This window comes from Lactuca saligna, chromosome 4 (genome assembly GCF_052625555.1).
Source record: "Lactuca saligna cultivar CGN05327 chromosome 4, ASM5262555v1, whole genome shotgun sequence".
Classification (NCBI taxonomy): Eukaryota; Viridiplantae; Streptophyta; class Magnoliopsida; order Asterales; family Asteraceae; genus Lactuca; species Lactuca saligna.
Genome location: NC_136420.1, coordinates 23,985,702 through 24,057,790, shown reverse-complemented (window position 1 = coordinate 24,057,790; position 72,089 = coordinate 23,985,702). Strand labels below are relative to the sequence as shown.

Below are 72,089 nucleotides of genomic sequence, written 5' to 3'. Positions count from 1 at the left end.
TTGTAACTTCATTGGTTTCTATTTCAACTGTTGATTGGTTTTGGTAGTGTCCCCTGCTTTTTTTTTGTTATTATCGATTACTTCAACATAATTTAACAAATTCTTTTTAATAATTTTTTTTGGAACGTAATGAATATAATAGCAAAACAGTATCCATGTTTCTACTGAGTTTCAAGCTTTTACCGTGTTTATATATATATATATATATATATATATATATATATATATATATATATATATATATATATATATATCTTTATTTGGTACCATCAAACTCAATATTTATTAGTTTTTTAACTGTTTCTGTTATATTTTTTGCAGGTCTACATATTGCTTGAATCTTCTATGTTCTGTTTAAAGTTGATGTTTTTGAATAGTTTTTGGATTGTATGATGCTTATTGCCATGCACATGGTGCATGTATGTGGTATCAGGTTGCTTAAGAAAAGTAAAAAAAAATATCTATTTTTAATCAATTTTATGTTACTTTAGCAAACATGATAGATGGTTGTACATAGTTACCTCATCTAGTATGCAGTTTTTGTTGACATATGAGGTTAAATATGTACCTTCACCCATTTTTGAAAGAAATTACACATTTTATTATTGCTTATTGCGGTACCGGAAGAAAAGAAAAAGGTAAATCTCACGAAAGCATATGAAACATAACTGAAATAGCAAAAGCCAAAAGGTAGTAAAATATCAACCAATTAAAAACTATCTGTCAACTTAGATGGGGAAATAATTTTTTATACCTTCATTCCACATGGGGAAAATAAGCCACAACAAAGAACCAATACCACCAAACACAATTTTAGCTAATAGGAAGGAAGCACAGTTCAAAAGATACTGCCTTAATTAATCCATCAACAACAACACCAGATGATGGAATTGGGCATCTCAAAGTCAAACAATCAGGAGTATCATTGATAGATGTGCTAATGTAAGCTACAACAATCAATAAAAATGTTAAAAAAACAGAAATCGGTAATTCAGTGTACCAATTACAAAAACGTTAAAAAAACAGAAATCAGTAATTCAATGTAATAATTATAAACTTATAAGTTATAAGTGTATAATGAAACAAAAACAATGAGCATTATATGATTCAAAGTAAATCCCACTAGGTAGCTTCAAATGATATAAGGATTAAAAATATTCGCTAAAAGTCTGAAACTTTAAGTTATTTACTATTTTACCCTAACTTTCCTCTTCATCTTTTGGTGGCTTGATATTGGTATTATCCAACATGCCAATAGGTTTACGAACTGCAACTTCATTGGCAAACCATGCTTCATGAACATTTCTTACATTCCTGCAGTGTTAGAGAGCAACTGATTAAATAGAAAAAATTGAAAATTTTGATACAGACCAATTTGTTATTCACAAAAATTAAACCCAACCTGGTACTACACATCGGAATGATGCAGTCAACTCCTTCCGTCACCATCTTCTTTCTTGCCTCCTCTATTGGCTTCCTTTTCTCTGGAACGCCTTCTATATCGACGAATCGGTTCTTAGTTCCATTTTTTGAAATATCAAATTTGGGTTTGTCACACGTTGTACTCAGGTTCGCTCTCTTTCTGTGCCTCTTTCGTCCCGATTGTTACAGATAGAGATGGTAATTTGTAATATGAATTTTGTGGGTTCGTTGTCGTACTGAGGAATTCCGAAGCTATCAATGGAACTGCCAGTCCGGTGCGACCGGGGCAATTATCCGTATGTCGTCATCGGAGGCATGATGGAGAGGAGGGAAAATCGAATCTAAGGCGGTGGAAGTCAGATAGGTTTGAGAGATGAAATTGAAAGTAGTAATAGATGAAACAGTGGAGAAAAGTTCTAGAAGTTGAAACAGTCCAATAACAACCATCTACTGTCAGATACATTGAATGAGGGAAGAAGGTATAAAAAAATTATTTCCCCATCTAATTTGACGAATAGTTTTTAACTGGTTGATAATTTACAACCTTTTGGATTTTGCTATTTTAGTTATGTTTCTTATGCATTGGATGGTTGGTATACCTGCAAATTCAATCCAGGTTAGTTGGTTAGTGGTGTTTCACTTTTCGTGAGATTTAACTTTTTCTTTTCTTCCGGTACCACAATAATAAAACGTGTAACTTCTTTCAAAAATGGGTGAAGGTATATTCAGTTCCCCTTGTATGTCAACAAAAACTGCATACTAGATGAGGTAACTATGTACAACTATCTATCATGTTTGCTAAAGTAACATAAAATTGATTAAAAATAGATATATTTTTTTTACTTTTTTTAAGCAACCTGATACCACATACATGCACCATGTGCATGGCAATAAGCATCATATAATCCGAAAACTATTCAAAAGCATCAACTTCAAACAAAACATAGAAGATTCAAGCAATATGTAGTGACTAGCTAAAGGAAACTATATCTAAAACCTGCAAAAAAATATGACAGAAACAGTTAAAAAACCGACAAATATTGAATTTGATGGTACCAAATAAAGATATATAAAAAAAATAAACACGGTAAAAGCTTGAAACTTATAGGAGAAACATGGATACTGTTTTACTATTATATTCATTATGTTCAAAAAAAATTATTAAAAAGAATTTGTTAAATTATGTTGAAGTAATCGATAATAACAAAAAAAAAAAAAAAAAACAGGAACACTACCAGAACCAGACAACAGTTGAAATAGAAACCAATGAAGTTACAAAAATTGCAAACAATAATTAATGATCAGCAGAAAAGCAATTAAAATACGTACACAAATAAAAAAAAACATAATACATAAAGTCATAAAAAAACGAAGTTAAACCCAATAAAAATGCAAACAAGAATCAAGCGATTCTGAAATGTCTGAAACAAAAGGGTATTTTGATCCAAAATAAAAAGGTTATACTTTTTTTTTTTTAACTTTTTTCTTTGATAAATGAGTAACATGGATAATTTTTTTTTCTTTTTGAAATTTGAACTTTAACACTAATGTTGACTGTGTGTAAGTTTTGTTCATATAAGTTCAGTCCTTTACTAAAAATGACTTTTTTTTTTAAATATTTTTTCGATAAAAGAGTAACAAAAAGTACTAATTATTTTTTTGAATTTTGATCTCTTAGTTTCTTAGTAGTGTACTTACTAATATACTGCATGAGAAGGCCACCATTTGTATGGTGAGTTTGAATCAATTATTGGAAACTAACCAGTAATAATTTGGTTAATTTGATCGAGACTGATGTATTTTCTTTTGTAGGAATGGCCAACTTGCATAGCTGATGAAACTTCCCGTTGGTTTTGGCAAGCATGTTTACGTTTTCATGTATGTAATGAAATTCTCATCCGTACATAAATAAATAAAATGCAGCAACGTACTTTAAGAACAAATACCCTCATCCCCTCGCAACGAGAGGGAATCTTTTCTAGTTAACATTGTTTTATTTATAATAATAATGCATTAACACAAAACACAAAACGATAAAAATAGAAAAAAATATATTAAAGTAGAAAAAAATATTAAAGTACAAAAATGGTCCTAATGTTTTATAGTTTTGACCGTGTTTAGTTCTAAATTGATATTTTTCAATTCTCGTCATTTCTAATTTTTGTCGTTATTCAAGGTTATATACCAATTTCATCATTATACTAGTTTTGTATTCGGATTCTTTATTCTTTTCAATTTATTAAAGAGTTTAAAAACATCAAAATCTAACCTCCTAGGCTTTTGATATTTTCCAATTTGCTAGAACTACCTCAAAATAATAAATTAAATAAATAGTTGTGGAAATAGCAGAATTCATCATTTTTAGGGACAAAGGTTGAACTTCAATGCCTTGATAAGGTAAGCAAATCAAAATATGGTGTGTTGTAACACACAAGCTTAACCATACACATTATATATTGCATACAGAAACTTAAAGAACAAATAAATAAATTAAAGTTTCATGCTACAATAAAATATTAACCGAAAAATGGAAATATTCGTCATTTTTTTACAAACCATTTTAAAAAAAAAATGTTTTAGTATAACAAATGCATACCATAATTCCATGAAAAGAGTCTTTCACATTGAAAAAGATCCACCTTAAATCACATGAGAACCAAAAACATACCATATCCAATCTACATTTCTCATTTGCAAAATGACGAATGTTACTTCCCCGATGTGCGGTCTATGTGCAGATCAAAATGAATCTGTAGACCACATTTTAACCTCATGCAGTATGACGAAGGAAACCTTATGTATGGTGTTTAATTGGTGTGGAATTCCCTTGGGTATTTCTCTGGAGTAAATGAGGTGCTAGCGTTCGCGAGGAACTGGGGACATTGTCCAAAGAAGAAAGAGACTCTTACTTGTATTCTATATGGAACTATCTGGAGCTTGTGGAAGGCTAGGAATGATCGAATTTTTTGAGGCGAGATATCGAAACCGACGAAAATTGTGGATTTCATCAAAGCCACAATATTTACGTTGAGAAAATATAGAACAAAAATAGGTGACAAAATGGATTGGGATAAGTGGTGTGTCTCACCCCTGAAGTGTACATAATGTATGTTTTCTTCTTTGAAGAGTATCTTTGTACTCTTTGCCCCTAGTATCTTGCTAGGACGCATTTTAATAAAAATTGTATATATATATATATATATATATATATATATATATATATATATATATATATATATATATATATATATATATATATATATCATGAAACATCATTAATCTAGACATAACGTTGCATATGTCTTTAAAACACATTGCAAATGTATTATTAATTTTTAACGTCTATTAACTTGCAAAGTTGTTTTATGTTATTCCATGTGGTACACATGTTATATCCTAGTTCTACCATATAAAATGCTATAGTGCTATAATGGACGACACAATGTGAGCACAATTAAATGAACCAATTATGTTAGAATTTCACAATTGACGACATGTAGGATTGTATACTTTTATCTTTTGAAATCTATCTTAATGTTGTAATGAGAATCTAACAAAAATAGCGACATGTTGAGTACAATTAAAAAGAAAAGATATATATGATGCTAAAATGGAAGGTTGACAAATCTTTCTTCGAGCATTCGATTTGATGAACTCATGTGTGGTGTGAAAATTCCAAAATGTCTAATATATAATGATATGTACGTTTTGAAATTCTTTTATGTCAAATATATAATGATATTTTATTTAAAAAAGAGCTTAATTTTGGTGATGGGGTTGTTTGTAAGGGCAATACTTTTTTATTGGTTGAAAAAAAATTCAAGTATAAATTTTACTAAGCAATACTACTCATCAACTACAATTTAACTATAATATGTCATTACATATCTTTATTATCTTCTCCACCAAATGTTGGATTGAAAATTATCCACAAGTTTAATTTTCTTTCCACCTCGAGAAAAATATGAATTTGCTACAAATGAGTTGAAAAAGAATGTAATGGCAAAAAAAAGAAGAAATTATGAAGCACGCTTCCAATCCTTGGGCACTAGATAAATGAATGTATGGCAAGAGGATGCAATAATGGTTGAAGTGAAGGCGATAAATGGGTTAAAAAAGAGAAAAAATCATGTTAGATTACCCCAAATGACATAATGAAGATGATGAGTAGAGTAGTGTGTTATGTTTTATTGAGTGATTTAACTTAATATATCTAGGGCTGATTTCATAAAAACCTTCAAGTTTTCAGGATTTTGTCGGTTTTACCCAAAGTTGAATTTTATGTCCGTTTTTACCCTAACATTTTCCAAAAATGTTCGGTTTTACCCTTTTACGTTACCATTATATTAGTTTCGCAAAAAACCCTTAAGTTTATAGTTTTTTACGTTTTTACCCTTAAGTTTATATTTTTTTTTTACACTTTTACCCTTTGTATTTTTTTTTTCATATTATATGTATTCATGCACAAAATTTATATTTATATACAAAATTTTTTTAATTAAGTATTGTATTTACATTTTTTTTAATGTTATTTCTTCATATATATATATATATATATATATGTATATATATATATGTATATATATATATGTGTGTGTGTGTATGGGTTTTTTCTTGGATAAACCATTTAAGATGTAAAAAAAACGTAAATTAATATGTTTTTAGAACTACAAGTACATATTTTTATGCATTTAAAAATATACATGTTAATAAAAAAACTTGTTGAATCATAAACATGTTTATATAAGTATATACATATAATCTTAGAAGTGTAAATATGTATTTTGATATATGTTTTTTTTAAGTATAAATATATTTTTAGAAGTATATATACATATTTATATAATAATGTAAAAATATGTATTTATACTTCTAAAAACTATATCTATAAAACAGGTATTCATAATTCTAAAAATATTATTTATCTTTTTAAATGGTATAACCTTGCAAACACACACACAACCAAACAAACATATATATATATATATATATATATATATATATATATATATATATATATATATATATAACATTAAAAAAATATAAATACAATATTTAATTAAACATTTTTTCGTACATAAATACGATTTTTCTACATGAATACGTATATTATGAAAAAAAATACTTAGGGTAAAAGTGTAAAAAAATTATACACTTAAGGGTAAAAACGCAAAAAACGGTAAACTTAAGGGTTTTTTTGCGAATTTAATATAATGGTAACCTGAAAAACCTGTTATTACCGGTAAAAGGGTAAAACCGAACATTTTTTTGAAAATGTTAGGGTAAAAACGGACATAAAATTCAACTTTGGGCAAAACCGACAAAATCCTGTAAACTTGAGGGTTTTATGACATTAACCCATATATCTATTAATGTAATATATATGTGAATGTAATATATATATATATATATATATATATATATATATATATATATATATATATATATATATATATATATATATATATATATATATATATATATATGTATATGTCAATGTTCATTTGAAACCATTCTAATTTTGTAAGACCGTAAGACCAAATCTAAAAATAATTTTAAAATAATAGATGGAAAAATCCAAAAATTCTTTGTTTTAAATATTATTTTCGGAACTTGAATCAACTAAAAAAAAATCCCGTTTTTTTTTTTTTTTTTTGAAAAATACGTGAAATAGAATATTACACTGAAATATTCTAAAAAATAAATGCAAAATAAATGGAAAAATCTAAAAGGTTAATGTCATAAAAACCCTCAAGTTTACAGGATTTTGTCGGTTTTGCCCAAAGTTGAATTTTATGTCCGTTTTTACCCTAACATTTTCAAAAAAATGTTCGGTTTTACCCTTTTACCGGTAATAACAGGTTTTTCAGGTTACCATTATATTAAATTCGCAAAAAAAAAACCCTTAAGTTTACCGTTTTTTGTGTTTTTACCCTTAAGTGTATAATTTTTTTTACACTTTTACTTTAAGTATTTTTTTTCATAATATACGTATTCATGTAGAAAAATCGTATTTATATACGAAAAAATGTTTAATTAAATATTGTATTTATATTTTTTTAATGTTATATATATATATATATATATATATATATATATATATATATATATATATATATATATATGTTTGTTTGGTTGTGTGTGTGTTTGCAAGGTTATACCATTTAAAAAGATAAATAATATTTTTAGATTAATGAATACCTATTTTATAGATATACTTTTTAGAAGTATAAATACATATTTTTACATTATTATATATAAATATGTATATATACTTCTAAAAATATATTTATACTTAAAAAAAACATATATCAAAATACATGTGTACTCTTCTAAGATTATATGTATATACTTATATAAACATGTTTATGATTCAACAAGTTTTTTTATTAACATGTATATTTTTAAATGCATAAAAATATGTACTTGTAGTTCTAAAAACATATTAATTTGCGTTTTTTTTACATCTTAAATGGTTTATCCAAGAAAAAACCCATACACACACACACACACACACACACACACATATATATATATATATATATATATATATATATATATATATGAAGAAATAACATTAAAAAAAATGTAAATACAATACTTAATTAAAATTTTTTTGTATATAAATATAAATTTTGTGCATGAATACATATAATATGAAAAAAAAATACAAAGGGTAAAAGTGTAAAAAAAATATAAACTTAAGGGTAAAAACGTAAAAAACTATAAACTTAAGGGTTTTTTGCGAAACTAATATAATGGTAACCTGTTATCACCGGTAAAAGGGTAAAACCGAACATTTTTGGAAAATGTTAGGGTAAAAACGGACATAAAATTCAACTTTGGGCAAAACCGACAAAACCCTGAAAACTTGAGGGTTTTTATGATATTAGCCCAAATCTAAAAATTCTTTTTTTAAATATTATTTTCGGAACTTGAATTAACTAAAAAAAAAATCCTATTTTTTTTGAAAAATACGTGAAATATTCTAAATAGAATATTCTAAAAATAATTTTAAAATGAAAAATAAATGGAAAAATCAAAAAAATTCTTTTTTTAAATATTTTTTTTCGGAACTAGAATTAACTAAAAAAAATTTTAAAAAAAATAAAAAAAATATAAAAATGCGTTTCACGATCTCACAAAATTAGGCCGCCTCACATGAATCTAACCTTATATATATATCACCTAATATCATTGCTAAAATGCTGACATGTCATTTAGGTATATGTATGTATTTCATTTAGGTAGTGTTTTTATTAGTTATGCTTTAAATGCTGACATGTCACCTAATATCATTGCTAACATGTTAATATTACTAATGGTCAACTATCATGTCACATAATATCATTGCAAACTTTTATATACATAATGTAAATGGGATAAGAAAACTGTGCCAAACATATCTTTTGTGTTAAAATATATCTTCGTCCTCTTCTCCACCAAAAGACTTTTTTACAAATCGTAGACAAGTTCAAACGTACTGACACTTTACTTCTAACGAAAAACATAATCTGGAGTGATTATGATGAAATCAAGGAGGCTATAACACCCAACAAAGAAGTTGACATGCACTCTTACAATGTTTGTTTAGCAAGGGAGGTAAAGGGTTATACAAATCTTAAATAAAAAAAGAGGATAATGGATAAAAGGTGCAAGAAAGAAAATCATGAAAACTGAATAATGGATACAGGATGCTGAAACATTTGTTTCAAACCATATATGTAGTATAAGGGTTGGGGTGAAAGAGATAATGACAAGTAATAGGAGTTGGCGGGCAAAAAAAAATGTTGTTCTCGTATAAATTTTTAGAATGGCATATTGTAGTTGATGAGTAGTATTGTTTAATAAAATTAGTATTAGTTTGCTTCTTATTACCCAACACTTTTTTATTGTCTTGGTGATGGTTTGTGTTCAATTGTGTTGAAGAAGTGTGTTCATCCACAAGTTTCATGATCTAGAACATGATAATATTTTATAGCGAATATGCCAAGTACAATACTGGTAACAAGACTTTTTTTTGTTTGATCTATCAGTTTTTGTACTGAAAGGCGTTTTGAACACTTTTCAAAACCAGATCTAGTTGAAAAACTTTATTGTTTTTGAAGGTTTGTATATATTTTTTCGTATCCAACGACTTTTGTTGTGATGTAGTTAGTGGGTTATAGTCAGTTTGAATAGAGTATTAAGAACAAAATAAAGAATTGAATGCGATAACAACAATGATGTAAATAGAATATGTTTGGCTTTTTTATTATGTCTGAAAGAATACAGGAGTACAAAAGAGTAAAGTGCTCATGCTCACCAAAAGTTACCCTCGACTCCTATACATACCCCTATTTATAATAGGGAGTAATAGACACGTACAAAAAATACATAAGGGCTAGACATGATGGCATCGACCTCTAACAATGCCTTATGTAATACATATATTTAAAATACAATACAATGATTATCTATTATACAGAGGTTTGCAGAGTACTTTACCAGGTGGTGAAGATGATGATGACATAAACTCAACACTTCTCACTAACGGGAAGATTGTAGAGTTCCTCTGTATACCAGACAATCATCTTTCAGATTTCAGCTTTATCCGCAACAATATTCTTCTTGCAATTTCCAAGACGGACTAACAAGTTAATATACTGAGAATTTGTATACCTTTCCACATCACAGACTTGAAATAGAAACTTTGTCATCTTGTTTTGCTTGTTCTTCCCAAGAAACACAGATCCCAAAGGTTTGTGAATAATCTCTCCATCATCATAGTCTTTAAAACTTCCTTACCCATTTAGCATCGACTGAGGCACCGTCGAAGTTCTGTTAATTGCCATAGCTAGCTCGATATCCGTCACAGCCAAGCAATCATAGTAGTTGTCTATGAAGAGGAGAAAGGTCTTCTTTAAGATTCGATTCAAGAGAAGAAATCATCTTCAAAATCGAATCCTGAGAGATTGTAGATTGTTGAGACAGAACCAACTTTGACAAGGATTCTGTTAAACTTCCCAAGAATTCCTCCAGCTTTTCAAAGACTTTCGAATTTGTTTCTGTCTTGGCTTCAACTTTGGTAGAAAACAAGGTATGATACTCCACGGGCTTCTTTATGGCATCAACTAAAACATCCACCTTGCTATGAAGTCTCAAATAGTTTTGTTCTATCTTTACCACCGCCTTTGACATCTCAGACGTGAGTTCTTCCATTTTGAGATTGACAGACGCCTCCACCTTCGTAACTTTCTCAACAAAAATGACATGACGTTCTTTTGCAATGTCACGAAGCTTGGTTACCTCATATTGGAAATTTCAACATGAAGCTTTAAACGTTCTTCATGTTTCTGCTCAATCTGTTCCATGACCATCTTTAAACAATGCTCTTGTGATTTAAACATTACATCCACCTTAATCCCAAACACTGATTTTTGACCCCTTGTATCTGCCTGAATTTGTAACAATGAATTCAGCTTGTGACCAAGAATTTTAAACTGTTTCCCTGGCATAAGCATATCAACAAGAATGTTATCTTATTTCGGGTCATACTGAATCCCTACAAAGGATACCATGACATCATCATCATCTTGTTCATCTTCGAGAACTGACTTTCCCCCTTCAGTGGATTGGGAAGAGAAAAGTGATGTAATGGGTTGATGCATGGTGTTTGAGAAAATGGGTGAAATGGTAGAAGTATGTAAGGAAGATGGAACGGGAGAAGATAGTGGTAGTAAAGAAGTTGAAGTGTCGGTGATGGTAGTTTTGATGGTTGAAGATAAAACAAGTGTGGTAGGAATATAATAGGTTTCAATAGAAGATGTGCCTTGAGCTTCACTATGCTTCATCCCTTCACCCATATTAACATTTGTGTCAATATCAGATATGTTCACAGTGATGCTTGAGGTTCGAACCTCCTCTGAAACAAACCCAATCATAGAAACCTTGGATAGTATAACCAGTGCCTTCTAGGGATAGTAGTACTTAGAGATTCACCCAAATTAGTGGTTGTATCCGTATGAGATATGTGTACAGTACCACTAAGACCTCCAGTGTCCTCGAAGGCCAACTTAACCGGAGAGTCTCTTTGAGGTGTCTCGAATCCCAAGCCAATATCATGACAAATCAAAGATATATCACTTCCACTTTCTAAATTAGCTTCAATAACAACATCGTCAAGTGGATCAGCCAGCTGCTCTTTTTTTGATCTTTTTGACAACATCATGAGCTTTATGTTTTCTTCGATGCTGGTGAGACTGGAACGGGAACATCATAAATACACACACCCCCTCGATTAAGTTGGGGTTTACCACATGTTAAGCCATTTAGCCATTAAGTCTTTAATGCTTTGGGCTAAACGTCCAAATTTCAGATCCAAGCCATGGGGAACGCCTTAATCCATAAACTCACTAACTTGGAGCCTTTGTATGGCTCAAATGAACTCAAACCCTAGCTTTAACATCTTACTTTCACCAAGTGGACATAAACTCATGCATGGTTGATCCTCAACCACCATGATGCTAACTTTATGGAGTAGGGATCTCATAAACATCAAGAGGAGTAACTCATAACTTCTAGAGTGGTAAAAGTCCACTAGATCTCATTCATGGGACCAAAAAGTGACTAAAACTCCATAATAACTATATTTAAGCATATAATGAGCATGGTCTAAGCTTTATACCTTAATGAAGCTGGAAATGATGAGTGAAATTTGGATCTACAAGCTCCTCCTTGGTCAAAGCCCCTTCTCCCAGCTTCTTCTTCTTGGAGTTACACCAAACACACACAAATGTCAACTCTCTCTTGAAATGAGCTAGGGTTTCGAAATGGGACTCAAAAGGGTAATGAAGGCTGGGAAATGAGAGAACCTTGGGATATAAGGTTAATTAAATAGGGTCAAAACCCTAAAATTAGTGTTTGTCCCCTGATTACTTATGCCTATCATACGCACCCTCCTCCCAAAAATTACAAAAATGCCCCTAAGAACCAAAATTGCAAACTAATTACATGCTAACGGTCCAAAATGAAAAATACCTTGAATCGGGTGCTACACAAAGCCATTAACATCCAAATAAAATTGAAAAATGAAAACATTCATACAAAGTGCAATTGTTTAAAAATATCCAAACACCGATTTCTTCCTCCAACACCAATTTTTTCATGATGACCTTCAAATAGAAACAATATGAAAAATTAAATTTATGATCTTTTGAAAGCTACATAAATAATTTTATGTTGTCTACTATTTGTACTAAAAAGAACTCACCAAATGACAACTTAAAGTATGTTGCAATTTGTAGCCTTGGTATCTTCTTCGATGATGTTCAAATTCTTTATATGTTGAGTTAGGTTGTCAGCAACCACATTCAAATCAACTGCATAAATAATAATAAAAAAGAATAATTAATACAAAATTTTAGTTAATACGTGAGGAGCGGCCGCTGGTGAGCGGTGGTCTGGAGAATGCGTTCTCCCATTCTTCGTTTGTGACCGACTCGTGAGTATGTTGTATGTATATTTTATTTTTTTATTATGGTACCACAAAAAACTAGCATAGAGATTATACGAATACAAATGGAATACAATGTTAATGATACGAAATATTATGAATACGGAAGGAAGGAAATCAGATTTCATTAATAGTTAAATATATTTATTTTTTAAATGTAAGTGATATATATATATATATATATATATATATATATATATATATATATATATATATATATATATATATAACTCTTAATAGATATATTTAACTATTAATGAAATATGATTTCCTTCCTTCCGTATTCATAATATTTCATAGCATTTCGTATCATTGACATTGTATTCCATCTGTATTCGTATAATCTCTTGGCTAGTTTTTTGTGGTGCCCTAATCAAAAAAGAAAATATACATGCAATATACTCACGAGTCGGTCACGAATGAAGAACGGGAGAACACATTCTCCATACCACCACTAGCGGGTTGACCTATAAACCCAAACATGTAACACAACCCAACCCATGAAATAAACGGGTTGGCGTGTCAAAAATCTCAACCCAAACCCGTTTATTTTCAAGTTGGGTCAGTGTTGGGTAGAGAGTTGCCACCCTAGTCTGGACATGTCGATACAAGCATACCAAAAAATGGATCTCTTATGTATGTGTTATCATCATCTCATCATTCAATTTTGTATCATTTTTCGCAAGGTCACATAAACCTCTACAAAACTATGCTTGCTCCTTACAAGGAAGTAAATTTGTATCATCCACCAACTTTCTTTGTAATATGTATCGTCATCTTTAACAAAAGTTGTATAATTATCTTTACCGACATCTTTACCGAAAAATTGGTTTTCATATAAATATCCAACATTTTATGGTTGTACCAAAGCATCATAATGAAGTTGTGGTTGTACTGGCGTTTCATATATATCATATCCATTAGGATGTCGAGGACCACTTTGAGATATAAGAATACATGCTTTATTATTACTAACTTTACATCTAGATCAACTCTCAGCAAAGTCTTTTCCTCTATGGCTGCTAGATAATTCTTTCACTAGATACAAATGTACAACAATTGCAACATTCTGAATAACCTTTTCAAGTGCCGCACATCACTTTCATCGAATATCTCTATAACATACTTTAGTCAGCAAATTCACAGCTACGTTAGCTTTCCAGCCTATCCCCACTTATGTGCCAATTGGTATTGATAAATCCATAAACAATATTTCTTAGTTTGCTAACAACACAAAATGTTTTAAAACTTGCAAATACAAGACATTCCCGTAACCATTATCAGTAAAAAAACACTTTTTTTTCATATGATATTTTCCAAATTGTGTATTTTCTCAGCAAAAATAATGAATGAGATACACATTTTTGTAGATAACATCTATAAAAATCCCCTGCTCAATTGTGAATATCATCAAAATGATGTTATTTTGGTGATTTTCGCACATACACAAAATTTTGTACATGCCATCTACGAAAATTTTAGCTATTTTGATAACCTTCTGATTTTTAATTAAATCTTGGAAATTGATAAATACAATTAGCTATATTTATCTTTTAAAAAAGAGAAATTTACAAAAATAGCCATTTACACTAATGATATTACAAAAATAGCCAAAAAAAATCGAAATTACAAAAATAACCACCCATTTCACAGATGAGAAGGTCCCATCTGCGAAATGGGCTTCTCATCTGCGAAAGTACAAGTGCCTAAAGCACAGTTGTGCTTTAGGCACTTGTACCTTCGCAAATGGCCTTTTTTTTTTTAAAATTTTTTTTGCGAAAGTACAAGTGCCTAAAGCACAGTTGTGCTTTAGGCACTTGTACTTTCGCAGATGAGAAGGTCCCATCTGCGAAAGTACCTTCTCATCTGCGAAAGTACAAGTGCCTAAAGCACAGTTGTGCTTTAGGCACTTGTACCTTCGCAAATGGCCTTTTTTTTTTTTTTAAAATTTTTGCGAAAGTACAAGTGCCTAAAGCACAGTTGTGCTTTAGGCACTTGTACTTTCGCAGATGAGAAGCCCCATATGCGAAATGGGCTTCTTATCTGCGAAATGCCCTTAATTTGATTATAAAAACGTTTTTTTTTCTTCATTTTTCACCCTTCACTACACAAAAACTCTCTCTAAGTTTGGGTTAGCTCCGATTTTTTGCTAGTTTTTGAAGAAAATGGAGGATTATGTCAACAATCCCGCAAATATGGTTAGATTTTTACTCTTTTAATGTCAACAATCTCTTTTTTTGTATCATTTGTTGTATTAAGGATGTGTTAAAAAAGTTTAATTTTGTTGTGTTTGATAGGGTTAATATTTTTTTAGTTGTTGTATAACCTGAAATCTTGTATATTGTAATCGTATAGTTGTTTATATAAAGTGCAAAATAGTTGTTTGTATATATATTTGTCGTATAGGTATAACGTTTGTATAAGTTGAAAATTTGTGGTATATATAATGTTAGAAATTGTTTGTGTTTGTCGTATAAGTAAAACATTTGTATTAGTTGAAAATTTGTTTTATATATATTGTTAGAAATTGTTTGTGTTTGTCGTTTAAGTAAAACATTTGTATAAGTTGAAAATTTGTGTTATATATATATATATATATATATATATATATATATATATATATATATATATATATATATATATATATATATTGTTAGAAATTGTTTGTATAAAATGTTTATATATTAGTTGTATAACTTTGGAATATTGTTTTCTATTGTTAATATATTAGTTGTATAACTTGGGAAATTGTTTATATATGTGTATGTTATTGTTTTTTTATGGGAAATATATATATTAGTAATTAAGAAATTTTATTTGCAGTTTGTAATCAAATATTTTAAAAAAAAAATATTTTTTAGTTATCTAATTTGTTTTTGTGTTTTTTCTGCAGCATGATTTTAGTTTAATGAATACGAAAGCCTTTGCGAACTTAAAAGGCTGTGGCGGTAACATATGGGAAATATTTGAAGTTTTAGATGATGCCCGACGTGCTATTTTCCGAGATACTGTCTTCGGTTATTTTATTGATGTCCCTCGTTTACAAGGGGACGCATTATTGTTTCATAAAATGTTCCTTCATCAGATCCGGCCGGACCATGTTTTATATCCAGATGGAATAAAACGTTTATATTTTCGAGTAGGCAATACGAAAATGGTGTATGGGCCGGAAGAGTTTTGTTTGATTACCGGCTTCAAATTTGCAGAGTATCCAAAAAACATTGGGAGAAAAGGGTCAGAAAAATTAATAAGCAGTAAAAAAAGATGTTTACTTCGTGAACGGCTATTTCCGGACCATACTAACAGTTCGGTGAAAATAGGTGACCTGAAAAAATTAATTTTAAATCAAACATTCCTAGCACTTGACGATGTTGATGCAGTTAGAGTATGTTTGATATACATTTTGTGTGAAGGTTTTTTGGGTAAAGAAGTTAATGATCGGGTGCCACAAGATTGGTTTTATTTGGCTGAGAATTTGGATCACTGGAATAGGTATATTTTGTTTACGTTAAAAATTCTATTTTATTAAAGTTTTAATTTATATAATAATCAATTTTGTTTTTTTGTTTTGTTAGCTTCTCTTGGGGTAGCTATCTTTGGGATTTTACCTGTGTTGACCTTGAAGATACATGGAATAAGATACACAATAATTTATCAGTTTCTGAGGGTGGTAAAATTTTAAAGTACTCGGTCTCAGGATTTACGGCTCCAATAAGGGTATAAAAATTTTCTTATATTTAAATTGTTTTATTGTTTGTTTTTATATTTTAATTTTAACCTTTATTACTGTAATTGTTGTAAAAAATTGTAGATATGGATATATGAGATGATTCCGGCTGTTCGTGCATGTGGATATGCATCGAGAAAAAATAAAGACTTGCCTCGAATGAAACGATGGACCGGAACAAAAAAAATGAAATGGGTGGACGTGAACAAGATTTGGTCAAAGATGGAGGTTTAAAATTAATTCGTTTAATATTAATAAAGTTGATTATTATACTTTTATATGCATTTTTAATATGTTTAATATTTTAGGCGGGGGTACCACCAAGACAAAACATGCTACCGGGTGATGATGAGATGACATCTTTTTATTATATGTCATTTCAAGAGTATGTATATGGTGAAGGGAAAGCAGTTCCATCCCCAGTACGGGACCATTTTAGGAGACAAGACGAATCTTCGTCTAGTATGTCGTCCAGTGATCGCTCTCATGGTAGAGGTCGGAGCAGTAGGAAACACAAGCTAGACGAGGTGTTGAAACGGCTACATGCATTGGAGCAGCATGTGTTTACGAACCGACAACCTACAGAGGTTTTTGTTGAACAAGTGAATAATGAGCAATTTTGGAGCGATGTTTTTAATGATGAACAGGTTAGTTACACGCTACACTATTTATTTAATTTTATTAACATATATGAATATCTGTGTTCATATTTTATATTTGAAAATATAGGTTGTACAGGATGAAGTAATGAATAAAAACCATACAACTGAAAATGTTTTTGGTGATACTCAAGACGGGAAGGTTGTTATAGATGTTACATTTACGATTATAATAATTACTTTTTAATAAAGTGTCTTTTTTTATTGAGTAAAAAGTTATATTTTTAATGTAGGTGTTGGAGGAGAGGAATGAGTTTGCGGGGAACAAATTCGATGATGATGTGTTTGATGTAAATGATTATAGTGGAGTTAAAGAGGTTATTATAGTTACATTAATATAAATATTTTGTTTATTTAGATAATATTGCTGATTAAATTATGTGTATTTCGTTATTAAGTATAACGTATTAGTTTTAATGTAGGAGCGGGAGGAGAGGAATTACAATGCGGGGAACAAATTTGATGATGATGTGCCGGACGAAGACGAACTAATAATAACGGGAAATGTAGATTATTTTCAAGACGATGATGATGACAAAGAAGTTACACCCGATAAACCGAGGAGTCGAAAACCATCACAATATTTGTGCACTCCTTTCACCGAGGTCTTCGTTTTATTTATAAACCAATGATTATATGTTTTTGTGAACTATATTAAAGATATAGATTTAAACATTTCAATATTGTTTTTAGTTGCAGACGACACCAAAGCAAAAAAGAAGAACAAAAAAGAAGGTTGATATGAAATCAACAACCCCCGTTCCTACTCCAGTTTTTGGTGTCGCTCATGACTTCTCCATGTTGCACTTGCAACCTTACGTAGCAGGCGGTGAGGATGTCATTCAAAATTATGTATTGCATTCATATGATGTCCAGCATCGTTTGTTTAATTTCGTGTTAGATAGAGATTTTTGGAGCTCATTGTTTGGGCATACACACGACGGCTGGTTGGAGTCAGCGGTAAATTAATTGTTAATTTATTCTTTTAAAAGTTATTTGTTTTTTAGTCAATAACTACAGTATCATGTGTGCAGCATATAACCATTTGGTACCGACTTTTGATGGAGAGACGGTTTGAGAGCGACCGACATACAATAATGCCTCCAAATTTTTTTGTTTCTCATGCTTTGGAAGAAGGACAGGACTGGAGGGCGTTTATGGCTGGTATTGCTACGTACCCCAACTTCATGGTTGCTTGGTGAGATGTTGATACGGTAAACTTAATAGTTTATACTTAAAATAATATCGTTTTTTTGTTATGTTTTTGTATTGTGATGTCTTTGTATTGTGCTGTAAATAAACATAATTTTATTTTCTGATTCTCATACAGGTCTTATTGCCGATTCATTCATCCCCTAATCATTGGCTATTTGGGGAACTACGATTAGCGTCAATGGAAGTGCATATTTATGACAGTCTTGGTAGAGGTGCTTATGAAAAATTCCAATCTGAAGGAATTTTTTCCAAATTTGAACGTCGGGTGGCAAATTATTTGGACAAGATTAAGTATTGGGCCCGGAGGAACATCCCAAGGATTCCATTGAATATGCAATTCATTTATGAAGAAAACGTTCCCCAACAAAGTAGTCATTTGGGAGATTGCGGTGTTTTTCTTTGTATGTTTATGGAGCAATTGGTTTCAGGTCAACCAATACGTGTTCTTATTGACCCAAAGAACGCAGCTTTAGAGTACCGTCTCCGGATGGCAAAAATTATATGGGGGTCTTGTCTTGGTCCTATGTAGTTGGATTAAATAAATGTATTTAAAAATTAATGTTGGATTTCATTATTACTTTATTTTTACAGTTTACTCAACGGACGGCAAAAATATACGTTACGACAATTACAACAAATTAATGACCTACTAATTACTTAACATTACATAGAACATAAGAACGACTACAACATTTTTTTTAACGTTACAAATACAACAATTTATTGACCTAACAACTTCAAAACCATAAAAACAATATTGAAAAGCTTACAACTTGTAAACAAGAACTGCCAAGAACAACACCCAACTACAAACCAATTCTATCTTTAACTTCTTATTTTCTGATTGAAAGAGCTTATTAGAGTTAGCTACTTTGGCTATTACCATAGAAGATTGGTCCTTCTCTTCATCAACCCAACTGATAAACCCGCATTTTGGTCCCTGTTAAATTAAATATTTACAGTAAGAAAATAAATTTTTGTGATGTAAACACGAAGGTTTAAATTTGAATGACGTTAACAACATGATACCAAATATGGGCAAACGTAAAACAATCTTCCTGGGTTTTTAGATGTTCCCGAAATCCTAACGATACGTTCTCCTCCACAATTGCAGTATGCCATTAGCCTTGTTTTTCTTATAAATAGGAGTTGCTTTCACTGATATAGTTTTCATACTGAGTGACACCCTTTTATAGAAGAAATCATTATACAGACAAATCTTTTTGACTATGAAATGAACTAGTTTGACTATGAATTCAAAAAGTTGAATTACGAAATCCAGACAAGTACCTTCTGTAGTTTTGTCTTGTCGGTCAGTGAAATTTGACTATGAAATGAACTGGTTTGACTATGAATTCAAAAAGTTGAACTACGAAATCCAGACAAGTACCTTCTGTAGTATTGTCAAGTCGGTCAGTGAAATTTGACTATGAAATGAACTGGTTTGACTATGAATTCAAAAAGTTGAACTACGAAATCCAGACAAGTACCTTCTGTAGTATTGTCAAGTCGGTCAGTGAAATTTGACTATGAAATGAACTGCTTTGACTACGAATTTAAAAGGTTAAACTATGAATTGTGAACCATTAGAGATACAATATTTTCTCTTTATAATCTCATTTGTGTGATGATTGTAGAGCACTTTCATCGGTTGTGAAAATGAGTACTAACATCGGAAGAAGCTTTTCTCAACTACCAATTTTCTTACATAACCTTCAACGAACAAATCCTAATACCTACACAGCAATCAAGAAAACCGATACCAACCGCTTCCAATTCTGTTTTGTGGCTTTAGGTTGCGTGGTATGACATACTAATTTTATTGACTTACATAATATTTCATGGTAATGTATCTCTATTAGTTTTTACTCATCACTAATATGTGTTCGTTTTTATGTAGATTCGTACCTTCGTTAGGTGCTTCATACCCCTGATATATGTGGGTTATTTACCCCTTATTGGGAGCTAGCTGACAACCATGTACTTCGCAGTGGCTGTAGATGGAAATCATGAACCACTTCTCTTAGCAATTGGTCTGGGAACCTTAGAGTGTGAAGAATCATGGAGATGGTTCATGATGAGGTTAAAAGATTGTTTAGGTCACGACATAGAGGTTGGTTTCATAAGCAACATGTGTGATAAAATAGAATTTGGTGTTTATAGTGCCTACCCGGATTCCTATCATGGATATTGTCCTAAAGATATAGCTCGAAAGATACGTGACTGTGTGGGATGTAACAGTATGGAAGCTGAATCGTTGTTTTGGAAGTCATGCAATGCATACAACGTTGATGAATTTTACTTGTGTTTGGAAAGGTTGCAAACTGAATGTAGGAAATCACCTTTATTTTCCTTGCATAGTCCAATTTACTGGCTAGACGATATTCCGATTTCAAAATGGACACGAGCATTTTTCCCAAGAGTACGCTACAATGTTAAATCGATTGACGTCCCTGAAATTTTGCAAGTTCTATCCAGACGTGAGTTTCCTATAACAACGATGATTGAGTTAATCACCACGTCAATACAATCCAAGTATGTTGAACGGGCGGACGTGGCGGGTAAGAGAGATTGTTTTATTTACTTTTTTTAATGTGTTATTATTTGTATTAAAATATCAAAATTTTCAGGGAGGTTATCTGGTGGGTTGACCCCTTACGTTGAGGGGAAAGTTCAACAATCTGTCAACAAGTCTTACAATTAGAATGCTAGACATTTGTATGGGGATAAATATCAGGTCGATGATAATTTTGCAACCACCAACGTACAACTTGAACGAATTGTATGTAGTTGTGGTAAATGGCAAAAAAGCGGTATACCATGTGCCCACGCTATAGCATGTCTTAGAACCCGTACATCTGAATCCATAAACAGATTGGTTGATTATAAGTTCACTAGTTATGTGTATCGACTTGCATATGGATCTGAGTTGGTGAATAGAATACCATCGCATGTGCATTGGGAAATACCAAATGAAACGGTGGTCCTGTTACCTCCCTCAATGCAGTAGTTATTCATGTAGCACCTTTATATGTTATGTAGTATTATGTATTAGTTTCGTGTTATGTATTAGTTATCCGTGAAACCTGTTTACATTTTATGTTGTATTATGTTTTAGTTATTTATGTACCTCTTTCATATTTTATGACTTATTATGTATTAGTTATTTAATTAATGTCGTATTATGTATTGGCTTTTGAGGAAACAACACATATTAAAAGAAATGGACTTTTATTAAATACTGATGCCTACAGACAACAAGCTATTTAAATAACGAAAATCCATTACCATTACCAACATGCATATTAAAAATAAGGGATATTCTTTAAAACATTCCATGCATCTAAGTGGGTAAACTCGCTACCATCATATTCAAAACGGTATAGTTCCAAAGCCACCTGCCGTAGAATGTCTTCATCCGTATTTGCATGTTCAGAATCCAACTCGTTGTAAATACATTGAAATTCTTTCACCTTCATTTTCAAATCCAGAAACTTGGCTTTGACATCTTTTCTTCTTCGATATTGACTACGCCCCATTAAATGGTGAAACAAATGACAGACACGAGACCAAAATGATCCAGCACGAACTTGTGGGGGACCCGGTGGAAAATCCTCCTCAACAGTTATAATCCAAGCTTCAACCAAAGCGACCTCCTCTGCGTTCCTCCATGAATGTGCTGAGTCCATAATTGCAGGGATGGAAGTAATACGAAACAACTACAACGCATATTAAAATCTATTTATAACGACTCCTTCATTTGCTGCTGCAATGGCTAGTCAATTCAAGCAGCAATGTATTGTGTTGTCACTCGTCCGGGGATGACTTGTCAAGTCAAACAGTGCTCTGTTATGTTTTTAGTATAGTACACTGCGTTCGTCAGTTAATTTTGACTATGAAATGCAGACATATTAGAAGATTGGACTGCGAATTTGTATAGAAAGTACTTGGTGGTTGTCGAGGCCAACACAAATAATAACCCTAAATGTTACACACTAAATAGTGTATAGTGGTAAAGGGATCGAATCCACGAAGATTGGTTCAATTTCTAACTCTATGAAAAATCTCTTTGTAAAAATACATGTAAAATAACAATAAAAAAATAAAATGGGGGGGGGGGGGGGGTTTGGTGTTTTGAAATACTTGAAGCTAACTAGAATTAACTATGATTTAAATAGACAATTGCAACAAAAATAAGAATTTGATGTAAAATCAATAAGGGAAAGATGGTTGACTTAAAGTTTTCTCACTTTGACTTTTGATGAACATATCATTAGAATTCAATGGTGCAATACTTGTTTTAAATCCTCAATTTGACTATAGTAATCCAAGAAGCTTGAGATTACCTAGACTTTTCTTAATTGTTGAAATGGCTAGAGAAGCTCATAACAATTTCCTTAGTCAAAGTCACTAATTCCAAATAGCATGTAATTAGTGAAAGTCAACTAGCATTAAGAACCAAAAAGTCACCAAATCCAAGAGGGGTCAAATGCTTTCACCACCATGTTGGAGGAAATGTTTTTATGATTGTGTGAAGTAAAAACAACACAAAAATCATTTGTTGCTTGCTAATTTGAGGATCCTTTACTTAATCAAGAAATTAGCCAACTAATCACCACAAACACATTTAAACTCATGAACTAAAACATACAAGTAATGATAAGATGTTAAAACACAAAACATTTCCATAAAGATTCAAGAACATGTTCATGGATTCTTCAACATTCAACAAAAGTTCAAAGGATTAAACAAAAGTCAACCAAGATTAGTTTAGCCAAGCATGGCTAAACACAAAGAAACAAAGTTAGAGAAATTTGTACCAAACATTAAGCAAGAATCAAGAGGTAAAAATATGATGTTCTTCAAGGGTTCTTGGCCTTCAAAAGTCTCCAAAACTCCAGAGAGAATCTTCAAAAATCGGATGTCCAAGAGTATGCAAAAGATGGGCACCAACCTTCCTCAAATAGCTCAAAAGAAGAATTTCCGAAACTACCCCTGCAGGGCCTTGCGCGACCCGCGTGCTGCTGCGCGGGTGGGTTGCGCGGGTGGTGCCTGACATGGGCTTCTTTGAGATTTTGGGCCTCTAAAGCATATCCCACTAGCCCAGATCGAATCCAATCACCTCCTAGCCCATTTTCTTCAAGTTTTTCTTCATTTAAAGCCCAATTTGACCTCTCCAAATCCTCCAAAGCTCGTGAACTCGCCCGATTAATAATTTTCATACGCTTGAATGTTCCCCCGCATCTTGCAAATTTAAAGTTTATTTCTCTCCAAGTCTTCAAATAATCATCAAGATCACTCCATGCATCATCTCCACTACCCATCAAGCCCAACGTCATTTTTGTCTACCAAATCTCATCGCCTCCTATACGTCCCGAACACTCCCGCTCCGCTAGACCCGAAAACCTGCAATTATGCTCACAAGATTCAAGAGTACCCGAAATAGTCATAAAATAATAAAAAGGAAAATATGCATGGAAATTATCTAAGTTATGAATGAAATATGCTAAATAAACTATAAAAAGAAGTAAATAAAATGAAGCTATCAAATCACCCCAAGCTTAAACCTTACTTGTCCTCAAGTAAGACAAGACTAAATGAACTTGGGATGAACTACCCTAGAAATAAAAAGAATGGATAGAACCATGGAACCTGTCCGACGTTAGTCAACATGGTCAGAATTGATTTCGCTGCTATCTCACAACTTTTTCATCCGATGACAATGGAACCATAAACCACAGCCAGGACAACTCCTTTAGGTGAGTAAGGAGGGATGAGCAGTCGCAGCCTCAATGGAACATGTATACAATGAAGAACATCTGTAGTAGGGAGAAAGCAACTGGATGGGCTCGGGTGGAGCTCTTCTTTAAGTGCACACTCTGATCTCACATCTGCCGGTTTCTCTCATGTGTAACTAGGTTTAATCGCTCGGGCACCGTTGTAGGAATCAGTTCACTTAGTGTTGGCCCAAACCTCCCGTAGTATCCGACTCGACAGTCTCTCTAACATCACCAATTTGTGAGAAAGAAAAAAAAATAACAACTCGATCTATATACAATAAAACAGATCTATACAAATGAATATCAAACGTCGGGTGACCAAGATGTTGGGAAATTTGTTCAATAATTGAACCGGCCACCTATCTAAGATAGTTGCGACTGAAAATTTGCATGCTTCATTTTGTTTTTGTTTTTGTTCTTTTTTTTTTTTTTTTTTTTGAAAGTAAACCCTTTGACTCAAAATTTGGTTCCCAAAGGTGTGTAGGTGGAACCGACAGGGTAGTGATATAATCCGAATGGCCTAAGTGTGAAAATGACCATGTGTGGAGCATAAAGATGTAATGTAAAATCCTTTTCAAACTTGTGGTTTTTCAAAGATAATGAAAATGTCCAAATGTGGACTAAAAGACTCTCTAAATTTTAAGAAAATCGCAAAAAGATATGGTGATGTAAAGAGACCAGATATGGATTCTACTCGGGGACAAGCACCAATGCTTCATCCTAACAGTTCAAACATGATCAAGTGTGATCCTCTCCGCGGTAGTGACCGCAAGGCTAAGAACACCCATTGCTATAGTATATCCTACAGTTGTTAGTATTGTATGCATAATTCTTCATGAAACTACCTGGCCATGATCACTTACCCCTTTAAGCTACCAGCATCTGATCCCAAGTATGAAATCCCAAACTGCAGCTAGTGGTCCCGATTCGATGGGTGAGATAGCAACAAGATCCTGGACCAATAATGATACAATAACTGTGAACCTGTTCCATGGCATCCAAGAGAGGTGAGAATAAACAGACAACAAAAATGCATGAATGCTAATGTCTTAAGCTAAATGTTATGCAAAAATAAAAAGTGGAAAAAGAAGAAAATAAAATCTTTTTGGAATTAAAAAAAAAAAAGAATGATGATTAGCTTAAAACTAAAATGTTATGCAACCTAATTAAAAATGCATGAAAAAAATAAAAGGAAAATGAAATGCCCCACCCCAAGCTTAAGAACGAGCATTGTCCTCAATGCTTGAGGAAAGGGCGGAAAGGACCTAAATCGGGGGGTCGGGCGGCGGAAAATGTCTGTGGCGGTGGTTTCGTGAAATTACGACCGGTAGAACTCCGCCAATCTTGAATTTTCGAGCGAGGTGGGTGCTGGAAGGTTATATGAGAGGAATGGAGTGAGAGGTCAAGATGATTAAATGAAGAAGAAGAGAAGCTGAACATTTTAATCTATGGGTCAAAAAGGGTCAATTTCGGTAAATGTTGGTCAAGAAAAGTCAAAAGGTCAACTCATTAAAACCTTTGGTCAACACCTGGTCAAATAATAGCCAAAAATAGCCCAAATTGCCCAGCACAGTGCGCGGGTCGCGCAGTGTAGCACGCGGGTCGCGCAGACCTTGCAGTTAAGTCTTGGGCCAATGTCGCTTCATCACACCTGGCCGCGCAACCCACCCGCGCAACAGCACGCGGGTCGCGCAACCCCCTGATCCTGATCTTCATTTTTGCTTCATTTTTCTTCGTTTTTCACCAGTTCTCGCTTTGGAAGGCCCCAAAAACCTAGAAACTCTTGATTTCTTCAAAAACAATTCTTTTGAATCCTAAAAGCATCTTCAAAAGTCATTTATTCAAATTAAAAACACAAAAACACAATGCTTTCCAAAAATGCCATTCTTTAACGTCTTTGGCGAGACGCCTCCAAACTTCACTTTAACACTTTGGGGGGTCCAAATGGACAACATCTTGGACATTTGAATCAAAAACTTCATTGAATGGCTTTAATCGATGTCCATTAACCTTGTAAATTTTCCCCGTGTCGACATTTTTTAATTTCCACACCTCCATTGAGACTCTTTTCTTGTATTTGACTTTCTTTTTACGGGAGAACCATACCGGACTCAAACCTTTAATAATAGCAATCATCCAACCATATTTTTTCTTGTACTTGTTCATTAAGGTGACCAACTCTTCCTTCTTTGACATGGTTTTTGAGTAGGTGACCGGTTGGGCGTCTTCTTTCTTGTGATACGTATCCTTTGAAGAGTCCGACAAATTTATCGCTTCCATCTCTTGTGGTTGGTCTACCAATGGAGTTAGTTTTTTAATGGTAGTGGGCGGCTCAACCTCTCTTTCATTAACCCCTATCACTTCCTCTATAGTTTCATTGTCAGCTTTTTCAATTTCTTCTTCTTCTTTGACAACCTCTTCCACTTCTACTTCTTCTTCCTCTTCTTCATATAACACTCTTGGGCCATCAAAAATTTTCTCATCATTCAAAGGAATGGAACATGCACTATGAGATGGGCTCTTTTCGGATGGTAATTTGTCTTAAGCTTCCATTAAACTAATTGATTGAGCAATTTGTGTTATTTGTTGCTCTAAGCTTTTGAGGCTAGCTTGGGTTGTTTCCTGAAAAATTTGGGTAGAAGTGGCAATGCTTTTAACAATGTCCTCTAAGGACATGCTTGGCGTTTCAGTTTGTTGAGGAGGGTAAGGATAGGGTTCTTGGAACAGTGGAGTTGGTGGGTATTGGTTATTTCCCCAAGTTTGGTATGGGTTTTGGTAATGGTTATTTTCCCAAACTTGGTTGTTGTCCCACCATTGATCATGTTGAGGCTTATCATAACTCCATTGGTTTGACCGGTAGTAGCTTCCCTTATCTTGCACTTCTTCCCATTCTCCTTGTAAATATGGACACGTGTCGGAATGATGTCCATTTTGGGCACAAAAATCGCAAAGAAGAGGTGTGGACTGCACACTTTGGTCACTTTCAATCATCATAACTAACTGAGCTAGCTCAGAAAGTTGGTCTTCAGTGCAAGGAGTGTTCATTTCCAAATCATACTTTTTTTTTAATTTTCGGGTTTTAAATTAGAGTACCTGCACAATGAGATGAAGGCATAGAGAAACAAATTGATTAAAAATAAACCAATCCTCGGCAACGGCGCCAAAAATTTGGTGGTTGTCGAGGCCAACACAAATAATAACCTTAAATGTTACACACTAAATAGTGTATAGTGGTAAAGGGATCGAATCCACGAAGATTGGTTCAATTTCTAACTCTATGAAAAATCTCTTTATAAAAATACATGTAAAATAACAATAAAAAAATAAAATGGGGGGGTTTTGGTGTTTTGAAATACTTGAAGCTAACTAGAATTAACTATGATTTAAATAGACAATTGCAACAAAAATAAGAATTTGATGTAAAATCAATAAGGAAAAGATGGTTGACTTAAAGTTTTCTCACTTTGACTTTTGATGAACATATCATTAGAATTCAATGGTGCAATACTTGTTTTAAATCCTCAATTTGACTATAGTAATCCAAGAAGCTTGAGATTACCTAGACTTTTCTTAATTGTTGAAATGGATAGAGAAGCTCATAACAATTTCCTTAGTCAAAGTCACTAATTCCAAATAGCATGTAATTAGTGAAAGTCAACTAGCATTAAGAACCAAAAAGTCACCAAATCCAAGAGGGGTCAAATGCTTTCACCACCATGTTGGAGGAAATGTTTTTATGATTGTGTGAAGTAAAAACAACACAAAAATCATTTGTTGCTTGCTAATTTGAGGATCCTTTACTTAATCAAGAAATTAGCCAACTAATCACCACAAACACATTTAAACTCATGAACTAAAACATACAAGTAATGATAAGATGTTAAAACACAAAACATTTCCATAAAGATTCAAGAACATGTTCATGGATTCTTCAACATTCAACAAAAGTTCAAAGGATTAAACAAAAGTCAACCAAGATTAGTTTAGCCAAGCATGGCTAAACACAAAGAAACAAAGTTAGAGAAATTTGTACCAAACATTAAGCAAGAATCAAGAGGTAAAAATATGATGTTCTTCAAGGGTTCTTGGCCTTCAAAAGTCTCCAAAACTCCAGAGAGAATCTTCAAAAATCGGATGTCCAAGAGTATGCAAAAGATGGGCACCAACCTTCCTCAAATAGCTCAAAAGAAGAATTTCCGAAACTACCCCTGCAGGGCCTTGCGCGACCCGCGTGCTGCTGCGCGGGTGGTGCCTGACATGGGCTTCTTTGAGATTTTGGGCCTCTAAAGCATATCCCACTAGCCCAGATCGAATCCAATCACCTCCTAGCCCATTTTCTTCAAGTTTTTCTTCATTTAAAGCCCAATTTGACCTCTCCAAATCCTCCAAAGCTCGTGAACTCGCCCGATTAATAATTTTCATACGCTTGAATGTTCCCCCGCATCTTGCAAATTTAAAGTTTATTTCTCTCCAAGTCTTCAAATAATCATCAAGATCACTCCATGCATCATCTCCACTACCCATCAAGCCCAACGTCATTTTTGTCTACCAAATCTCATCGCCTCCTATACGTCCCGAACACTCCCGCTCCGCTAGACCCGAAAACCTGCAATTATGCTCACAAGATTCGAGAGTACCCGAAATAGTCATAAAATAATAAAAAGGAAAATATGCATGGAAATTATCTAAGTTATGAATGAAATATGCTAAATAAACTATAAAAAGAAGTAAATAAAATGAAGCTATCAGTACTATAAATTGATCTTATGTTACACAAATACTTTATTAAATAAACCAATACTGCTGTTCAAAAATTGTTTTTTATATTCCACCCTGTTAGTTTCAATCAAAATGAGTTCTATATCATGGAGCAATGAAGAGTTCTTGGTTCTTACACATGCTTATATTCATGTGTACGAGACAAACAAGTTGAACGATCCAATGTTTTGGACTCGTTTAACCAAATTTTTCAATGCTGAAAACCAAAGGGCTACAACAAACGATCGTGAAGAACTAGACATATTAGCAAGATGGTATGAAATGAAAACCGAAGTTCTATTATTCAACGATCTTTATACCAAAATTGACGACACCCGTTTAAATGCTACTGAGGAGGTTATCTTGGAAGCTGCTAAGGAAGAATACAAGTCATTAAGTAACGGGTTGGAATTCCAGTTTGAAGCCCCTTGGAATATTTTGAAATATATCCCGTTTGTTTAGAATCTATTTTAGTTTATTATTTGAGTACTAGGTTATTTTCATGTAGTAGGTTATTTTCATGTATTATTTATCTATTTCGTATGTATTTCTTTTATAAAAAATGTATTTTAGTTTATTATGTGAGCAACTCGTATGATTAACTTGAGTTAATAAATGGTCATTGCATTAGTTATCACGATATATTAGAATACATTAGTAACAAGGATTCCATGAACCATTAAAAACATCACAACAATTACATGAAAAACAACGACATAATACGAACAAAGCATTAACGTAAAACACAAGTCCATTGGTTATTCTTAACACAAGATAGAGCCGTCTACTTGAAATATTGTTTATCTCTAACAACCTTCCAAACTTCCTCATATTCGAAGTCTCTGCCGTCATGCTCACAGATATAAAACTCTGTAACAACTTCCAAGAACTCTTCTTCGTCACGATAACGAACATTGTTACGTTTCGCATAACCACATGCTCGATTGAACCATGTCACTTGTTCCTTTACATCCGTCCACTTAGTAACAACATCTGATTTTTCTCTTTTTTGCCCTTCTCCCATCTCATGGTTAAACAAAGATGTGATGTGACTCCATTCATCACCAATTAGGCAATGCGGGGGAGCAAGTAAACACACACCTTCCTTAACACTTAGCCAGCATTGTGTTAGAACTAACACCTCGTTTGTCGTCCATGGCCTTTCAGAATTGGAACCAGGTACTTCATTCGTAGAACTTGCTGCGTTCGACGACATTTCTAATAATGGGAATTCGTTTCGTTTAGGTGATTCGGGTGTTGGTTATTATATCGTGAACATCTATTTATATAAGTAAATAGACTATCAATTAATACTTTGACTACGAAATGGTTATATTTGGACTACGATTTTTAGCTTTATGCAGTGTTTTGTCATGTCAAACTGTAATTTATCTCTTGTCCCTTAAGGGCCCCACTTTTATGTGCAGGTTACTACAGTAACTTGTCATTACTGTCTATCTATACAGGTTACTACAGTGTTTTGTCATGTCAAACTGTAATTTATCTCTAGTCATTTCAAAGTTGGACTTGTCATTACTGTCTAGTTTAATACAATATCGACTTTATTATGACTTCCTCTCACAAAATCGAAATTTGCTCATGCAACGAAGTTGATTGTTATTATTGTGATTTGGTAGACCATTTTTTTACACCACTGAAAAACGCCTTGCTGAGAAGGATGAGCAGTTCATACACATTATGGTTAAAAAGGATCGTTTCGAAGACAAAACGATAATTAGGGATGACTATATAACAATGGAGAAAGATAAGTACCCGTTGCAGTTCCCTGAGTTTTAAAATTACTTATAGATTAGGTTGCATAAGGATCGTTTGTTGTTTTTTTAAATAACATGTTGTAACTGTTAAAAAAATATGCAAACTATATTTTTTAATATAAAGTCTTCACTAATTGATACAATCAACAAACTAAACAAAAATATGAAAGCATAGCAACGTCTTGTTAGATTTAATAAAAATATTACAATACATAATAATTTAACAACTCGTCAATACTCTTCATTTCAAGGATGTTTTATATCAAAATCAGCGTTATAGGTTTGTGAGCAACTCGCTGAACCACCAATATTAAATGCCATTTCTGCAGTAGAAATTATGTGACGTGCTCCGCTACCAAACGCCCTTCCAGTACAATTATTTCTCGTGTGTCCAATTTGACCACATGTAGAACACTCTTTTATAATTGGACCCTCGCCTTGGGATGGAATGCGGTCTGTGTTTCTTGGCCTGCCTGGCTGACGTTTATCCATTATTGGTGGCTTAACAATCATCAAATCATCGGGGATCTCCCATTCGGATGGCTTTGGCAGAGGGTTTATTGATTCCTCATATGTTTTCCTCAGTGTTTCGGTAAAGTAAGCATTTAATGCATACCTCGAGCAGTCTTCGTAATTGTTCATTGTTAAACATCTTATGACATGACCACAAGGTATCCCATCAAGTTGCCAATGCCTACATGTACATGTCATATGTTTGAAATCAACAATCACATTTTGTGCCCCCTTTTTTACCTCGCATTTCATATTAGAGATCATGCGAACATCCCATTTGCTAAAACTTTTCTTGTTCTCTTTTACAATTTCATCCGCCCAAGGGGTAAGAATTGTTGTTGCTTCCGCTAAAAAAAGAGCCAAAATGAACAAGTTAAGATCAATAACATCAAAATTAATAAAACATTAATATTAAAAATTTACTTAATACCTGCAAAGTTACGTCTTTGAAACCACCATTGTTGCATTGTAGCACGAAAAAAATCGATCAACATAAGTATTGGCACCTTACGCGCGTGTCTAGATAATGCATTTATAGACTCCGCACTGTTGGACGACATAAGATTGTATCGGTTCCCTTTAAAATGTGCTCTGGACCAAGTTTCTGGATTTATACTTTTCAAATACTCCCATACTGGTTCTTTTGTCTTTTTCATAACATCCATGGCGGCATCAAAAGCATCAACTGTGTACGCCCTACACGCCTCCCAAAAAATTCCTTTAACCGTCTTACTCTTGCCGAATCTAGAGACTATGTTGAAATACAAATGGACACCACATATTCCATGATGAGCGTGAGGAAAAATGTTGGCAACGGATGTTGCTATAGATGGAGACCTATCAGATATAATTGTAAGCTCCTGCATATTTCCTATGCAATCACGTAGTTTTTGAAAAAACCATGTCCAAGAATCGGTACACTCATTTTTGCATATACCATATGCAACCGGTAATATTTGGTTTTGTCCATCCTTAGTAACTGCAAGTAACATGGTACCTTTGAACTCGCCCTTTAGGTGAGCTCCATCTACTACTAGGGTCGATTTACAAAAATTGACAAAAGCGCGTACCTACCATACATTGTATATCTATTCAAATACACCAAAATATAAATTAAAAATTAATATAATATGATAATACTAACCGAGCAACCGAGTGCGACGTACAGAAACTCAAAGCGGTCATCAACATCTGTTTTAATATGTGTGACAGTTCCCGGATTATGTTTGGCCAAGTTGTGACAATACGCCGGAAGTTTGGTAAAAGAATCCTCTTTCGAACCCCTTAACGACAACAATGCATATTGCTTCGCACGCCATTCCTGATGGTATGAGATATTGATATTCAATTGAGCATTCATATCGTTAACAATTTCTTTTCCCCGATACACTCTACTATAGTCTTCAGCCAAAACATCAGCAACATATTCACCCAAAACATATTTGTTTGCTTGTCGATGATTAGGTTGCAACAATGTTGAAGAACATGTGTGTACATCAACAAATTTATTCACTTGGAAAAGACCATCAGAATTTTTAATTGCTTTTGCTCTTAGTAACCAAGAACAATTTTTCGAAACACACACAGCTTCATACCTTGATTTGGTGGATCTACTTGTCCTCGTCTGGAAACCTTCTCGAAGACATTTTTTACCAATACACCGCTTTAAAAGTTCTTTGTTCTTAAATATACTCTCACATTGAATCTTTTGAAGATTCATGTCTACCATCTGTGTTGGGATATCTTCATTAATATCAACTGGCCATGCTGGTACAGGGGGCATACCGTGAAAAAGGTTATCGGGAAACTTAGCTTTAACTTCATCACCCAACTCATCTCTATCGGAATTGCTTTGTAGCTCGCTTATATCTAAACATACATCACCAACATCAACATAATGCCCGTAAACATGATTTTTTTCATTTTTTTTACTTGAATTTTTTTTCTTTTTTGTTTTATCTACCACACGCCTATTCATAAGTTTAACTTCTTGTTCGACAACATCATCACAACGACCACCCACATGATTAAGATATGTACCAACATCATCATCACCAACAGACTTGTAATTCTCAGGTTCCACATAGTGAATAGGTGAATAACTAACATTAACATTTTCAGCAACACTGTGAAACTGAGGTACACTAGGAGTATTGAAAGTACCTATCGGATCGTTGCTCCCTTTATAACTGCATAAATTACCAACAACCTGGTTTCCAATTTCACCACCCCCATTAACCTCCTCAACTTCATCAACCACCACAAACACTTTCACAGCCCTTCCTCCACTACATTTGATTACGTTTATCAACATTCTAACATCCATGTCTTCAACTATAGCTATATAATAATTTAATTCAGGATGGTGGAAACGAAGACTAATTCTATATTTGTCTAACAAACCAATTTTGCTTCTTACCAAAGATACAAAATCACTATAACTAATATACTCAGAAAATATCAAAGCAAGTTCAGAAATACCTCCCTGTGGATATATGTATTCCAGATTAGTTCCATTAACTTGCCATCTCCCACCGGTTACAAGACAAACCATATATTCAATCATTTTTTGAGAAAATTGTAGAGAGAGTTCCTAAACAAATAACAACCAAAATGATATTTTTTCTACAAAACTATTTATATAGCAACCTGATTTCGTAATCAACACAATCCATTTCATAGTCAACCTACAAAAAAAAAAAAATTCAAAAAATTACACGATTTCGCATATACAATGAGAGGATTTCGCAGATGGACCTACTCCATCTGCGAAATAACCCCTATATATACTTTCGCAAAAATTAAAAAAAAAAAAGGCCATTTGCGAAGGTACAAGTGCCTAAAGCACAACTGTGCTTTAGGCACTTGTACTTTCGCAAAAAGGCCATCTGCGAAGGTACAAGTGCCTAAAGCACAACTGTGCTTTAGGCACTTGTACTTTCGCAGATGAGAAGGTACTTTCGCAGATGGGACCTTCTCATCTGCGAAATGGGTGGCTATTTTTGTAATTTCGATTTTTTTTGGCTATTTTTGTAATATCATTAGTGTAAATGGCTATTTTTGTAAATTTCTTTTTAAAAAAATAAAAAATAAAAAACTGCTATAGGTTAAAGATGTTAGTGTAAATACATAAGATAATATATTTAGGAGGAATTAAATATCCTCCTACTTTTTGTTCCTAATTTTCTTCCTATCCATTTAAGATGATAACAAGTGTATAAATTAAACATCTCATTCAAATTTTAATTTAATTAAATAACATTTGTCATCATCTAAATTAGGTAGGAATATATTAGACACAAAAAATAGGAGGATATTTAATTTCTCTATATTTAGTTAAGAGGTTAAAGATAAAGTTGTAAGGTGCTGTTTGTTTTTCTGAAGCCAAAATGTCTGCAGTCTGCGGACCACATCTGCAAGCCTCTGCAGCAGAAGAGGTGGACCAAACGTCTGCAGTCTGCAATAAGAAGACTGTTTGTTTTTTAACGTCTGCAGGCTGCTGAAATAAACTGAATTTTAAATAAAATTATTTTACAAACTTAAAATGATTTTTCAACACCAAAATTTTAATAATAATAGTCTTATAACATTGAAAATAAAATTCATGCAACTAAATTAGTCATACAATAAAAAAAAATGTTTTACAATAACAATTTCATTTAAAACAATTCAATGTATATTGTGCATCAACTGATCAGCAATTTCATCACGTAACTGAGTCATATATTCACGGTTTGCTGCAGTACCATATGTTGGAATCCCGTCTTCATCATCATCAATGGCCACATTGTTATTTCGAAACGGGACATTGGGTTCATCGTATCGTGCGAAATACTCATCACTCAATCCTTCTTTCCTTATATAATTATGAAGCGCGAAGCATGCCATGACAATGTTTCTTTGTGTCACAAACGGGAATGGTGCCATCCTCTTCAATATAGGGAAGTGTGCTTTCAAAACACCAAAAGCACACTCAATGACATTTCGAAGTTTTGCATGTCCATGGTTAAATTTTTCTTTATTGGTCAATGCACGTCTTTGACGAAAATCTCCAAGCCAATACCTCACATTACGATAAGGGGCCATAAATCCTCGAGTGTGTGCATACGCGGCATCACAAAGATAATATTTGTCTGAAAAAAATGCAAAACACTAATCAATTTTCAAATTAAAATGAAAATATTAAAAAAAAACAAAAAATTACCTGGTGGTGGAAACGGGAATGATGCTTGTGGATCGGCTACTGCTTCTGATAATATTCTAGAGTCATGCACTACCCCTTCCCACCCGGTCACAACAAATGTAAAAATCATATTGAAGTCACATATTGCCAATATGTTTTGGTAGCAATCTCCCTTTCCCCTACTTCTATATAAGTCTTGTTTCTTAGCAGGGACAACAACATGTATCAAAGTGCCATCAAGTGCAACAACTGCTCCTTTGAAAACCCTTCGTAGCCTCCTATTATGTCCTGGAATGTTTGGATTCGGATTAAAAGATGTTGGTACTATAACATCTTGTGCGAAAAGCATCATTTTTTCCAACACTTCATAAAAAAATTTATGAATTGTTTGCTTCGAGTGTTGAAATCTCCGCTTGATAATCACGTAACGTTGATTATGTCCGATCATCATCAAAAACATAGCCATCTTTTCCTCAACCGATACATGTTTGCTATCCTTTAATGAGTAATTTGCTCTAAAATGAGCACATAGTCGTACAAAAGATTCACGGGACATGCGTAATACTTCAACACATTGTAAACGATTACGGTGTAATAACTCCAATGTGTATTCGTGTCCCGTCATTTCCGAATCATTATCCCGCAATCGTTTCACACCCCTCTTCCAAAAATAACGGATGTATAGGTACATTAGAATTACGAGAAGTAACTTTTGATCGTGATCCATATGAACCTAAAATCAACAAAGTAGAACTTTAAAAAACATTACATAAACCATATTTCAAGTATCAAATAAACATTCCATTTATCATATTTCAAGCCAAAATAACATTACATAAACCATATTTCAAGTATCAAATAAACATTCCATTAATCATATTTCAAGTACCAACAAGGGCAAAAAGACCTAACAAAATAGTTCCAACAAAGGCAAAAACATTTAACAAAGTAGTTCCAACAAGGGCAAAAAGTCCTAACAAAATAGTTCCAACAAAGGCAAAAACATTTAACAAAGTAGTTCCAACAAGGGCAAAAAGACTTAACAAATACTTTCAACACTAGAAAATCATCGAACAATCTTCCCATCCTTCAAAACTCCTAAACTGGTACCCGTCATCTCAAGCCACCCTCGTAATATCTCGGGAACATCGGGCAAATGCATCCACATCTCTCTCATGTTCAGGGTTCCTCCAAAAATATGATATGCGACAAAGCGTAAAGGATCTGTAGGGCCTAACTGAAGGACCTCTAACTTCTCTAAACACTAAGGAATTGTGTACCCTTTAGTCAAACTTTGTAGAGCTTTCTTCATTTCAAATGCTAAATCGTCAGCAGTAACAGAAGTTCCATCAGGTGAAGAAGCAGACGATGAGGCACTAGGAGCTACAGGAGTTGAGGGTTTAGCCCTTTTGTTGGGGTTACCGGATGGTGTAGCAGTATATGGTGAACCAGTATATGGTGAACCAGCAGAAGGTGAAGTAGCAGAAGGTGAAGCTGCAGAAGGTGAAGCAGCAGAAGGTGGTGGCTCATGATGAGAAGTGTCAACACCACCATCATCCATTGCATCAAAAGGGGTGGCGGTGATCTGAAGTGGTGGAACACGACAGGAGGATGCGCCAGCTACTGATGATGATTGGGTTGAGTAACTCCTAAAATTACCAGTAGCACTATTTCCATCAAAAAGACGTGCACAAAGATCTGGAAAAGGCAATGGAATTGTTCTCAAAGAAGCAGCTTTCGGATGCCCCTAAACCCAAATGTAACAAGAAATAGTATAAGAATATTTGGCAACTTCAAACGTAAATGTTATATATATATATATATATATATATATATATATATATATATATACATATTATTGTATATTAATGTATATGTACCTTCTTAAAATCATCCCACTCCTCGGCTGTTAAATTAAAAGTGTTTGTTTGAGAATTGTATATATTACCGGTTTTGTTTTTTAAATATACCCATCTAGTGTATTTGGCTTTCAGATTGTCATATGCGTTTTTCATTTGTTTTTGAGTCAACTCAACCCCAAATTTCTCCTTAAGAACTCTTCCAAGCCTTATCCATGAATCTTTCTGCAAACTCAATCCTTTTCTACCAACACTCTCTACTTCTTCAATACAAGTATCCAATAAGCATTTTAAGTGCTCATTGGTCCATTGTTGTTTTTCTCCCATCTCTAATAACCAAATAACAATAAACAGTGAACAAGTAACATCATTATTTCAAGAAAAAGTTTTTATTTTCACAACAAATTTGTAATTTTGTTTTATTTTCAATCACAATAATGTGAAACTTTTTATTCAATTATAAATAATCTCAATTAGAGTGTTTTAATTCTAATTATAAGCATTGTTGATAATATGGGTGAGTGGAAATTTAACATTGTTGGTGTACATAACCTAAATTACATTCAAGGTATCATATAAGCATCATAAGAACATCATTCAAAACAAATAACAATAAACAGTGAACAAGTAACATCATTATTTCAAATAACAATAAACATCATTATTTCAAGAAAAAGTTTTTATTTTCACGACAAATTTGTAATTTTGTTTTATTTTCAATCACAATAATGTGAAACTTTTTATTCAATTATAAATAACCTCAATTAGAGTGTTTTAATTCAAAGTTTTCTAAAAAACTTTATAAATCAAATAAACTTCACTTTAACGACAAAAACTTTACTTCTATAAAATAAACAAAACTTATGTCTCTTTTTGATGCTTTCTATCATATACATACAAAATCAACAATCATATACATATACACTATCATATAAATATACACAATCAATAATCATATATATATATATATATATATATATATATATATATATATATATATATATAACTTTGAATTACTGCATATTTAAGTAATACAATCAATTCTAATTATAAGCATTGTTGATAATATGGGTGAGTGGAAATTTAACATTGTTATTGTATATAACCTAAATTACATTCAAGGTATCATATAAGCATCATAAGAACATCATTCAAAACAACAGGAGGCATGCCCAGGCTTGACAATAACATACTTAAACAGAAAATTTGGGTGCTACCATTACAGGTTTAACATCTAGGTTCAATTGCTAATTGAAGCACAAACACATACATAATTGGACTTTTTCGATCAAACAAACCAAGTTGGAGATGTTACAGGTTTAACATCTCGGTATTTCATTCAAAATCAAATCCAATTTCACATTCAAAGATAAATTACTTTCATTACAAATGTTTTTATTTTACAGCTCTTTTATGAGTTATGCATCAATTAACATAAATTCTGAACTATAGCTTCAATGCAACAGAAAGAAGGGAATAACAGAAAGTCGGGAGAAGAAGGAAGATTGACAGCAGGAAAAAAATAATAATAAACGAACCTGTGAGGTCGAAGTCTCCGGTGTAGCTGTGGGGGCGACGGTCTCCGGCCGGTGGCTTCACAAGGGAGTCGCTGGTTAACGGCGGCGAGCAGGGTGGAGTACGATCGATCGATCGATCGAGGGTTGTTGTTCGCCGGCTGCTGCAATCGACTATGATGGTCGGAAAATCGGAGGACGCCGGATCGGAGAGGAAGGCGGCGATCGATGGCTTTGATCGGAGAGGAGGGTTGCGACGGTGGTGGTCGCTGCAAGGTGGAGCACGATCGATCGATGGAGGGTTTTTTCTGGGAGGGTTGGACGAGGACTGGAGGCGGAAGCAAAAAAAAAAGACGCGTTTTTTTTTTTAGGTTAAAGGGCTTGCAGACTTTAGAAGATGCTATCCCATATCTGTGTGGTGAAGACCTCGCGCAGACGTTTTTATGTCTGCGCACTTCAGAAAAACAAACAGACTGCAAACCATTATGTCTGCGTGTGGTCTGCGCCTCGCAGACAGAAGAGGTCACGCAGACCTGCAGAGAAAAAACAAACACCCTCTAAGTTTTTGAGTCAAATGCCATATAAGAGGTTAAAAGATAATGTTTGAAATATCAAGTGACTTGTAGTTTATCCATATAAGATCCCGTTTGATAGATATATTTTCAGATCCAAACAGATCTTTCTGACTGAATAGGTCAGAAAGACCGTTTGATTTGTACAAAAAAAGTTTTTCCCGATAAGATGTTTTTCCTGTAAATCTCCAAAATTATATCTTTTTTGACCGAATGAACCGAAAAGACAATTTTGCCCTAAACTTCGCATCTTTCTTTCTTTTATTCTAGCTTAGGATTTAGGAGAACCATTTCATATATAAAGTTTTAATCCGAACAACAATCTAATACGATCATTTTTCATTATCCAATAAGTTATTCAAATTTACAATCAAACAATAAATTTTCTGAGACGCATGTGTCCATAAAGCAATATCAATGGAGCTAAGTTTTATGAAAAATTGTCTATAGGGGCTGTTTGTTTTTTTTGTGAAGAGCTGCGCAACCACTTTTGTCTGCGCCGCGCAGACAACGCGCAGACATATGCCCTCGTAGAGTGTTTGTTTTTTGGAAGTGCGCAGACCAAAAAACGTCTGCGCGAGGTCTTCCTGGCGCAGACATGAGCCACTGTCTTCAAAGGTCTTCAGACCTCATTTTAACCCAAAAAAAAAAAGACCACCCGTTTTTTTTTTCTTTCTCTTTTTACTGAAAATGCATTTTTAATCGTTATTTTAATCGTTATGACATGAAATTAAGTTTGAAAAATTAATTTATTTCAATAGCTGCAAACGTTAAAAACAAACAGTCTTCTTATTGCAGACTGCAGAGATTTGGACAGATGTGATCCGCAAACTGCAGACATTTTAGATTAAAAAAACAAGCAGCTGGTTCAAATCTTTTTTGGAAACAAAAATAAATAATTTAAAAATAATAAAGATAGTGGTTAAAAGTTAAAACTTATACCGTGGGTTGTTTTTGTTAACTGGGATGCTTCGAGCGTTCAGCTAACCCAATTCTTCCATCCTCAAACTCCGTCACTTCCATCTGATCTATCTGCTACTCTCAGATGGCAATATATCCAGATGCTTCAATCCAAAGATTTTTCAACAACTCACTTCTAACATCAAGGTAAGAAAGAATCCCTTCATTCCTCAACAATCGATAGTAAAGATGATGCACACCACTTGTTTAAACTCAGCTGTATCACTTAGATGCGGAGTTTCTCCATCTTCACTGTTCACTGATCCTACTTACTACCTGGATGCTAGATTCGATAGCAGCCCTTTACTCATCTCATCATCATTCAGCTCTTCTTGTTGTTGTTGCTGCTGTTGCTGTGCTGCTAATAGTAATTTAATTTATAACAGATTGCCCAGAATAAACCCTAGCTATTTATGTAACGGGTTGCGACAATCCACCTTGATTCAATTCTCACCTAGTAAAAGATTAACCTTTCATGGTAGTAGGAGACAATCTTGTAACACTACTTCTGGGTTTTCGTCGCTTACTGATTCTGATCGAAATTATTACTACGAAAAACTTTCCTCTTTCAAGGAGAAGAGGAAATTAGGAAAGGGTAGGTGTTGGGGGATTGAAGATAAGAAGAAAAAACAGTCATTTAGTAATGCCATTGAAGATGATTGCTTGAATGAAGTTGAAATGTTGCTTGATTTGTTGACTGAGGAGGTTGGGTTAGAGAGCATTGGTGTTAGAGAGAGAAAAAGAACCAATAAGAAGGATCATCATCATGAAACAAAAATTGTGGGTTCTGGTGCTTTAAAGAGGGATTTGAAGCATGATAATAAATCTGTAAAAATCCAGTGTATGGAGGAAGAAGATAGGAGATTAATCAACAAGAAAAAAGAGGAAGAAAGGGGAACTTTTGTGAAAAAGAACAACCATGAAAGAAAGAAAGAAGGGTCTAGTTGTTCATCTTATTACTCGGTTTCTTCTACAGGTGAGTTTGATAGTGACAACGATGTTGAAATCAAACATGATGTTGGAGAGTCTTCAGGTGATTATAAAGATGATCAGAGAATTGATTGTTATAAAAGCTATGATGAAGAAAATGTTGAAAGGCGACATGAGATCTTGAAGAAGAAGAATAGTGCAGAAAGTTATTATGGGAATGAAGAATGGAGAAAGAAATCTGAAAAGAAGCTTAATGTAGAGTCTAGTCAACAGCAATCACAAGTTTCTATTAGTCAACATAGTGAAAAAGCTAATAGAATCACTGATCAATCTCAATCAAGAATGAAGTATGAAAGATTCATGGAATCATCAGAAACAGATAATAAGATGGAATTGAACTCCACCATGCAAAATAAGTTAAATACATCATCAGTTCAGAATGTTACTCAAAAAGACGAATACAGAAAGCAATCAAATGTGATTTCAGAATCATCAGTTCATCATAATAACATGAAAAAAGCCTCTTCATCTTCTTCTTCAATGCTTGAGGCGAGAATTAAAAACCAGGAACACAATTCAACACAAGTTAGTTCTCAGATTGAAGAAAAACAGGAAAGAATCAATCAGTTGACCTCATTACAAGAATCTAGATTAAAATCACAACAAATCTCAAGAATTTCAGATACTCAAATTTCTAAAACCGGGAATTCTTCTGTTTCACATAAGCAATCTGAAATCAGAAATGAAAAACAAGAACTGCATTTAGATACTTTAAGAACAACAGATAGAAGAGAAGAAAAACAGGAAAGAATCAATCAGATGACCTCATTACAAGAATCTAGATTGAAATCACAACAAATCTCAAGAATTTCAGATACCCAAATTGCTAAAACTGAGAACTCTTCTGTTTCACACACGCAATCTGAAATCAGAAGTGAAAAACAAGAAGTGCATTTAGATACTTCAAGAACAACAGATAGAAGAGAAGAAAAACAGGAAATTTCAAGAATTTCAGACACCCAAATTGCTAAAACTGACAACTCTTCTGTTTCACACACACAATCTGAAATGAGAAGTGAAAAACAAGAATTGCATTTAGATGATTCAAGAACAGCAGAGAAAGTTACCATGGCTGAAAAACTTGATCTAAGAAGAAAAAAGAATTCATCATCTAGGGTGGAATTAATGGAAGGAACCTCAGAATCAATGAAAACTGGTAAAAAAACAACAAAAGCTTCAAGTTTTAATATTGGCATGGAGTCATCTACTACTTACAAAGCTTTAAAACTGAACCCTGAAACCGAAACTAATCTTCAAGAAAGTGGGGCCCAGTTATCTCAACATATTGAAACCATCAATGAGAGTTCCAGAATCCATCAATCTGATGTGATTGCATCAGCAGATGAAGAACACAAATCCTCAAGTCATTTTCTTGGTGACTTTGTCAAGAATGCAAATAACAAACTCACAGCTTCTCAAAATCAACAAGAGGAGAAAACCCATGAACAGGATTTCGTGCATGAAGATGATGATGATAATAATACTACATCTGGTGAATCTTTAAAAAAGAATGGAAGATCATTATGGAATGTTATTGGAGATGTAATCCGATTTCGTTGGTCATCTGAAACACATATTTCAAAAGCTTCATCGATTCAATCAAACAGTGAAGCATGGTTTTCTGGACATGAACATGAACATGAACATGAAGATTCAAATGATGAAAATGTGAAAACAGGAATTACAAAAAGTCGATCTAGATCTAGATCTAGATCTAGAAGGCGTACAGATGATTCACCATTGTTGTTATTGTCGTCATCATCAAACCCTAATCAAGAATCTTCATCCAAAACCATGTCTCCTCCATCTGTAACTGAAGAATCATCGTTTCCAGTTCCTGCAATTCGCATGAGAAGGTCTCCTGTAGTGAAAAGATCAGGGAGTAGTGACACTGATGCATCTGGTAGTGGCAAAATGGTAAATACAACTGAAATATCACCTGCTTCCAGCAGTGGCAAAATGGTAAATACGAATGAAACATCACCTGGATCTAGCAGTGGCAAAATGGTAAAAGTGGATGAACCGATTTTATCTACTGGAGCATTGAGGCAAAGGAAACTTGCAAGAATAGATCAAGTTTCTAAAGATAGATTTGATGAATGGGAGGAAGCTTATGATATAGAAACAAAACAAAGAAAAATTGATGAATTTTTTATGAAAGAAGCGATTTTGGAAGCTAAAAAGGGTGCTGATTTTTGGGAAGTTCCTGTTGGAGCTGTTCTTGTTCATGATGGGAAGATAATTGCTCGTGGATATAATCTGTAAGTTTCTTCAAATCTGAAAATAAAGACTTAATGTATTAAGACACTCACCTTTTATGTATTTTTCGTTCTTCTTTTTTCCTCCAAATTAATGAATGGATGAATATTGTGAAGTTTGTTTTTTTGAAATGTAAGGGTAAAATGGTCATTTAGTAAAATTTGTGTTTTTTAGGGTAGAAGAGTTGCGTGACTCCACTGCTCATGCTGAGATGATTTGTATACGCGAGGCGTCAAATAATCTACGCTCATGGAGACTTTCGGTAACACATTTTAGCTGTGTTTGGCACATCACTGCTAGCTGATTTTTCGAGCTTTTTTGAATTGTCATGTTTGGTAAACCAAAAAGTAGCATATAAGTTAGCTTTTTAAAAAAGCTACTTAGACTAGCTTTTTTTAAAATAGCTTTTTAAAAAAATTCCAAATATACCCCTTAGTTAATTGTAGAAAACATATTCGTTGTATGTTGATAACTAAGTTTTATTTATTGTAGCTTTGGAGGGATAAAAATCTTATGTTTGCAAGTTTTTGTTGGTTTTACCCAAAGTCAAATTAGGTCCATTAACCAGAAAAAAGGATAAAACCGAACATTTCTGTAACGACTTTAAAAAATCAGAGGGTAAATTTGAAAAAAAAAAAAAAGTTGCAAATATCCGGTTTTAACGAACCTAAAATCCGTAAAAAGGTAAAACCAACAAAAACTTGCAAATCTAAGGGTTTTTATGTCATTATCTCTTCTTTTAAATAACTTATAGTTTTACCAAACGTTATTTTTAATCAACTAGTTTTTTAGCTAGTACACCAAACATAACCTTTATGTCCATTTTTTTTTCACTATCTTTTTATATAATGTTTATATATTTGTGTTGTTCATTTTTTTTTTTTTTTTTTTTTTAATATCTTTTTTAGGGTAGCACACTTTATGTAACACTTGAACCATGTCCCATGTGTGCTGGAGCAATCCTTCAAGCCCGGATTGACACTCTTGTATGGGGAGCTCCAAATAAGCTCCTTGGAGCCGATGGGAGTTGGATCAGGTATTTTTCAGGGTTTAGGGTTTTAGGGTTTTCAAGATTTAAAAATTTTTCATTTTGATTTTTTTTTTTTGTAGATTGTTTTCTGATGTGGATGGAGGAAATGGGTCTGATAAACCAGCTGCCCCTGTCCACCCTTTCCACCCCAACATGAGTGTAAGAAGAGGGGTATTATCGTCAGAATGCGCAGATGTGATGCAACAGTTTTTTCAGTTAAGAAGAAAGAAGAAAGAGAAGAAAGTTGAAACTGAAACTGAACCACCAACTCCACCACCTTCGTGTCTTCCAATCGTTACAAATCGTCATCATCATCATTCAAAGTTGTTGAGTAAGATTCATGGTGCATTCAATGTCATGTTTTGTTTATAGATGAGATGTTTCTTCATTGTATTTAATAATTAGTATTCTTTTTGGGAATGTGTTTGTTTTGATATGTTGTGTGATTCAAAATCAAAAACCATGTTGTGATCTCTTCATCTTTTTATGATATGTAAGTTTAATAGTTTTCATTTTTAATAGATTTTAGTTGAAGTATTATTGAGAAACTAAATGCATTTTGTTAAATATCTGAACGTGAATCAAATAAAATATTTTCAAGTATACTTTATAATTGGGATAAGTAAATGTGCATATGTTTATTTATTTATTTATTTCTTATAAAGAAAATAATAACAAATTACAAATCTAACCTAATAAATGAAAACGATTTTGACACATGTCATGTTCTTTATGATTTTGTCACATCTAATTTTCTTAAATATTATGGATTTTTTTATTTTTCACGTTTTTTTCATTTTACTTACATTAAAATTTTTGGAATTAAATACATAGTTTATATATATGTAAAGTATTTAATTATATTAAACTCTTAGAGTAATTGCTATACAAATTTTAATTTCCTTCCTTTTTAATTCCGTGATAATATACATATGTTAGTCAATTTCATAGCTAAACTCTATTAACAATTCCACTTGTCATTTATTTTCTTTTTCATTTCCAATATATCATTAATTTAGTTTCTATAAATTAAACATATCATAATATCATAATGATTATTAATTTCAAATTTTATATTTTAAATTTCAATTTCAAATAAATTTACAATTTAAATCTTTGTATTTAATATTTTCTTATAATTAATCAGTTTAGTACACGGTCTAACAACTAAACATATAATTTTAATTTATTTATTTTTCCTATGTTTTTTTTTCTCATAAATTTCACTTAATTTAGATTTCAAATTCAAATAAACTTCTCATTCAATCCTTTTTATTTAACATTTTCTCACATAATATAAATACAAATAGTATATAGATATTATTATAACTAATAAAATAATAGAAAAATCACATTAACTTTTGTTTTCGTATGAAGCTATTTAAATTAACTGATTGATTACCTTGTTTATAAGCTAAAACTGAATCTCATTAGTTCGTATGCCACGCTAATTATCATTTAAAAAATCTAGAGTATATATTTAATAATGTTAACAAAATAAAAGATAAAATTATTATATATAGTTAGAAAATTGTGAAAAAATGATAAAAATATTATATTACCGTTACAAATTTCATATTTAATATTAGATTTTAAAAATGTGACTGCTTTTAAAATTAAATAAATTAATTAGTCAATATGTACATAATTATAAATTTTAGAAAAGATAAAAAAAAAATATTATATAACCATCACAAATGGCTATTTAATATCATAGATAAAAATTAAATAAATTAATTAGTCAAATAATAATAATAATAATAATAAAGATTTGAGGTGTTAAATATAACAAGGAATTAAAATGTATTATTATTTAGCTGATACTAATTGCACTATACCCAAAACTCAAAACATTTGGTAAAATCTATGTGGTTGATTATATTGAAATTTTTTTTTTTACATTTTCCAATAGTAAAAATTTACATTTTCCAATAAGGGTAAAATGGTCAAAATATTGAAAAACTCTCCCACCAGCAACCTTGTAATCCAAAAGCACCAGGTCTTAAAAAAACGGATGAAACGTTTAAGCATATGACACCAAAACATCCCCACACCATAAAACCAAACAGGGGTAAAATGGTCAAAGTAGAGAAAAGACAACCACACCCCACCCACTATTTATCTTTAAACTTGGATCCAATTGCAGCTGAAAACCACCAATGATTACCTTTAAGATATGATTAAACAGGGGTAAAATGGTCAAAGTGATTTTCACATATTAAAAAGAGACACTCTCCCATGAAGATTCTTACTTCTATGTAATTAAAAGTTAGCATTTTCCAAACATTATATGATTCAAAACTCCTTGCAAATAAATATATCTATACTAGCAAAATCCAGATCAAAATTTACAAAATAAATCTAAACTCATGTTGATTTCTTAAACTTGATCTGTTGTATCAGAAGTTATATCTATTTCCTCCCTTAAATCATATTCAACCACAAGATTCAGATTGTCAACAAGTTTGTGATACTGCAAACACCCTGTGCACTGAAAAGTGAAAACAAATAATCCATACATCAGAATTTAAAAAAAGAAAAATAACATTTTTCATTGAATTTGTGATATTGAGAAAATGAAACAGAAAAAATACCTGTACAAAAACTGTCCCTTTTTCATAAGCTAATCTGTTTATGAGCTTTTGTGATCTTACACCACAAGAATTGCAGGTAAAATGCAATAACAAGCTTCTTCTCGGGAGTTTGAGGTCTATTGTTGCTCCCTTCAAGTTTCCATGTTCAAAGAAACAACAATTTAAGTTCAAGAACTGATAAGAAATCATGAATTAAGAAAGATATTTGTGAAATGTTTGATCATTTTCAACTGTAGGCGTTCCATTATCTTGAAATTGTATCCTTTTGGCTTAAACAGAAGTAGTAAAGTAACAAATTATATGAACTTTGTTTGATTCTAAACACAAACCCCTATTATCAATCATACAAAAAAATCTAACTCTCAATTTAGTAGCAACTAAAATTTTGATTATTTGCAGTCAATTCCAGGTTACAGTAATGCCAAATTCATCAATAATTTTCACCAAGTTCGAAATGTCATTGTGAATGATTATAACAAGACAACAAATTAAAAAGAGATGTACATACGGGATTTGATTCGTGAGAGCCAGAAGATCCTTCCGATTCTTGACACGCTTCAGGATTATCTTCAACCAAACAAGAAATCACAACAGGGGAAACCTGTCTTGATTCCTTTGTTTTTGAATAAGAAATCCCCAATCTGTTAACCGAAATGAATTGAGTAATCAAAGGCAGAAACACTTACTTGAACGCTTGTTAATAATTTTAGTAAAAATAAGAAAACTAGATTGGAAAGCGAAGACATGCCTGGGAAATTTGAGGGTTAAGTTAGGTTGAATGAAATTACGACATGGAAGAAGGACAAGTCTTGGTCTTTGAGCTTTGAGCGTTGTAACTAACGAAGGCATAGAAAAGACGGTAGAAGCCATGGAGCCTTGCATCTGTGTTTTTCAGGAACGGAGTGGCACAAAATGGCTCCTTGTTGCCCTGCATCTGACATTGCTCTTTGGTGTAGGAAATCAAAATGACAAAACGGCCCATGCTTTTATGAAATTTTAATTTTAGAGTTTATGGTTTATTAATAACACAACAGAAAATAGCTATTTTTTAATAAAAGTTTATATATAATACACTGATATGCTTTTGAACTTTTTTTTTATTTTTTTTTTTATTTTTTATATATATATTTTTAATAACCATTAATTTTACACAAAATTACATAGATAGTCCATGCATTACAAATAGCCAGAAACTAAGGTTTATTTTATTTTATTTTTAATAATATCAATGATCTCTATATTTTCTAAAACTTTCACGAATAGTATTTTTGTGTCTAACATTGTCTTATTTTAATCATTAACCAAATCATATGCCATTCATGTGAGGGTATTTTAGTATTTTAATGATGTCTTATTTATGTGTTAAATACCCAAATATACCATTCACTATTACACCAATGATCTCTCTCTCTCTCTCTCTATATATATATATATATATATATATATATATATATATATATATATATATATATATATATATATATATATATATATATATATATATATATATATATATATATATATATATATATATATATATATATATATATATATATCGATTGGTCGAATCAATTAGTGATTTCTATTCTAACATTGTAATTATTGGCCTCATACAACTATGTATGATTGCACTACTAAAACTACATTCCATTCTCAGTTGCATCACATACCATATCCATTTCAACTAAGGCCTTGTACGGAGTTTTGGGTTCCTTTTCCATTAAGTACACGTGTGTATCAACACTAATTTCTTTGATTTGATTTATGGAAAAAATGAAAAATTGTTCAGTTGTGGACTTGACTTCTTTCTGATTATTTTTTAGAAGACACATTTGAATCTATAATTTTGAAGTTCATGTATTTTATATTTTTGGCACGTTCGCAATAATCTACGCATATCAACCTTGAATCAAGCAACAATTTCTCTTCCAACATTATAATTATTGACCTCGGATGACTATGTATGATTGTACTATTAAAACTCTCGGTCGCTCCATTCCCAGCTGCATCACATACGATATCCACTTCAATGAAGGCCTTGTGCCAAGTTTCGGTTATCTTTTCTATTAGTTACTTGTATGTATCAACACTAATTTACTAAGTTACTATATATATATATATATATATATATATATATATATATATATATATATATATATATATATATATATATATATATATATATATATATATATATATATATATATATTGTTTTGTTTTTTGTTTTTTTCTATATAAGGCACCTTTAAATCTATTGTTGAAGTTCCTGTATATATTTATTGCATATTCGAGATAATCTACATGTGGTATCATTTCTTTCACAATTTCTATTAATCCATTGTAAACGATAAAAATAGTTAGATCTAAAAGTATACCATGAAACCAAAAAATGTTAGGAAGACATAGCTTTGTTTGTTAATGATGATTGTCATTCCATCACCGGTGCTAATATCTATTCCTACGTCTTCCATCACCAATTCTATAAACTGTTTTTATGTCTCCTTGTTTCCAACGAAAAAAGCTGTGCGGATAGCTATGTACATATGACTGTTTGCATCATGTCTAAGTGCTAAAAGCAATTCCATTTGACAAACAATAAAAAAGCACCCATCTAGGTTAATTACTTTCATGACCCTCTATCCACCCATTATTTATACTCTTGAAAAAAACATAGAAACGATTAAAGTAGTTATTTCCAACCTGCATGGCATTAAAAATTTAAAATCTAATTTAATAGTTGAACCAATGTTATATTTCCCTAATTCCTTTATATAGTTCCACAATTTTGCATAATGGGCTTCCAAACAACCTTCAAGCTTTACAAAAGCAACTTTCATGGTTCTTTTGCACTACTTCCACACTAGACTTAAAATAAACCTTTACTAAATGTTAGCTTTGTACAATTATGGCTTGCTTCCAAGGACTTAATTTGAAAACTTTTTTTGTTGGTCATCAACAATGTCCAAAGGCAAAACAACAAACATTTCTTTTAATCTTTTTTGGTCTCCCATAACCCACAACTACTCAAAGTTTGTCATTGGTCTCGTAATGCAAATCATTTCTGTTTGCAGCTGAGCAACTTGTAAGTAAGTTTCTTTGTTGATCTTTTTATTCAAAGACCATGTCACAATTCGGTATCATTGTCTTTCAATCTAAGATAGGACCATTGTCGGGTTTTTTTTTTTTTTTTTTTTTTTTTTTTTTTTTTTTTTTTTTTTTTTTATAAATAATTTCTTAGAGTAAATTATTGAAATCATCCCTATGGTTTGGTTAAAATTACACGTTTGGTCCCTAACTTTTTTTCACACCCGGATCATCCCTATGATTTGATTTTGTTGCGTTTTTCATCCCTTACATACATAAAGTTAGGTACCAAATGTGCAATTTTAACCAAACCATAGGGACAATCTGAGTGCAAAAAAAAGTTAGGGACTAAACGTGCAATTTTGACCAAACCATAGAGATGATTTCAATAATCTACTCATTTTATTATTATTATTATTATTTTTAACCTCATGGCCAGTGTCGGTTGCATTTTTCTCCTTTTTAAATTTCTTGTTCTATTGGGCAATCATCAAACAAACCATTATCTGCATACGACAAAACTCCTGTGTTATTCAAAAAACTTTGGATAGGGTACAAAATGTTTTTAACTTGCATTGAAGGTCTAAAATCTAGAATTTACTGTGATTTTAATCCAAAAAAATTGAAAGGACTGTTTTGCTCTTCTCATTTCTTTTTTGTATTTTTATAGTTGTTTTAATACCTTATTAATTAAAAAACAAACAAAAGAAAATTAAAAAATATGTCTGGTCCACCCAACCCACATGTTCTCTCTCTCTCTCTCTCTCTCTCTCTCTCTCTCTCTCTCTCTCTCTCTCGTAAACACACCGACCCAAATTTGTCTTTCTTTTTCACCTCCAAAAGCATTGAACTGCCCTCTCCATTAGAACCAAAAGTTGCCTTCTACTCCCACAAATCCATTGCAATCCTTTCCCGTCAGCAACCTGAAATCAGATGTGAGGAAAAAGTTTCACGAACTGGTCTAGAGACTTTTGAGATGGTTGCTATGTTCTGTTATGCCTTGAAAATCGAGTTATCGTCGTCCAACGTCGCTTATATATGTTGCGCATCAGAAGTTTGAGAAGCCTCTCACCGTCATCGATCCATCTCTATTTAGTTTGTCAGAGGACGAAGAAACATCGAGTGCTGGTGGCAAAAATATGGGAGCCACCACTGGATCCACCACCATTCATGAAGATACAACTCATCACTTACTATATTTCCCCTTCCAAAATCACCATTAAAGATCTGCTTGATAAACCCCTCAATACCGTATCTCCACCACGTTTCAACAACAAAAGATGTCCAACAAAATTAATACCCTAAATATTACATACTAAAATAGTGTATAGTGGTAAAGGGATCGTATCCATGGAGATTGGTTCAATTTAAATCTCTATGTAAATCACTTGTTCACGTACTTGTAAAACAAAAGTAAAAGTAAAATGGGGGGTTTAAATCTTTTTGATTGTTTGACAAAATTAAAACTAGCTAGAATGTAAATATGACAAGTAAACAAGTAAAAGATTTGATTAAATTCAATGAAGTGAAATTGGTTGATATTGGGATACACCACATGGATGACATAGTTGACTTATCATTAGGCTAAAAGAAACAACAATTGTGAATTGGTTTAACTTGGCTATAGCAACTCATAAGCACAAATTACCTCAACTCTTCTTAGATATTAAAATGATTAGAGGAGCTCTAACACATTCTCTTAAATAAAGTCACAAAATCAATGAAGCATATAATCTTGTGAAAATCAATTAGCTTTAGGTTCTAAGAGTTACCAAGTCCAAAAGATAATCAAATGCTTATATTATCATTATGGAGGAAACATTCCCATGGTCTAAATGAAATGAAAACAAACATATAAACCATTTGTTTCTTACTAATTTGAGGGTCCATTACTTAACCAAGAAATTAGTCAACAAAAATAAATATTTATTCATCTAAGCTCATGATCAAAGATAAACAAACATAACAAGATGTTTAGCTAGAAAACATTCCCATAAACTTCAACACAAGAGAGCATTTAGTCTTCAAAGAAACCAATCAACCATCGGATTTAATCCTAATCAACCAAATTTTGTTTAGTCAAACATGGCTAAACTCAAAGAAACAAAGTTAGAGAAGATTGTACCATACATTCTACAAGATTCAAGAGCAAAAATGATGAAGTTCTTGAGGGTTCTTGGCCTTCCAAAAGCTCCAAAATCTCCAAAGAGTTGTTCAAATTTCGGATGTGCAAGGGTGTGCAAAAGATGCACACCAACTTTCACCACATAGCCCTCTAAATGAAATTCCGAAACTGCCCCTGTAGAGTCGTGCATGGCCGCGCAACCCTGCGCGGGTGGGTTTGCACGGGTGGTATCAGATCATGAGTTCTTGAGAGTTTGGGCCTCCACAGCTTAGCCCACTTGGCCCAGTTCAAGTCCAAACAACTTCTAGCCTATTTTTATTTAAGTTCACTTTATTTTAAGCCCAATTTGGCTTCTCCAAATCCTCCAAAGCTCGTAAACTCGCCCGATTAACGACCTCCACACGATCGAATATTCTCCCGCATCTTGCAATTTTAAAGTTCATTTTCTCCAAGCCTTCAAATAATCATCCAACCCACTCCATGCATCAACTCCATTATCACTAAGCCTATAATTCTCGACTTCCTCTTATTCCAATCGCTTTCCAGACGTCCCGAACACTCCCGCTCCACTAATCTCCATGAAATCTGTAATAAAGCTCACGAAACTAGAAAGTACCCGAAGTGGTCATAAAATAACAAAAAGGAAAATATGCATGGAAATTAACTAAATTATAGATTAAATAAACTAAAATAAACTATAAAAAGAAGTAAATAAAATAAACTATCAAATCACCCTAAGCTTAAACCTTACTTGTCCTCAAGTAAGACAATACTAAAATGAACTCGGGATGAATTATCCTAAGAAAAATAAAAAGAATGGATAGAAACATAGAACCTAATCACCATTAGTCAACATGGTCATAATTGATCTCGTTGTTATCTCACGAATTTTTCATCCGATGACAATGGAACCATAAACCAAATCTAGGACAACTCCTCTATGTGAGTAAGGAGGGATGGTTAGTTGCAGCCCCAATGGAACATGCATACAATGAAGAACATCTATAGTAGGGAGAAAGCAGTTGGATGGGATCATGTGGAACTCTTCTTTAAGTGTACACTCTGATCTTACATCTTCCGGTTACGCTCATGTGTAATTGGGTTTAATCGCTCGGGCACCGTTGTAGGAATTGATTCACTTAGTGTTGGCCCAAACCTCCCATTGTATCTAACTCGACAGTCTCCCTAACATCACCAATTTGCGAAAAAAAACTCGATCTATATACAACAAAACAAGCCTATATAAATGAATATCAAACGCCGGGTGACCAAAATGTTGGAAAATTTGTTCAATAATTGAACCGGTCACCCATCTGTGACAGCTGCAGTTGGAAATTTGCTTACCATTCTTTTTTTTTTTTTTTCTTCTTCTTTTTTTTAAAACTTTGGAAGTATCAATATGATAACACATACTTGAAGATAATGTACTAACAATCAAATTTTTTAACAAGAAAGCCTTTTGACTCAAAATTTGGTTCCCAAAAGTGTGTAAGTGGAACCAAAAGGGTAGTAATATAATCTGAATGGTCTAAGTGTGAAACTGATTATGTGTGGAGCATAAAGATGTAATGTAAGCTCCTTTTCAAGCTTGTGATTTCTCAAAAATGATGAAAATGTCCAAATGCGAACTAGAAGACTCTAGAATCCTAAGAAAATCGCAAAAAGAATATGGTGATGCAAGGAGACTGGATATAGATTCTACTCGGGGACAAGCACCAATGCTTCATCCTAACAGTTCAAACATGATCAAGTGTGATCCTCTCGGCGGTATTGACCGCAAGGCTAAAAACATCCATTGCTATAGTATATCCTACAGTTGTTAGTATTGCATGCATAATTCTTCATGAAACTCCCTGGCCATGATCACTTACCCTTTTAAGCTTCCAACATTTGATCCTAAGTATGAAGTCCCAAACTGCAACTATTGGTCCCGGTTCGATGGGTGAGATAGCAACAAGATCCTGGACCAATAATGATACAATAACTGTGAACTTGTTCCATGACATCCAAGGGGGTGAGAATAAAAAGACAACAAAAATTCATGAATGCTAATGCCCTAAGCTAAATGTTATACAAGAATAAAAAATGGAAAAGAAGAAAATAAAATCTTTTTGGAATTTTATAAAAAAAATGAATACGAATTAGCCTAAAACTAAAATGATATGAAACTAACTAAAAATGCATGAAAAAAAAGGAAATGCCCCACCCCAAGCTTAAGAACAAGCATTGTCCTCAATGCTTGAGGAAAGGGCGAAAATGACCTAAATCAAAGGGTTGGGCAACAGGAAATGCCCATAGTGATAGTGGTTTTGTGAAATTCCAACTAGTAGAACTCTGACAATCTTGAATTTTCCGACGAGGTGGGGGATTGGGAGCTTATGCTCTTGAGAGAAATGGATTTTGAGGGAAGAACATGATGAACACAAGGGAGAAATAAAGAAGAAGGCTGCATTCATAGGTCATATGGTAAAAAAAAGTCAACAAGTCAAACCACTTAAAGATTTGGTCAAAGATGGTAAAAAATCGTTAAAAATGGCCCAGGGTCATGCAGGTCGCGCAGAAGGGGCACGCAGCCGTGCAACCTTCTCAGTTAAATTATCATTTTCACACTTTATCCATTTGATCAACTCTACCCGCGCAGACCACCCACACAACAGCATGCGCTCGCACAACCTACCTGCGCAGACCACCCGCACAACAGCACGCGCTCGTGCAAGTTGCAATTCCTGATCATCTTTTTTGCTTCATTTTCTTCTGTTTCTTCACATTTTCTTGGAGTGGATGGCCCCGAACATATGGAAACACTTAATTCCACCAAAGAAAACTCCTTGAGGATCCTAAAAACATCTTCAAACTTTTTTATTCTAATTTAAAAACATGAAAGCACAATGCTTTCCAAAAATGCTCTTCTTTAACGTCTTTAGCGAGATGCCTGCAAACTTCACTTTAACAATTTAGGGCGTCCAAATGGAAGAAATATTGGACATTTAAATCAAAACCTTCATAGAATGGATTCAATCGATGTCCATTAGCCTTGCAAATTTTCCCCGTGTCGACATTTTTTAATTTCCACACCTCCATTTGGACTCTTTTCTTGTATTTGACTTTCTTTTTACGGGAGAACCATACCTGACTTAGACCTTTAATAATAGAAATCGTCCAACCATATTCTTTCTTGTACTTGTTCATTATGATGAGCAACTCTTCCCTCTTTGATATGGAAGTTGAGTAGGTGACCGGTTGGGCGTTTTCTTTCTCGGGATACGTATCCTTTGAAGGGTCCGACAGATTCATTGTTTCCAACTCTTGTGGTTGTTCTACCACTGGAGTTAGTTTCTCAATGGTAATGGGTGGCTCAATCTCTATTTTGTTAACCTCTATTACTTCCTTTACAGTTTCATTGACAATATTCTCAATTTCTTCCTCCTTTCTAACAGCCTCTTCCACTTCTTTTTCTTCTTCTTCTTCCTCTTCTTCACATAACAATCTTGGGTCACCAAAACTTTTCTCATCTTTCAAAGGAATGGAACATATGCTATGAGATGGGTTCTCTTCAGATGGTAGTTTGTCTTGAGCTTCCATTATACTAATTGATCGAGCAAGTTGTGTTATTTGTTGCTCAAAGATTTTGAGGCTAGCTTAGGTTGTTTCCTGGAAAAGTTGGGTAGAAGTGGCAATGTTTTCACAATCTCCTCTATGGACATGCTTAGCATTTCAGTTTGTTGAGGAGGGTAAGGATATGCTTCTTGGAACTGTGGTGTTGGTTGGTATTGGTTATTTCTCCATGTTTGGTATGGGTTTTGGTAATAGTTATTTCCCCAAACTTGGTTGTTGTCCCACCATTGATCATGTTGAGGCTGATCATAACTCCATTGATTTGACGGATAGTAGCTTCTATTATCTTGCACTTCTTCCCATTCTCCTTGCAAATATGCACACATGTCGGTATAATGTCCATTTTGGCTGCAAAAATCGCATAGAAAAGGCATGAGATGCACACTTTGGTCACTTTCAATCATCATAAATAACTGAGCTAGCTCAGAAAGTTGATCTTCAATGCAATGAGTGTTCATTTCCAAGACATACTTTTTTTTTTCAATTTTTGAGTATTAAACTAGAATACCTACGCAATGAGATCTAGGCAAAGAGAAACAAACTGATTAAATATAAACCAATCCCCAGCAACGGTGCCAAAATTTGGTGGTTGTCGAGGCCAACAAAATTAATACCCTAAATATTACACACTAAAATAGTGTATAGTGGTAAAGGGATCGTATCCATGGAGATTGGTTCAATTTAAATCACTATGTAAACCACTTGTTTACGTACTTGTAAAACACAAGTAAAAGTAAAATGGGGGGGGGGGTGTTAAATCTTTCTGATTGTTTGAAAAAATTAAAACTAGCTAGAATGTAAATATGACAAGTAAACAAGTAAAAGATTTGATTAAATTCAATGAAGTGAAATTGGTTGATTTTGGGATAAATCACATGGATGACATAGTTGACTTATCATTAGGCTAAAAGAAACAACAATTATGAATTGGTTTAACTTGGCTATAGCAACTCATAAGCACAAATTACCTCAACTCTTCTTAGATATTAAAATGGTTAGAGGAGATCTAACACATTCCATTAAGTAAAGTCACAAAATCAATGAAGCATATAATCTTGTGAAAATCAATTAGCTTTAGGTTCTAAGAGTTACCAAGTCCAAAAGATTATCAAATGCTTATATTATCATTATGGAGGAAAAATTCCCATGGTCTAAATGAAATGAAAACAAACATATAAACCATTTGTTGCTTACTAATTTGAGGGTCCATTACTTAACCAAGAAATTAGTCAACAAAAATAAATATTTATTCATCTAAGCTCATGATCAAAGATAAACAAACATAACAAGATGTTTAGCTAGAAAACATTCCCATAAACTTCAACACAAGAGAACATTTAGCCTTCAAAGTAACCAATTATCCATGGGATTTAATCCTAATCAACCAAATTTTGTTTAGCCAAACATGGCTAAACTCAAAGAAACAAAGTTAGAGAAGACTGTACAAAACATTCTACAAGATTCAAGAGCAAAAATGATGAAGTTCTTGAGGGTTCTTGGCCTTCCAAAAGCTCCAAAATCTCCAGAGAGTTGTTCAAATTTCCGATGTGCAAGAGTGTGAAAAAGATGCATACCAACCTTTCCCATATATCTCTCTAAATGAAATTCCAAAATTGCCCCTGCTGAGTCGTATGCGGCCACGCAGCCCTGCACGCGTGGTATCAGATCATGAGTTCTTGAGAGTTTGGGCCTCTACAGCTTAGCCCACTTGGTCCAGTTCGAGTCCAAACAACTTCTAGCTCATTTTTCTTTAAGTTCACTTCATTTTAAGCCCAATTTGGCTGATCCAAATCCTCCAAAGCTCGTAAACTCGCCCGATTAATGACCTCCACACGCTCGAATATTCTCCCGCATCTTGCAATTTTAAAGTTCATTTTCTCCAAGCCTTCAAATAATCATCCAGCCCACTCCATGCATCAACTCCATTATCACAAAGCCTATAATTCTCTCCTTCCTCTTATTCCAATCACTTTCCAAACTTCCCGAACACTCCCGCTCCACTAATCTCCATGAAATCTGCAATAAAGCTCACGAAACTAGAAAGTACCGAAATTGTCATAAAATAACAAAAAGGAAAATATTTATGGAAATTAACTAAATTATGTATGAAATAAACTAAAATAAACTATAAAAAGAAGTAAATAAAATAAACTATCACCCCTCAATACCATATCTCCACCACATTTCAACAACATAAGATATCCATCACTAAAAAAAATGAAAAGTCAATATGCTAATGACAATCTCACCAGGAACAAGCTTGAATGGGCAATATTGGTCAAATTAAAGAACTCATCCAGGTTCGCCTCTTTTGCAATTCGGTTGCACACTATTCTTGATGGGGTTTTCAATGAGCATCCTATTTTGAAGTCATTGACGATCTTTTGTACTCCCGATTATAGTACAATCTTGGTTCTCATTAAAGTTTAGAATGGTGGTTACCTTTTGAACTGGGGAAATCCATCGGTGGGTTTGAAGAGGCGGATACAAATACTAGATTGGAATCCACTCAACCCAAATACATTACATACGATTTCAAACCCAAATACATTGTTTCTTCATCATCTAGTTCCATCATCCATCAATTTGTATGTGTTTATGCTAGTCGTTATTCCTAAAAAAACCCAGAAATTGATTTGTGTGTGTTTATGTTAATCGTATATGTGTTGTGTGAGACTTTGATTTGCAGGTGTTGAAGAAGGAGAAATATATATATATATATATATATATATATATATATATATATATATATATATATATATATATATATAGAGAGAGAGAGAGAGAGAGAGAGAGAGTATCGGTAGGGGTGGGCCCAATTCTTCATTTTTAATTTTTAATTAATAAATTATTAAAGGAAATATAAAAAAATACAAAAGGAAATAAAAAGGGAAAAACGGTATTTTCAAGTTCTCCATAGACCAAAACCAAAGGAAATTCTTGATTTTGGACCGTCCCTACAAGCTGAAAACTTTTTGGACCCTATCTAAATATTTTTGAATACCATAGGGACCAATTTTGTAGCTTTGTCTCTACATACTCTTCATACCTAATGTCATCATCTTCTTCGTCTTGTTCATTTATGAAATCTATCCCATCAAGATGAATAATTTCCTATATAATTAATCTAGCATGTCCTTGCCAAACTGGTTAATGTATATAAAAGTGTGACCACCCTTAAATTGTATCCATCAATTATGCATTGTTAGAAATATAAATCACATATAAATAACTTCAAGCTTCTTGCCCATGCTTGATTTCCATCAAAGTAATAAAGATTTTGACTAAGCAATTTTTCAAACTACCAACGTAATTTATTAGGTTGGGATACTCTATTTGTTCGAAATCCACATCACTAAGTGTTACACGCACAACCCATAGGTATGTAATAGATTTGTCACAAAAACCCTCATAGTAAGCTTAAACATGTAACATTTGCTTGTCAATATCAATAAATTGACATGTAATGTACCAAATTTCAGACCAAAAATTTTTCATTTTTAAAATGGATGCAAAACATGTTGGATTAGGTTTCTAACCCAATAATTGAATTAGTATATGCTTGAATTATTAAGAAAGTATTTTTGTGTTGTCCTCAAACCTAGTAATTGAATAGGATAACTTTTAGATAGAGAGAATGATTTATTGATTTATTATATGATGTAAAACATGTTGGATTAGGTTAGTAACCCAATAACTGAATTGGTTTACTTTAAATTAAATTAATTTCAAAATTTTAATTTAAACCTAGTATTTTAAAAAGTTTTAAAATATATATTATATATAATATTAAAAGTTAATTATTATATGTATAAGGTTAGGTCAGTCGGATCGCTAGTATACCTCATTCACAAAGTTGAACTATTAGGGGGGGGGGGGGGGGGGATAAGGAAACGACCTACAAAATGGCTACTGAATGAGTGTCCACTCTCACCCACCGCTTCCTTGTTTTGCGAAGGGTTGTTAGCAGAATATTTTTGATAGGACAATAACTTCATAAGTCTAAATATAAAGTAACTAAACCATTTTATAAAATCTCACTCTTAGTTACTTTAGGAAAATATGAAAAGTATGTTGATCCATAAAATTGCACTTTATACATTATAGTAGTTAGTGGAGTGTGTGTGGTTAACCAACACACTAATAATGACTATAAAAAGCAATAATGGGCATCTCAAAAATTGTCATTGATTAATGGAGCGCATGTGGTTAACCGATACGTTAATATGAGATGATAAATGACATCGAGAGTGTCAAGCATATTTGTATGGTTTTTCACATCTTGTTTGTGATCCTCGATATCTCAGTCACAAATAATAGATCATAATCTAAGATTAAACATGTCATTGACTGATTCAATGAATCTCAAAAGATCTAGGAATTTCATAGCTCGAAATTGGTAAAATGCTTTTACCTACCTTTATAAAATCGCAATAAGATTACGACATCCATCTTCTTAGTTATGAATTGTTATTTTGGATCATAGCCTTAATTATTTATTATGGGTTAAAATATTAAGGATTATTGTCATCTAACTAAAACTATTTCTTTTTCTCTATAGATGTCTACTCCTGGTGATGCTTCTGCTCCTACATCGTGCCCAAGGTGACCTTTAATTGCACCAACTACAATGATTTGATGTGTAACATATGGATCTTTAATTCGAGGGAAAAGAATATGTCGTTGAATAAAAAAATCGTTGAAATCGATGATGCCAAAGCTACTCCAGAATAACTAGCCTCTTACAAGAAACACTACGATGATGCAACAAAAGTTGCTTGCATCATGGTAGCTATAATGGATCCTGAGTTGCAAAGGTTCTGTGAGGACTATTGGCCCTATTAGATGAACAATGACCATGTGGAAAAGTACCACAAAAGAGCTCATCAAGAGAAATATTAAGTGGTCAAGTCTCTCATGGCTTGCAAGATGAAAGAGGGAGAGTCTGTGTGCAACTACGTGCAGAGAATGCAAAGATACATGGAACACCTTGTTTGGTTAAATGTACATTTTGACTAGGAGTTGTCCATTGACATGGTCTTGAACTCCTTGCACAGTTGTTATGATCAGTTCATATTGGCTTATCATTTGAACAACATAGAAACTACATTGGCCCAACTACACAACTTGCTACAGACTACTTAGTTAGGAATGAAGAGAAAGAATCCAACCCCTTCTAAAGTTGCTGTTATCACCATTGGTAAAGCCAAATAGAAAAAGAGGGAGGATTCTCCCAAATCTAACTGGAAGAACGTGGCCCAAGTTGGGTCATTTAGCAATGACCAAAAGGCAAGGCCAAACTCAGACATTACAACTGTTAGTGACCCCAAAGAGGCCACTTGTTACTATTGCAATGACAAGGGTCATTAAAAGAGGAGTTGTCCCAAGTACCTTCAAGACATCAAGGATGACAAGGTGAAGCCATCATCATTAGGTATATACATTATTCAAACTAATAACTGACAATCTATTTGTTCTTGGGTCCTTGATACAGGATGTGGTTTTTCACATTTGTTCTGATTTGCAGGGACTAAAAGAAAGTGAATAGGTGGTGCGTGGGAGGATGAATCTAACCATAGGAAATAGGTGATCTTCTCATGTTACCAGTATTGGCACTTATCATCTTGTTCTTAGTGGTGAAGTTAGTTTAGATTTCATTGATTTTTTCTATTCATAAAAAATGATGTGAAATATTATTTCATTTCATGCATTGTCCAGACAAGGTTTTTGTTATTTATTTAATGATTTGAATGGTTTGATTTTGGTTTATAAAAATGGTGCTTTAATGTTTGAAACTTTACCTTGTAATGGTGTGTATGAAACTGTGGCTTGTGTTGATAGCTTAGGAAATAATGTATTTCACATTGATTCATCTAAGTTTCTTAGACAAGGCATGCTTGTGGCATTATCATCTTGGGCACATTAACAAGAAACGCATCGCCCAAATTTAAAAGGATGGAGTCTTGGAATCATTTGACCTAATGCCAAATGATGAGTGTGAATCTTGTCTTTTGGGCAAGATTACAAAATCACATTTCACTGTATCTTGTGAAAGAGGTGAAGGTTTGTTGGACCTCATACACATAGATCTGTATGGACCCTTCAGATCCACCACAAAGGATGCTAATTGATTTTATGTAACATTTACGGATGATTATAACAGGTATGGTCATATCTACTTGATCAAACATAAATAAAAAACCTTTGAAAAGTTCAAAGAGTTTAAACATGAAGTCGAGAATCAATTAGGCAGGAAGATAAAGATGCTCTGATCAGATAGATGAGGAGAGTATCTTAGTATCAAGTTCCACAAATACCTCAAGGAATGTGGAATAGTTTCACAATTGATTCCTCCTAGAACACCACAAATTAATGGTGTAGGTAAGAGGAGAAATCTCACCTTGTTTGGCATGGTTCATTCCATGATGATTCGAGCCACTCTTCCCATTTCCTTCTGGGGGTATGTCTTAAAGACAACCACCATATCCTCAATCTTCTCCCAACTAAAAAGGTTGCCAAAACACCTCACGAGATGTGGACAGGGAGAGTTACTTCGTTAGCACATATCAAAGTTTGGGGTTGTGAATCTTTCGTTAGACGAGATATTCATGACAAGTTAGAAGACAGAAGTGAGAGATGCATTTTCATTGGCTGCCCACAAAAGTCCTTTTGATACTTGTTCTACAAACCTACTCAAAAAGTGGTCTTTGTAGCACGAAGATGAGTCTTTTGCGAGAGAGAGCTCATATATAAAGAGGACAGTAGGAGCATAATTGAACTTGAAGAGATTCAAGAGTCACCCAATGAAGGAACCTTAGAAAACACTAGCACTTAACCAGAGGAAGAAATTTCAATTGACCCAATTGTTAATTCATTACCTCTTTGTCATTCTAGTAGAGTTAGCATGCCACCAACGTTCTATGGTTTCTATATAACATCAGATGGTGATACATTTATCAGTGATCAAACACTGATAAACTTGGATGAGCCAACTAACTACAAGGAAGTGATGGCAGGCCCTAAGGCTGCCAAATGGAAAGAGGCAACGAACATCGAGATCAAGTCCATGTATGAGAAACAAGTTTGGAATTTGGTGATAGTTAATTGCAAATGGATTTTCATGAAGAAGACTGACATGGATGGAAATGTACACACATTCAAGGAACGGCTAGTTGCAAAGGGCTTTACTCAAACCCCATGGATTGACTATGATGAAACCTTCTCAATAGTAGCCAAGATAAAATCTATTAGGATAATGCTCGCCATAGCCACCTTCATGATTATGAAATTTGGCGTATGGATGTCAAAACCTCTTTATTTAATGGGAAGTTGGTTAAAGATGCTTACATGAGTCAGACAGAGGGTTTTATTGATGCAAAGTTTCCCAATAGAGTATGTAAGCTTGAGAAATTTATTTGTGGATTGAAACAAGCATCTCACAGTTGGAATCTTTGCTTCCATGAGAAAGTCAAAGAATTTGGTTTGTATAGGAGTGAAGACGAGTCCTGTGTGTATGTCATGGCTAGTAGGAGTATAGTAACATTTCTAGTATTGTATATTGATGACATACTATATATAGGAAACGACGTTCCAAGCTTGCAAGAAGTAAAATATTGGCTTGGAAAGTGTTTCGCTATGAAGGATCTAGGAGAGGCAACCTATATTCTCGGGATAAGAATTTTGAGAGATAGAAAGAAAAGGCTAATTGGACTTAGTCAAAGTACATACTTAGACAAGGTACTAAAACGGTTTAGAATGGAAAATTCCAAGAAAGGAGAGCTACCGATTCAGAGCAATGCCAAATTAAGTAAGACTTAAAGCCCCAGTATGGATGAAGAGATAGCTTTTATGAGTCGAGTCCTTTATGCTTCGACTATAGGATCGTTCATTTAAGATTTGACATGTACTCGCCTTGATATGTCATTTGCTTTAAGCATGGTCATTCGCTATCTGGGAAATCCTGGCAGAGCTCATTAGAAAGTAGTAAAGAACATTCTCATGTATTTGCAAAGGATAAATGATATGATTCTATTATTTGGAGGTAGTGATACGTTGAGAGTGACTGGGTATAGTGATGCTAGCTTTCAAACAGATAGAGACAATTTTTGTTCTCAATCTGGTTGGGTGTTCACATTAAATGGTGGAGTAGCTACTTGGAAAAGTTTCAAACATGACATGGTGGCTTATTCTACTTGAGAATCAGAGTACATAGTGGCAAGTGAAGCATCAAAGGAAGCGGCTTGGCTAAAAAACTTTAACGGAGATCTTGGAGTAATTCCACCCATTCAGGAGCCTGTGGAACTTTTCTGCGATAATGAAGGAGCGATTGCTTTGACCAAAAAACTAAGAAATCGTGGTAAATGAATACATATCAATAGAAAGTATCATTATATCAGACATAGAGTAGAAGAAGGTCATCTTATAGTGAAGAAAGTTTCATCAGAAGAGAATCTTGCAGATCCTCTTACAAAAGCTTTGAGTATAATTAAGCATAGTCAATATGCTATGAGCATTGGTTTGAGAGATGATATTAGTTTTAGTAGTTAGATGATTAGGTTGAAACTTGAAACAAAAATAAATGTAATTGATCTTTGGTGATTAATTAATAAAGATTGTTTATGAGTTTGTTTTACTGTCTTAATCAATTATTTATTCTTGTTTTCAGTTTTGTATGTTTTACCTCATGAATAATTTAATTATCTAAATTCCACAGTCACTCATACTTTGGGAAGTAATTAGTGAATTAAGACTTTCATGAATTGGATTGTAGATTATCTAAGAAGGTTACACATAACAATTGTATTGCTATAACATTCATGAGTACTTAGAAATGGAGATTTAAGTATTAGATAAACCCACACTTAGAAAATTATTTCATGGATTATATCACAAGTAATTATGAGACGATAATATATTATATTCTTGATACGGAGATATATCATTGTAATTTACAAGTCGGTTGTGCATTGGTGTTGCGAAAACGCATCAGTAACATGATGTTATAAAACCTAGTATTATGTATGATTTAATAAGTAAAGGATACAAGCATATGAGTCAAAGTTTATTCATTCCTTTTGCCCTAATGGTAAAAGTGATATATTTGGTCCCCTCATTGATTTGGTGTTGACTTATAGTGTTGGTCCCGGCCATGACTCGATTGACGTGTTTAATTTAAAGTCTTATGTCATCATCACAAATTAGGAAATCAGAAAACAAATCTTGGACAATAAGATTGATTCTAATCCATGTCTCATGTGTGTATGTTATCTAGTAGAATGGAGGAATATTTGATCACTTATCTTTAGACCAATGTCTGTTTAGTTTAGAGTTCGGTAGTTGATATGGAAGAACTCTTTGCTGTTTAATATAGAAGTTATACTAGTAATTGTAGTTATAGACTTATCTAAGTGGGAGACTACTGGATAAGGTGTCTAAGCCAATAACTGAATTAGTATATAACTGAATTATTATCAAAGTCCTTCTGGGTTACCCACAAACCTAGTAATTGAACATGATGACTTTGAGAGAGAGAGAGAGAGAGAGAGAGAGAGAGAGAGAGAATGATTTATTGATTTATTATATGATTAATAAATAACAATAAATGCATTTATTAATATTTTATGGAAATAATATATTAATTAGAAAGAGTAATATTTAATTAAGAATTAATCAAAAATTAATTAGAATTAATTTTGGGATTAACTGGATTAATTAAAAGTACAAGGGTTAAAGTGCAATTGGTCAATAGTTGAACAAGAGAGGTTCTAGAGCCTTCCTTGGAAACGGTGGATGGTTTTTAGGGTATTCCAGGGTATTTGGAATATTCTTTACAGATAAACAGGAAGCTATATAATTACCGATTTGAATTAATATTATTTTATTCAAATTAGGGTTATCTAGGGTTTCCAAGTTACACTATATAAATGACCCTTGGACTTGCATTTTCGAGCACTCGTCCTTTGCAAGAGATAGACGAAATTCCATCATTGACTATCCTCTCTCTTAAGCCTCTTTGTTGCTAGGGTTGGGTACGAACCATTAAAGGCACAAGATTTATGGTGCTAGTTTCCAAGCAACTACAAGAAGGATTGGTTGATTGTTTATTACAACAATCAAGAGGTATGTTTTCTTATCTGTATTTTGAAATTACCTAGGGTTGTAGGGTTCATTTTGATCAATAGAATGTTACTTCAATAAATTTATGACTAGATCTAATAAGTTGCATGTATCCATAAGTCTATAAGGATTTATGCACGTTATTTCATGTAAAACCCATCAAAACATACCATTAAATCATAAAAATGTAATATTCAATTATTAGATAACATAAATCAGAGTAATCAATTCATAAGTGCGGAACATCTCAAAATCAAAAAAGCAGATTCGATGATGTAACGACCCAAACTTTCATTGCAATTTTTTTAATTCATAAAGGGGTTGCGGCACAGCTTGTTGCTCGTTTACCCGCTATGTCTATGTAAATCTTTCTTATGAATTTGGTAATGAAAGTTTTAAATGTTGAAATCATATTCAAAATAAAAAATCAACCATAAAACACCATTTAGTAATACCAATCATTCAAAGATATATTAATGTAAAAAAATTTATCAGAGTACAATCCCAAAGACCAATAAGTTGCGGAAAACATGGGTGAATGCGTTGCGATCACGCCGGACCCTTCCCTTTCGATCCGGAAGTACCTGAAACCATAAACATAAATTGTAAGCACAAAGTTTAGCGAGTTCCCTAAAATACCACATACCACGCATACAAAAGACAATAATATTTGCCAACCATAGTCTTATCATTATGCTAAGAGTTGTATCATGGTATTTTCTTGCCTGGTCAGGGGCCAATACCCTCGGTCTTACAGAAAAATGCCATTAGCCACCTCCTGCTATTCCATGAAAGTATCACAAACACAACTAGCATACCTCCGGGTCTTTTATACAAATGCCAAGGTCCACCCCCTATCTTTCTATATAACATAAGCCAATGGGCCATCATTTTCATGCCTTCGACGCATAGTATAGTGAGGAGACTCACCTCAAGCTGCTAAATAACACAGATAAAAGCTCGAACTGCCGATCCAGAAAATACACATGCGAACAACATCAAATAACACCACACAAATAATTGGTCCTCAACCCATAGATGGAAACCTAGTCCGACTTCCCAATAGTTAGGGTAAAAGTCCAATTTACCCTTTCCTCACTTGGCCCAACATCCGAAGCCCAAACCAGTAGCAACAAAAGCCCAATATGACCCAATATCCAAATTGGCCCCAAAACCCATCATGGGCCTAATCTAAGACGGCCTAATTTCCTAAAAGTCCCAAAATATCCACTGGTCAACCCTTATCAAACTTCTGGTCAATGGTCAAAGGTTAAAGAGTCAGCAAGTTAAGGAAACCCAAACAGACTGAGTATGTCCTGCTTACTCAGTTGGTACACCAGTGTACCCTGTACATTGACCAGTCAAGGGGCATGTTGACCCAGTAAGTGCTACATACCAGAAGGTACACCCCACGTATACTTCTAGCTCTTATTCCATTAAGAAAGGTATTAAACCTTTAAGCCAAAATGTCCAATGCTTAGAACTAGTTCCAAATCTCTCAACCCATGAAGTCATTAACTTTGAGCTTTTTCATAGCTCAATGGGTCCCAAATCCAAGCTCTAACTTTAAAACTCCAACAAGTAGCTAATAAACATGCATGGGTAGATATCAAACATCAAGATTACTTTTTTATGCATTTGGGACACCTAAAACGTCCAGATCTAGTGACCAAACTCCTTGAGTAATCTAATTCTCATAAAGACAAACCAAAGATACCAAAATATGCCATAAACCACGCCAAAATAGATCTACCCTAAAGAAATGTCAAGATAAGACCTTTTTACCTTCAATAGGTTGCAAAAGAGGTGTACCTTCTGGATCTCCAAGCTCCACTCCAAGTAATGATTCTTCAACAACCTTCACTTTCTTCAAAATGAACAAGATGACACCAAGATCCTTCACAAGAGCTTAAGAAATCAAAGATGGTGGGTAAAGGTCGAGATTAGGGTTTAAGAGGTATGGAGGCTGATAAGAGGCAAGGCCCCGTGAACATAATGAGCTTAAATAGGGGCAAGACCCTAAAAATTAGGGTTTCAAGCTGAAAGGAGTATGCTTGGCATACTCAAATGCTACCTGCGATCCATTCTTCCACTACATGTTGCATACTCAATGAGTATGCCCCTCGTACTAGCCAAAGCTCTAAAACACTTAAATTTCAATCGACCATAACTCCTTTGTTCTAAGTCCATTTTTGACATTATTTATATCCACAGAAAGGTAACGATAAGCTCTACACTTCTATCAACTCATCCTCATCTTAAGACTTCCCGAACAAAAACCCGAAATTCATAAAGGTCGAACTTACCAAATTGTGGTTATACCCTTGGGCTCCAAAACACCACCGAACTCTCGCATCACCTAGTCTATAATATCCACATCCAAAAAGGGTCAAATTGTCTCTTCCCTAAGGCCCGAAACCTTATGAAAATTGATATTCGGGCTACGGCCCCGAATAATGAAGCGATTGGAAACAGGGTGTTACAACTCTCCCCCACTTAAATTAGATTTTGTCCTCAAAATCACTCCTTACTACCAACCAGTCACACCAAATAACTTGAACAACCCGCCCACAACTCTGAAAAGGACTAAGAGAACAACTCACACGTACAACAACATTCTAGACCTGTGACCGAACCAGGCCTTAGCAGGGATCTCACTTCCTTGAGGCGAACGAATCCTTACATCACTAGAGTTAATCCCTTGAGGAATAATCACTACCACCTTGTCCGAAATTCAAGATTCTAAGATACTATCTGACTCCCTGACAAATATCCTACTTTGAATCACTGGCAGGTGAACTCCACTTTGTATTCTAAGCTGATCATAACACCTCCAACCCCTGAATATCTTGTTGCTTCCACTAGGAGAAAATCACCGTCCGTTCTTTGCTGTAGAAAACTTTTACTCGACAGAAGGATTAGATAATCCTTCAAGTAGGAGACTCATCCCTACAACGGTTAGACTCAAACGAGAGGTGCCTAGTTGGGTCAAATCAATTACTATGAGATTATTTAATCCAAGCTGAAAGTGGCTTAACATATTCACCAAATAACAAGCGACTCCATACACGAGTCCCAAATCACTAATACCACTCCGGGTTCATGTTTTTGCCCCCCAATTACTTTCCAAAAGCATTCAAGACCTCCATGGTCCCAACTTATCTGCAAAATAACCTATTTACCATATTTCCACCTGGGTGCTGAGGCTAATAGTCTCACACAGTCGCACCACGTGAATCCTAAACAAAGGCCTCATTTGACAAGAATTTTCCTAGCTAACTTACTATTATGGCCCTAACAACCCTTCCGATCTGTCACACCCCAAAACCGATAACGGCGGAATACATTTTGGGGTGGATGACGTAGTGCACGGTATCATCACAATTGCATAATAGTAAAAACAAGAAACATACAACCATTTCATTTACATAGTAAGTGTATTTACAAGTGTGTTTTGTAATGTTCGACAAACACCAAAAGTAAACAAAAATAAGAGATGGGTCTTGCATGCTCCATCTTCTCCAAAAATGCTGCAGTTGTACCTGTCTATCTTTGACCTGAAGATACAAGTTATTTTGAAAATAATATCAGCACAAAGCTGGTGAGTTCATAAGAGTTTAGTGTGAGTTCTTATATAAAAAGCATTAGAATCATTAGTATGAAAGCAGAAGTTTATAGTCATAAGTAGTGGTAAAACCCAGAAAATACTATATTTTCCAGAAATGTATAGTAAGTGAAAACCTTTAAGAAATATGATATTTCCATCTTTGAAAATCATTTATCGTAGAAGTATAATAGTGACTCACCAATAAGTAAAGCAGTATGGTAAGTTATCCTTGAAGTAAATAATAGTGGTGCAGTTTCCTTTAGTATTAGATACTTATTTACTTCGGGATATTAACTTTACCTTTTATTTAGTGTTTTAGAACGGTTATAGCGTATTTCTTGTATGTTGCCAATAGAGTGAGTAGTAGCGGACCCCCATGACCTTCCCGATCATGCATAGTGTAGTGGAGTAAAGGCATCCCTGGACCTGTGCGGCTCGGATTGAAATTATCAGTCGGGATGTAATAGCGTCTGCCCCGTATAGATCTATACATATAGTGTCGTCTTCCTATCGGAAGAACTTCGGGCGTAGTGTGTAGCGGATAGCGTATCTCGTAGTGGGTAAATGAATTCTCTCATGATTAGTACTTTCTCTTGTAATATAGTGTAGTAGTCTTTTGTATAACTCGTATTGTATTCTCTTATTAGTGTTTAGTTTTTATAATAGGGAGAATTATAGTAGTGTAGAGTAGTAGTTAGAACGAGTGATAGAGACCTTAACTATACCTATTATAGTTAACTTAGTGCGTGTGATTCTAGTAAGGATAGTGAGTTAGGCATCTAATGAAATAAGAAATGCTTGTGATCCATACTAATATACAAGATATATAACTAAGAAATCAACGACAGTCGGACGGATAACCACTACCCTAAACCCACAATCAAACAAGAACATGAAATAAGGCAGGCTATCGGTCCTAAGTCCTTCAAGTCTTACTTATATAAATATATCAGTGTGGTCACATTTTTATAAAGAGATTCATTAAATAAAAGTATTGTACAAAAGAAACATTTAGAACTTGTTTGTTCATCCAAAATAGTTTTGAAAACAAATGATTGATTTATAAGGCATAGTGATAAATCACATGTGATTTGAACTACAGGTAGTGAATCACATGTGATTAATTCTGTAGTATGAAAAATTATCTTGTATAACTTTTCGTAAACATGTATATTCAACTTGTATCTCCCCCCTAAAACATATAAAACATTTGAAAGGTTCATTAAAGGGGTATGAACTCACCTGAAATCGCGTAAATCGGGTGAATCGGGTAAATCGGGTAAAAGTATACGTTGAGCGTTTTGTTCCAAATAATGACTTGTGCACCTTTTAGGACCCTAATTTCATATGAAAATATGTGTTTTATAAGAAATTAATCATTTTATGCTTTCCGTTTAAGTATTGAGGCATTCTAGCATCAATTCGGGGTTTTAAGGTCTAGAAGGGGTTCCCAGGAGTGGTTTAAGGCTAAGAAGGATTTATGAGAGGGTCCATGAGCTCAATCCCTTGGAGTTTACGGCCCAAAGGCCACTCCTTGGGAGTTTACGGCCGTAAGCCCCCTAGGCTTGGCCGTAAACTCATGTGGTCTTCCAAAATGCATGTTTAAGGCCTTATTTCACTTTCTTAATTTAATGGTATGTGTCTTGGACTAATATGGAGGGATTAAACCCTCATTTTGTGACATTTTGGGGAGTTTACGGCCAAGACTTGTGCTTGGGCCGTAAACTCCATTTAATCCCTCAAAATGGATGTTTAAATGGTACAACACACTCTCATTCACCTTAGGTAAATTCTAGAAGGCCTTAGATGGAGTTTTGGGACATTTTGACATGAAAATTGGGGAGTTTACGGCCCAAGAATATCCTTGGCCATAAACTCTTCTTTTGGCCTCAAAATGAGAAGTTTTATGGTACAACACACATCCAAGGGCCTTAGCTAAATTCCTTACATGCTTTAGATAAGTTTTGGGACTTGTTTGACACAAAAATTTGGGTGTTTACGACCCAAGCTTAGCCTTGGCCGTAAACTCCTCTTTTTTTCCTCAAATGATGTTGTTTAATGCATTTAAACATTTCCTAGTGTCAAGACTAAATTACCAAACACCCTAGATGAGTTTTTGGGGCTTTTAACAAGGGTTTTTGGGGAGTTTGGGGTGTTTACGGCCTAAGCATAAGCTTGGGCCATAAACTCCTTTTTAAGCTTCAAATCCTTGTGTTTTAATGTCCAAACTCTCCTAGG

General features: G+C 33.6%; 4 protein-coding genes across 4 annotated transcripts; 2 read left to right on the top strand and 2 right to left on the bottom strand.

The window, feature by feature from the left end:
* The first annotated feature begins 20,495 nt into the window (after window positions 1-20,495).
* Window positions 20,496-21,221, top strand: LOC145039374 (uncharacterized). Its single transcript, XM_078987438.1, has 2 exons — window positions 20,496-21,078; window positions 21,148-21,221. Exons 1-2 carry the CDS (start codon window positions 20,496-20,498, stop codon window positions 21,219-21,221), a joined length of 657 nt encoding a protein of 218 aa, XP_078843564.1.
* Window positions 21,222-31,060: 9,839 nt separating this feature from the next.
* Window positions 31,061-33,369, bottom strand: LOC145041391 (uncharacterized). The gene is made up of 3 exons (XM_078989421.1): window positions 32,488-33,369; window positions 31,774-32,413; window positions 31,061-31,690 (listed from the first exon to the last, which is right to left on the bottom strand). The coding sequence occupies exons 1-3, from the start codon at window positions 33,319-33,321 to the stop codon at window positions 31,077-31,079; spliced, it is 2,088 nt and encodes a 695-aa protein (XP_078845547.1). The 5' UTR covers window positions 33,322-33,369; the 3' UTR covers window positions 31,061-31,076.
* A 7,058-nt stretch (window positions 33,370-40,427) lies between these two features.
* LOC145041390 (uncharacterized) lies at window positions 40,428-45,229 on the top strand. The gene is made up of 4 exons (XM_078989420.1): window positions 40,428-43,682; window positions 43,855-43,942; window positions 44,589-44,716; window positions 44,791-45,229. Exons 1-4 carry the CDS (start codon window positions 40,621-40,623, stop codon window positions 45,080-45,082), a joined length of 3,570 nt encoding a protein of 1,189 aa, XP_078845546.1. The 5' UTR covers window positions 40,428-40,620; the 3' UTR covers window positions 45,083-45,229.
* Window positions 45,230-46,926: 1,697 nt separating this feature from the next.
* LOC145038353 (uncharacterized) lies at window positions 46,927-48,248 on the bottom strand. Its single transcript, XM_078986740.1, has 4 exons — window positions 48,053-48,248; window positions 47,813-47,945; window positions 47,305-47,433; window positions 46,927-47,201 (listed from the first exon to the last, which is right to left on the bottom strand). Exons 1-4 carry the CDS (start codon window positions 48,184-48,186, stop codon window positions 47,091-47,093), a joined length of 507 nt encoding a protein of 168 aa, XP_078842866.1. The 5' UTR covers window positions 48,187-48,248; the 3' UTR covers window positions 46,927-47,090.
* Between the last annotated feature and the right edge of the window lie 23,841 nt (window positions 48,249-72,089).

Coding starts and splice junctions, on each gene's coding strand:
- LOC145039374 (XM_078987438.1), top strand. CDS start 20,496: ATGTACTTCGCAGTGGCTGTAGATGGAAATCATGAACCACTTCTCTTA. Junction 21,079..21,147: donor TGAACGGGCGGACGTGGCGG/GTAAGAGAGATT, acceptor CAAAATTTTCAG/GGAGGTTATCTGGTGGGTTG.
- LOC145041391 (XM_078989421.1), bottom strand. CDS start 33,321: ATGAATAGGCGTGTGGTAGATAAAACAAAAAAGAAAAAAAATTCAAGT. Junction 32,414..32,487: donor ACGTCGCACTCGGTTGCTCG/GTTAGTATTATC, acceptor AATGTATGGTAG/GTACGCGCTTTTGTCAATTT. Junction 31,691..31,773: donor TCAAAGACGTAACTTTGCAG/GTATTAAGTAAA, acceptor CTCTTTTTTTAG/CGGAAGCAACAACAATTCTT.
- LOC145041390 (XM_078989420.1), top strand. CDS start 40,621: ATGATGCACACCACTTGTTTAAACTCAGCTGTATCACTTAGATGCGGA. Junction 43,683..43,854: donor ATTGCTCGTGGATATAATCT/GTAAGTTTCTTC, acceptor TGTGTTTTTTAG/GGTAGAAGAGTTGCGTGACT. Junction 43,943..44,588: donor TACGCTCATGGAGACTTTCG/GTAACACATTTT, acceptor TATCTTTTTTAG/GGTAGCACACTTTATGTAAC.
- LOC145038353 (XM_078986740.1), bottom strand. CDS start 48,186: ATGCAAGGCTCCATGGCTTCTACCGTCTTTTCTATGCCTTCGTTAGTT. Junction 47,434..47,812: donor GCTCTCACGAATCAAATCCC/GTATGTACATCT, acceptor GGAAACTTGAAG/GGAGCAACAATAGACCTCAA. Junction 47,202..47,304: donor AAGGGACAGTTTTTGTACAG/GTATTTTTTCTG, acceptor TTCACTTTTCAG/TGCACAGGGTGTTTGCAGTA.